A 71,309-nucleotide genomic window follows, 5' to 3' on the forward strand; every position below is an offset into this window, starting at 1 on the left:
CATAGTGGTAGATTGTTACAGGTTATTATTGGCAGGTAAAAAAGTTGTTTTATTGGTAAGTTTAAATTAGAACCAAAAATAATTTACCACCTATAATTTGTTATGAAAATATTGTGAAAAATATTGTGGATACAACACTTCTTTTTTCATAATAACTTTATTTTTAGTTGTGGTTGGTTCTAATATGATATTTTATCATTTAATTTCTACCTATAAAGAATTAACACCTCAACAATTGTGGAAATATTGTGCCAATTTGTTGTTTAATATTTAATTATAATGTGAAACGGCGTGAATTGGACAAACCAAAAATAATGTTTAATAATCAGTAATAAATATTAAATGCCAATACTTTCGGAGAAGAAAATTATACTCTCTTTGATTTTAGAGTATTACTACAAGTACAAACTATTTTACAACATTTTTTACAAATTGTTAATATTGTCAACTTTTTATTGATTTTTATTTAAGTCCACCATTAATATTATTGTTTTATTTATTAATAATCATTCAACGCAACAACTTATACTCTTTCTCTTGGGAAGAGAAGAGGTATCATCCAAAGATTCCAAACTACAACATTCAATGGTCACTGTAGGATCAGTTTTGTTCTTTTCGCATCCCTAAAGATAAAATTGTCCTATTAATTTAATTTGGACTTACTCAACAATTTAAAAATGAAGGCAAATTTTTAATGGGCAAAGTTATCCTCCAAACTGATGTAGAGAAATGCCCTTCAACTCGACTAATAAAATAACTCACATCAATATATATAATCCTGTGTGAAGCCAATCTAATGGTCATTGTTGCTTTCAAAATTCTTAACTCCTACTCCATCTTTCCTCCAACCAGCTATAAGTAGAAAAGTGAAATAAAACAATGCCACTGATAATCTTCTAATTTATTTTTGTGGTGTTTTTGCTGCTAACTATCCTAGTTATAATGTGGGCTATTAAGAATGAGTAAAAACCAAGAATTTATAGTATAAACAAAACAACCCCATTCAATTAGATGTAGAAAAACTCAAAGGAGAAGAAGAAAAGAGAAGGGTCCATGAATTTAAGTAGAAATATACCCATGCTCTGTAGCCTAGAGAAGGAGAGATCACAATTCACAACAACACATCCAAGCACAGGAACCAAAAGAAACAAGCAATAAATGAGACACAGCGTGAAAGAGAGAGCCCTTCACAGTTGTGGACGGAATAAACTCAACAAAGCACTCATTATCAAAAAAAAAAAAAAAACTCAACAAAGCACTGATTTCATAATAATGTAACTTATATTCAACACTTTTATTTATTTTTAAATAAAATTGGATTCAATTAAAACTTTCATTCAACACTTATATTGTTTGAACTCTTCCTCAAAAAAAAAAAAATTGTTTGAACTAGTTATGGCAGCACGTGGAAGACACGCATGCTGTGGAAAAAGAACAATGATTAAGATCAATTTTAGATTTTATCTATATCACAAAAAAAAGATATAAATCATTTAATTTTTAAAGTACATAAATATTTACATTAATTAAAAGAAAAATTAATTTAAGAATTTTGATCATTATGTTATAAAATGTTAATCTCATTCTTATAAGAATTTCGATTAGCTATTTAAAATATAAATATCTATTTTACTATAATAGTTTTTTAGTACCTATTTGCTAAAGTTAATATATCCATTTACTAAAAACTTCTAAGAATAATAAGGAATATCATCCAACAATAAACAACTGAGTTTTGCTAAGAAACAAGAAAAAAAAAAAAGATAACAAAAGTCATGTGTCATCAAATTTTCCATTAAATAAATTATAAGTTTTGAAAATTTCAATCTCAAAAATCAATTTTCTTAGATAAAAATAAAATATCATATATCATCATTCCAACTTTTAAAGAATTACTATTATCTAAAACTCAAAATATGTGAAGAAATTTTTTGAGATGTTAAAATTTAGTGGGAGTATTTCAGACATTACACAATAAAATATTTAAGAATCATAAGTTTTCATTAGGGTTAGTNTGAGACACAGCGTGAAAGAGAGAGCCCGAGAGTCAGTGAGAATGAGGGATTATGTGGGCGCGTATAAAAATTACACGGTACTTGATCTTGCAGATGTAAAGTATTGTTAAAAGCATTAACCCAACGGTTTTCAGTTTTTTTTTTTTTTTTTTAAATAGGTAAAAAGTGTATGAAAATATGTGTAATGTTGTTTAAAAACTGAAAATATATATTTAAGTTGATATACTATCTTTCATATCTAAAGCTTTGTTAAAAAATTACGTTGTACTTTATTTTTTAGATATAAAGTTTTGTTAAAAAACACACAGTACTTTACCTTGCAGATATAAAGTTTTGTTAAAAAAATACACTTCTTTCAGATTTAAGTTTTGTTAAAAAAACTTTCTCAAAACAACAAAAAAAAAAGTTTTGTTAAAAAAAATAACGGGACCATTTTTAGGTTTTTTGGGTAATTATTATCATATTATATGGGCCGAATCACAGTTGTGGACGGAATAAACTCAACAAAGCACTCATTATCAAAAAAAAAAAAAAAACTCAACAAAGCACTGATTTCATAATAATGTAACTTATATTCAACACTTTTATTTATTTTTAAATAAAATTGGATTCAATTAAAACTTTCATTCAACACTTATATTGTTTGAACTCTTCCTCAAAAAAAAAAAAATTGTTTGAACTAGTTATGGCAGCACGTGGAAGACACGCATGCTGTGGAAAAAGAACAATGATTAAGATCAATTTTAGATTTTATCTATATCACAAAAAAAAGATATAAATCATTTAATTTTTAAAGTACATAAATATTTACATTAATTAAAAGAAAGAATTTTGATGATATAGTTATAAAATGTTAATCTCATTCTTATAAGAAATTCGATTGAGAGAATAACAATATGACATATTTGCTATTTTCCAAAATATTAAGGGAAAAATTGCTTGAATTTAAAGTTTAAGAAGGAATTGTAAACTGCCCCAAACATAAAGGATGAAAAGTGTTTTTATGCTAAGTTTTTGTTTTTGTTTTTGTGTGTAAAACTATGTGGTTTTACTTAAAAATGGTGCGCAAAGAAAAAAAATACAAAAGTCAACACAATAAAATTGTATGTGAAATAGTGAATTTTGGCTCAACAAAATTGACTAAACCAACAAAAAATTTCTAAAAACACAACATAATGGCACAACATTTTTATAATATCTTTATAATTTTGTTATATTTTATTTTGACTTGTAAAGAATTGACAACTCAACAATTTTGAAAATATTGCGATGAAAATAAGATGTCTTAGCATTTTCACAAAAAAATGCTATGTCTACGACATTTTCACAACAAATCATAAGTACTAGTAGGTTGTTACATGTTGTTATTGGTGAGCAAAAAAGTTGTTTCATTGGTAAGTTTAATTTAGAACTAAAAACAATTTATCACTTATAATTTGTTATGAAAGTATTGTGAAAAATATTGTGGATATAACATTTCTTTTTTCACAATAACTTTATTTTTAGTTGTGGTTGGTTCCAGTATGATATTTTATCATTTAATTTAGACCTATAAGGAATTAACACCTTAAAAATTGTGCAAATATTGTGCCAATTTATTGTTTAGTATTTTATTATAATGTGAAACAGCGCAAATTGGACAAACAAAAAATAATGTAGCAATAAATGAGACAGCGTGAAAGAGAGAGACCGAGAGACTTGAGAGAGAAGAGAGACCGACAGATTATGTGGGCGTATAAAAATTACACGGTACTTCACCTTGCAGATATAAAGTTTGGAAAATGTTAACGAGTGTCGTTGGGGCACTAGTTAAGAATTTATTTTAAAAAAGTTTTGATATCACTTTTATGGGAAATAAAAAAAAGCTGTCAAAACATTAATTGCTTTTTTTTTCTTTTCTCATAAAAATTTTCTTTAATTGGATTGTTAACCAATGTCCTACAACACTCGTTAACATGACCCATAAAGTTTTGTTAAAAAATTTGTAATTATAGTTTTCAGTTATTTTTGGAAATATGTGTGGGTGAAAAAATATATAATATTGTTTAAAAACTGAAAACAAGTGTTTAAGTTAATATACCAAATAGCCCTTTATCTTTCAGATCTAAAGTTTTGTTAAAAAATTTATCCGAATATTTAAATAACAGTTTTCAATATTTTTTGAAAATATGCATGGGTGAAAAAAATGTGTAATATTGTTTAAATGGAAATGCTAACGAGTGCCCTTAGGGCACTGATTAATAATTCATTTTAAAAAAGTTTTGATACCACTTTTATGGGAAATGAAAAAAGCTGTCAAAATATTAATTACTTTTTTTTTTTCATTTCCAATAAAAACTTTCTTTAAATAGATTATTAACAAGTGCCTTAAGGGCACTCATTAGCATTTCCCTTGTTTAAAAATTGAAAATATGTATTTAAATTGATGTACCAAACAACCCTTTATCTTTCAAATCTAAAGTTTTGTTAAAAAATTACGCGGTACTTTATATCTTTTAGATACAAAGTTTTGTTAAAAAATTACATGATACTTTAGCTTTCAGATATAAAGTATTGTTAAAAAAATTACACGATACTTTATCTTACAGATATAAAGTATTGTTAAAAAAATTACACGGTACTTTAGCTTGCATATGTAAGGTTTTTTTTTTTTTTTTTTTGATGGGAAATACGTCAAAAACTTTATTAATCAGAAGAGATAACAACTACATTCTGGTTGAGAGCTTGTTCAAGGAAACAAGGAATCTCTTCAACCCAAACAGACAGGTCTGCAATGCGTAAAGCATGTCTTGCAAGTAAATGGGCTGGCCTATTGCCATGACGACCAATATGTGAAAAATCAACACATCTGAAACAATGGGACACGGCTATTGAGCTATAGACCAGCGCTACTACTGATGATGGAGGAGGAGACAAGTCTTGAAGAGCATTAATCAACGTCAACGAGTCACTCTCAAGAGTGAAATCTTGAATGGACACATCCCTTGCAAACAGAAGACCCAACTCCACAGCCTTAGCTTCAGCTTCGATGACACCCAAAGGAGCTTCAAGTTTTCTGCTACATGCGCCGATCAGCTGACCCTCAGCGTCCCTAATCAAGATCCCCACACCTGCCATGCGTTGCTCCTTGAACACAGCACCATCTACATTAACTTTGTACCGGTTCGGAGAGGGAGGAGTCCATTTTGCAGGTGCAGCTGGTTGCTTCGGGCTTCCAATCTCTTCCACACATGCTTGGTAAGCATTTAAGTACTCCAACGCCCCTTGTAGCAATGCCTGGCCAGATTTCTTCACCCCTCCGTTCCTACACTCATTTCTATTTGACCAGAGCGCCCAAGCCACCACGATAAGCTTCTCCATGTCACAGTGCTCCCATTTTGCCATCATAACCACGTACCATAACATGTCCATGAACGACCTAAAGTGCTGGACCAGAGAATCCTGAAACAAAGCAGACAAGCACCAAATTTCACGGGCTCTTTCACAACTCCAAAAAAGGTGGCCTGATGTTTCTTCAGCTAGCTTGCATTCTTCACAGCAACTTTCCGAAAGTACTTTCCGTCTAACCAGGTTCTCTTTCGTGGGCAGCACATCTCTGCAGGCTCTCCATGCAAAGTGGCAGATCTTGTGTGGTATATTATAGCTCTAAATGGCCCTCCAAAACCTCCTCAAATGACTCCCATCAGACCCGGATTCCCCATGTGCATCTGATCTCAACTCCATAGCCAGTTTATAAGCGCTATGGACACTAAAAAGTCCATTGTTTGTTAGCGCCCACACTTGCTTGTCTTCTGGCAGATTGGCACACAACGCAATACCATAGATCACATCCGCTTCATGAGGGAGAAAAACATTACGCACCAAATCAATTTTCCAAGCACCCTTTTCTTCATCAATCAGATCAGCAACTCTGGAATCCTCAGGTATGTTGTTTACCGGAGAGACAACTTCATAAGTAGAGGGAGAGGGCAGCCATTTATTCTTCCAAATCATTATGCTACGACCATTACCAACTTGCCACCGTCTACCTTTTTGAACTAAAGCTTGGGCAGCCATTATACTCCTCCAAGCGAAGGAAGGATTTCTACTAAGACTGGCATCAACAAACTCACAACTTGGAAAATATTTGGACTTAAAAACCCTATACAATAGAGAATTAGTCCCAGTTTGGAGTCGCCAACCTTGTTTTGCCAACATAGCCAGATTAAATTGTTTTAGTTGCTTAAAACCCATTCCCCCACTAGCCTTTGGAGCACAAAGTTTCTCCCAGCTGATCCAAGCCATTTTCCGTTCCTCATTGCATTGTCCCCACCAGAAATCCCTTCTTTCAAATTTAAGTTTTGTTAAAAAAAATAACTGGACCATTTTTATGTTTTTTGGGGTAATTAACATATTATATGGGCCGAATCACAGTTGTGGACGGAACACACTCAACAAAGCACTGATTTTATAATAATGTAACTTACATTCAACACTTTTTTTTTTTTTTTTTTAAAATGAATTTGGATTTGATTAAACTTTCATTCAACACTTATATTGTTTGAACTAGTTATGGCAGCACTTGGAAGACATGTGCTTGCCGTGGAAAAAGAATAATGATTAAGGTCAATTTTAGATTTTATCTATATCACAAAAAAAGAAGAAGATATAAATCATTTAATCTTTAAAGTACATAAATATTTACATTAATTTTAAGATTTTTGATCATTATGCCATAAAACGTTAATCTCATTCTTATAAGAATTTCGATTAGCTATTTAACATATAAATATCTATTTTACTATAATTGTTTTTTAGTACCTATTTGTTAAAGTTAATATATTCACTTACTAAAAACTTCTAAGAATTATAATGAATATAATCATCTTTCAACAATAAACAACTGAGTTTTGCTAAGAAAAAAAAAGAAAGATAACAAAAGTCATGTGTCATCGAATTTTCCATTAGATAAATTATAAGTTTTGAAAATTTCAATCTAGAAAATCAATGTTCTTAGATAAAAAATAAAAATACCATATATCATCATTCCAACTTTCCAAGAATTACTATTATCTCAAACTCAAAATATGTGAAGAAAATTTTTGAAATGTTAAAATTTAGTGGGAGTATTTTAGACATTACACAATAAAATATTTTAAATAATTATAAGCTTTCATTAAGGTTTAGCTGAGAGAATAGATAACAATATGACATATTTGCTATTTTTCAAAATATTAAGGAAAAAATTGCTTGAATTTAAAGTTTAGGAAGGAATTGTAAACTACCCCAAATATAAAGGACGAAAAGTGTTTTTGTGCTAAGTTTTTGTTTTCGTTTTTGTGTGTAAAACTATGTGGTTTTACTTAAGAATGGTGCGCAAAGAAAATAAAAATACAAAAAGTCAACCTAAGAGAATTGTACGTGAAACAGTGAATTTTGGCTCAACAAAATTGACTAAACCAACAAAAAATTTCTAAAAACACAACATAATGGCACAACATTTTTATAATACCTTTATAATTTTGTTATATTTTATTTTGACTTGTAAAGAATTGAAAGCTCAATAGTTTTGAAAATATTGTGATGAAAATAAGATGTCTTAACATTTTCACAAAAAAAATGCTATTTCTACAACATTTTCATAACAAATTATAAGTAGTAGGTTATTACATGTTGTTATTGGTGGGCAAAAAAGTTGTTTCATTGGTAAGTTTAAATTAGATCCAAAAACAATTTACCACCTATAATTTGTTATGAAAGTATTGTGAAAAATATTATGGATATAACACTTCTTTTTTCAGAATAACTTTATTTTTAGTTATGGTTGGTTCCAGTATGATATTTTATTATTTAATCTAGACCTATAAGGAATTAATACCTTAAGAATTGTGGAAATATTGTGCCAATTTGTTGTTTAGTATTTTATTATAATGTGAAACAGCGCAAATTGGACAAACAAAAAATAATGTAGCAAATCTACTACAGATTTATGCATTCACAAAAAAAAAAAAAAAAAAAAAAAAGGGCTAGCTAAACAATGAAAATTAAACAAGCCAAAACCACTGTATCGAAGCTATGGTAGCTTTTCTCATTCACTTTTTTTATATATAGATTACTAAATTTGACTAAACCAAAAAAAAAAAAAAAAAGTCTATGAATACAACAAAATATTACAACGTTTCCACAATACCTCTATTTTCAACCTTGGTGGATCTCAGCCTAATATTTTGTTATTTTATTTTGATGTATAAAGAATTTACACAGCAATAGTTGTAAAAATATTATAATAACAACAAAATGTCATAACATTTTCACATTACAATACCGTAATTTTTAGTTGTGCTAGATCTCGGTATGATATTTTATTATTTTATTTTATTTTGACCTATAAGGAATTGACACATGCGTCACACAACATTTTTACAATATCTTTATGTATACATTGTACTTAACAATGTATATTTATATTGTAGACACCTAAAAATTGGAAAATTTTGTACACATTTGCAAAATTTGTATAATATTTACCACTTTTTTTTGTGTGTGTGCAAATATGTATAATATTTGCCATTTTTTATATGTCTACAATGTAAGCTTACATTGCAAGTACACATTAAACATTTAAAGATCCTTAAAAAACAAAAACAAAAACAAAAACAAAGCTTAAACCAACTGCATATTTGAAGGAAAAAAAGAAAAGAAAGAAAAGAAAAGGTGCAGCTTACCAATTGAATAAACCAAAAACACTCTTCATGAGCCTATTAGCTATTTTTAACAGAGGTGGGTTACGGAGACTAAACGGGCCTAATCTCAGGTGGGCAAAGTGTCAAACTTTGAACCACAGGTAGACACATAAAAATCGGGTCAAACCACAGGTGGGTAAATTGTAATTATCCCTTGATTTTAATTATTAGTAATTTAAGTTTTTAAAAAAAAATATTTACATATTTATATTATGATTTTTCAAACTTATTTATTTTAATTTTTTATTTAACCCTACTGTTTGTCCACTATTGATCCAATAACCCAACTAATAGACTGAGCTAACATCCAATTCAGGTTTAATAACTATGCTTTTAGTGAGACAGGGTGCTCAAGACTCTCCAGTTTCATTTACTATTCTTGGGTTTTCAGAATATTTTTTTTTTGAATAAAGGTTTTCAGAATATTTCATAAAAATTAGATATGGAATACTATATATATTTATATACCCACTATTTATTTATTTATTTTTGGGGAGAAGAATATACCCATAAACTAAAAGAACCGTACAAATTAATTCTACATAGACATGAACATTGAACAAACAACTGACCTCAAAGCTTTCCTAGCTTCGCTCTGTTACTTTAAATCAATCTCTGACTCTCTCTCTCTCTCTCTTTCTCTTCGAAGACTCTGAGTTCTAAACCCTAACCCTAAAATTCCAACGGAATCGAAAAAATCGTCGATAATTTCACAGAGCTCCCACGTTTGAATGCGCACAAAGCTATGGAGATGCAGTTCACTCACACTCTATTCGAAAGGCGCCCCATTGTCAAGTCCAAAACCCCCGCTGTTAAATGGTTCAAAGAATGGTAATTTTATATGACTCTTGCTTCTATTTGTATTATAAGTTTTCTAGCCTTGCATTTACTGTTCTTTGTTTGGTTCTTGAGAAAATTTGTGTAAATTTAAAGAATGAATAGGAAATAAAGGGAACAAATTTTGGATTTTTATTTTATGTTTTTGGTTTTTGGTTTTGAGGGCTAATACATTGAGTTTTATAAATTATATTCATTGTAAGGTTGTAACTTTGAATCTTATTTGCTGTTTGGTAAGGTTTCCAAATTATGAAAAGTAATATCTTAAACCCAAATGTTTCTCTAAATTTTAAGATAGGTTAGAGGGGTATGTGAGAATCAAATGGGTAATTTGAACAAGGGACATAATTTTCTGTTCTCTATATATATGTGGGAACCAAAGGCATAATTAGGAATAGATTATTTGTAATATATGTATAACATTAATATAAGTAGTAGTGCCAATATATATATATATATATATAGTAAAAAATGATATATCAATTAAGGAAGTGACAGACGCCTTCAGATTTAGAATAGAATAGAATAGTAGAAAAGAGTACATGTGCATGCGGTCAGCCCTGACTAGTTAGTTTAGGAGCCTCAACGAACCTAAATTTTTGGGACTAAGGCTTGATTGTTGTTTGTGCTCAATGTGATTGGTTTTTCCTATTTGCTGTTTTTCGTGTGGTATGTGCTGAATATATGACAGTTATTTTTTTTTTTCTTATTAGGGTTCCCCAAGATGTTGTAGCAACTGGTGGGAAATGCTTTGTCATGAAATGGGTCACTGGTAAGTCTAATTACTTGCTTTTGATCTTGTCTTTGTCTTCTTTTAAAGTTCTTTTGTGATTATCTTCTGTTAAGATGATTTTTATGCACTTTTAGTATTGTTAGATGTTTATGTTTCTTTCCAATTTTTTTAAACTGAAAAAAGTTCACATTAAAGAGGTGTGAAGTTGCATTCCATGTAAAATTTCAACTTCTACTTCTGGTCTAGATGGATTTATGAATTCTAAATGGAATTTATCTTTAATTAAAGGAAGTGAAAAACTACGTTTCAAATTTCTGAACGCCAGTATGTGAGGTTAAATGAGTCTACACCAGAAGATCAAGTGCAAGCTTATGTGTTTAAATCTGAGATGAAGTTTATTTTAAGTGAATTGGAATTTTGGCTCATTCATAGAGAGTTGGGAGTTGGGAGTTGGGAGGCTAATGGTCTATTATTTTGGGCTCTTTTTGAGGTGTTTTAGTAATTACCCCTTGAAAAACATGGTTTGTTAGAAATTGAATAAAATCAGGTTCTTATGAATGGAAACAAACATGCAGACTTAATTTAATTGCAAGGAAAAGTAACTTGTACAGATTGTCAATTTTATATGAAGAATGGTCAGTGGGCATTTTAAAAAAAATGAAAATCTAGTTCGGATACATATTTTTCCCATTTGATTCTTAGATTTCTATGTATGTGCCTAACTAATAAGGTCTTGCATTAGCACAAAGATTGGTAAAAAGTAATACAAAAATTTCCATATATGTTCTTCATCATTGTATCGTAGGTACTTAATTGTCCTAACATGCACACCTCTTAGTGTGTATGTGTATTTGTTACTAATGATTTCACACTTCCTAATTTCTTTCTTTATACATGTTAACATCTTCTGAAGATCAATGGTTACTGGTTTCTATCCTGAAAACAATTTCATTGTGTTAGAATACATTTGGATTTTTTAATCTTTTGGATTATGGTCTTTGCATTCTCATCTTCTTGTGCAATATTCAACTGATGCCTTTAGTTATGTATTTTATTTGATAATGCATGAATTAAAGTTTGGGCTTATTATTGTTTCAATCAACAGATGAGTTTGGGTCCTTTGGGGAGCCATCTTGGATTGTATATTAGGATGACTTAGCTCTAGTTTCTTTTTGTTTGTATCTATTCCCCCCTCCTAAAACTTCCTTTATTTCTTTGTATTGTGGTTTAGTAATCTTTCTCTTTGTTATGCTTTGCTTAGAGGAAAGCTTGAAGGCCTTGAAAGAGAAGGCAAAAGAGCCAGAGCCACCAGAGCCAGAACCAGAACCAACGACTGAAGTACTTTTCCTTTGCAGTTATGAAGGCTGTGGCAAGACCTTTATTGATGCTGGTGCTTTGAGGAAGCATTCTCACATCCATGGAGAGAGACAATATGTTTGTCACTATGAGGGTTGTGGAAAGGTATTGCATTTAATGTTTTTGCTTTGATCTTTAGTTTTCATTTTATTTTATTTTTTTGTCTTCCTCAATATTTGTTTTAGAGTAAGATGGCAAAACTGTGGGTTATCTGGCTGTGATTGAGTCCAGTCAACATTGCAATTTTCAGTAATGTATCCTAATATAATCTCCTAAGAACAACTTTGTTATGTTGTCCAAGTGTTCATCCTCATGCTTCATCCCTTCATTGTTTTTTCTATTTTCCTTCTTTATCACAATTATTTAGCTTTCTTAAAAGAGTTGTGTTTATGTTGCAGAAATTTTTAGATAGTTCAAAGTTGAAAAGGCACTTTCTAATTCATACGGGAGAAAGAGATTTTATATGTCCTCATGAAGGCTGTGGCAAGGTGATTAATCTGTCCACTAAGATTCTTCTTTTTGTTTCTAGGAGGGAAATTTGGAAAAAAAAAAAAATTATCAAAGATTTTGCTGAAATAATCATTTTATTTGATCAGATTTATATGTGTGCGTGTTGTTCTGAGACGTTAATTTTAGACAATGTATTGGATATGTGAGTTAGGAAGGTTGTTTTCTTCCTTTCCTCCTTTTGTCCTTGTTTTGTTCACGTGCAAGGTGTCACAATTTCTGAATACTGTCCCAAAAAAAAAAAAAAAAAACTTGAGGTGTTAGTTTCTGTGTAAATGTATATGTCTCTGGCTCAAGTTGTGTATCAAAAGTTTAAAACTGAGATGGGATATGAATATGATCCTTTTTGTTGAACAAAATATTATTCAATGAAGAAAGGATTTACAGGCATTGGCCCATAGTCAACTAAGCGTCTCCTTTATTCTTCAGCCTGATTACCAATGGAAGATTGTTGAATTTTTGTTTTGTAATGCTATATACCTTTTTGTGCAGTGAGTTTACTATCGTAAATTCATCGTACTTTTGTTACCAATAAAGTGTTATTACCTATCAAAAAAAAGAAATGCTATATACCTTTTTGTATTGTGAGATGAGCTCAGTTTTTAATCATATTTTTGTGTCTGCTTCAAATAGCTTCATTAATGTGTATGCTAGTTTGCAGTCACACATGCAATCGAGTGTGCAAGTGCAATTCTCACACACACATTTTCACATGACGTTTGTTTATTCTAAAATATTTTAAATGTGAAAATTGCAGGCATTTTCCCTGGATTTCAACCTAAGGTCGCACATGAAAACACATTCACAGGAAAATTATCATATATGCCCATACCCAGATTGTGGAAAGAGATACGCTCATGAGTACAAGCTAAAGAACCACATTGCATCTCACCATGAAAAGGTTGGTGGTACCACTCCCTCATTATTGTTGTTTCTGACATTTTTGCACCATCTCGCTTTGCAATTTCTTTATTTGATCTTAACAAGACATAAAGCATATTTGGTCTTTTAGGGCACCCATCCACATTCGATAATCTTGAAGCGTAGGTCAACTTTTCACTACTAATAGTCTTCTATAGTTGTTATTCACATGAATGCTATCTCAACTTAACTAAGCCTCTTAAGTCTATTAAATTGGGGTTCCACTTTAAATAATTGGGATTGACCACATGTCTACAAATTATACTCTTTTGTCTCTAGCCTAAATAACAAATCCTTCAATACGGAGACTTGAATTCATATATTAGTAAGATGACATATTTTGTACAAAAATAATCTTCTATGTTATTTTCTTCGCCATTAAGTATAGACATTTGATTACTAATCTCTCTTTATGTTAATTCACAGAACGTGCCTGTGGATGTGGCAAAATACACCCCACCCTCAGAAAAGCAGAACAAAACTCCTAAGCCTTCTTCTGGGGTTTATGCATCTGCATCATCTGACCGCCCTTATGCGTGTCCTTACGAAGGGTGTGAAAAGGCCTACATCCATGAATACAAGCTTAAACTCCATTTGAGGAGAGAGCATCCTGGGCACACATCTGATGAGAATGCAGAGAATGCTGCTGCTAATGCTGATAATGAGATGGATGAAGCTAGTGATCAAGATGCTTATGGTGGAAAACGTGTAAATGGAAAAAGTCAGAAACAAAGCAGGCCCAAACCAAACTTGAAGTTGCCTCCTGCAAAAGTTACACAGCGCAAAGGCTCGACTCCATCTCCTGCACCTGTAAATGTAATGAAAAAAGCATGGCCTGCCAAAGAAGAAGCTTATGAGGAAGAAGATAGTGAAGAAACAGAGGAGGACCGTGACAATGTTGAGGATGGTTGGAGGTACGCAGAAAATAATGAGGATGATGATGAAGAAACAGAGTATGAAGACTAGATCTTCATCATTGCACCTGTTACGTAGCATACTTTTTCACCCTTTTTTCCCCTCTTTATTTGTTTATTTTTTTGAATTGGCAATGGGCAGTAATACCCATTTTCTGTTCGAAGCATATAAAGAAATGATAAAATACAAGTAAAATTATAATTTTAAATTGATGTATCATATTATCCTCCCCACCCCTTTTTTCATACTGTCAAGAATTTATGGTATGTTTATATTACATTCCTGTTCCCAGCCCTAAATTTTCTCCCCTATTTTTGATTCTCTGAAATTGGCTCATGTTTGCTCAGTGGTTATACATGAAATTCTGGATGTTGGAATTGAGTGGTCAAATTATTGTAGTCATGGTGTGTAACTACTGCCTGTTATTGAACCATGGATTTGAATGAGCTCATAGCGTTAATTCTAAGTTTCAACAGATACTAGTGTACTGTATTCAATAGGTAGGCTAATTTGGAAGATGGATGAACATTTGATTAAAGTACTTCTGTGGTGATTTTTCAGCAAGTTGAACCATGTAGATTTTTAATACCTGAATTGACTGCTACTAGTTAGCTTATAGCCTGGCTGAAAATCTAGAGATGGATTTTCACATAAAACAGTATTATTGGGGTGTTTGTGTTCCATTAAAAAACATCTAGGGTCAAGTATTACTCGATTAGACCTTTCACAATTTTTTTTTTATATTTTATTTTAAATAGGGGTATTACACAATCAATGGTTTACAAGTAAAACAATATCACAAAGTGGTTAAGAGTTACATTCAAAACTTTGAAGGTGTTTCATGTTGTCGTGGAAAACTAAATGTACTGACCATTTGGTTCGCTTTGGTTCGCTACGATGTGCATTTGATGTAATGCACATTACAATAATGTGACATTAAAGTTTTTGGTTTATTTTATTTTTATTTTTGATATTTCCGTATTCTAAAATTATAAAATATATCACATTACTTTAATCTCATCACTTTCCTAAACGATGTAATATTGTATTCTTGTATTGAGATTACATTAATATAAGTTTACAATAACGTAATATTATGGTGTAATGTAACATCACAGCGAATCAAATGCCCAATTTGTGTATTTTTTCCAATAACTTATTGTAATTTTTTGTTTTGATAAAAAGTTAAAAACATGACTGTATGTTTTTGTTAAATAACTTAAAAGTAAATTTTTTTCTTTTATTCTTATTATATATTTTATAATTTAATTTAAATTCTTGAAAAATTTATTTATATATATATATATATAAACATAAACTTTGTATTAGAGCATCTCCATAACCTTTGTATCCCTCCCCCCACTCCAAGTTTTACATACTTTCACCCAAAACCTTGCTCCAACATATTCTTTCAAGACTCTAATCTAATAGCATGCTACTTTCAAAAATAATTCTACAAAATAGTATAATAGCAGTATTTCACAAAAATATTAGACTAAAATAAATTTTGACCTTAAGTTTAAGGTTGTTTTCATTTTCGTTTCTTAAGTTGAGGATTTCTTATTTCAACTTATCAAATTTGATTTTCTTTTCAAAATAGTCATTCTATCTATCCTCATGACTTATTTAACTGATACCAACAAAACAATGTCTTTTTTTATTAGTTTTGCTCTCTAAATAGCCAAATTAATCACAAATATAATATAGGGACGATTATTTTGAAAACAAAATTAAAGTTATTAATGAATCAAAACGAAACCAATCTGAGACGGTATAATGTAGAATATATTTAGGGTATTCTCATTAATAGCTTGAAAAGTGCTTTTATGTTTAGAATCACCAAAACATTCATGCCTTATCATTATCATCATCAATTTTATTTTGGGTGATAATAATATGGCCTATTTTAATCCCTAAGATTAAAAAAAAAAAAGATTTTTGCAAGGGGTAGCTTTAGTTTAGCGAGTGAATTTTGATGGAATATTCTGTACAAGACTCTAACTACGAGGTACAAACCCACAAAACAAAACATAAAAACATGGAGGAGGTTTTTGTTTTTGTATTTTTTTGAGAGTTTTAACAACAGGGCTTTGCAAACAACAACCTAAGCTTAGCAAAAGTAGCAATCAATGGCAGCTTCTGCTTCTGCTTCGACAGCAACATCATCGTCAGTGTCCGAGGAAGAGCTGACGCTTACAGTGAAATGGAGTGGGAAGGAGTACACGGTCCGAGTTTGTGCGGACGACTCAGTGGGCGAGTTGAAACGCCGAATCTGTGAGTTAACCACCGTGTTGCCCAAACGCCAAAAGCTTCTGTACCCAAAACTCATTGCCTCAAGACTCGCCGATGACTCTGTTTTGCTCTCTCAACTCCCCCTCAAGTCCTCTCTCAAGATGACCATGATTGGGTAATTACATTTCACTACCTTGATTTCCTATCAATTTCAAATAGAATTGTTTTCTTGTTGAATACAAAAATGACAAAAAAAGCTTTTCTTTTTGGGTGGAAATTTGTTATAGAAATTAGAAAGGTTTTGGTTTTTTTTTTTTGAGAAGGAATGGAAAAAGGGAAAGTGTTTGATAATGGGTTTCTTTTACTGGGTCTAGATGGTAGTGTTTTTCTTGTAGCAATTGTGGGGGGTTGTTTGTCATTGGAATTGAGCAAGTTAGAGGCTTTTTGCTACATGGGTTTCTTATTTTGGTTGGGTATATAAATTGGTTTTATTTTATGGGCAAAGCTTAGGTACAGTTGCTTAGGTGCTATATCTTACGTTCCCCAATTGAATTCAAACACAATGTATTGTTTGTCCTTGGGAAAGATAAAGTGGGGTTTAGAAGAACTGGTGCATAATATTGTGTTTTTGACACTATATTGGTGTAAAATTTTTTAATTTTTCAAAATTTTTTTTGTTGATTTCCAGAACATTACTCCAAAATTACATTTAAGGTGCTATTAAAATTGAAATATAAATTAAACTAACGACATGTATAATTGTTATTGATGAGCCATTCAGTCAAGTGCTGACTGCTGAGATTTGCCATGTCGTTTGGATTTTTGAACAAAGTAATTACTTTGTACTGATTTTGAGTTCAACTGAATCTCCAGTACCATTGAAGATGATCTACTTGTTGAGCAAGTTGACTCTCCAGAGGTTATCGATGATTTCGAACTTGGGAATGAGGAAGCTGTTGAAGTTCAAATTAAAGATAAAGATGTGAATAAGCAAAAATTGAGGAGACGTATTGATCAATACAAGGTCAGTTATTTGATTTTTGTTCCCCTCTTCCTATAACAAATCTTGTTGCAGACACAAGTTACAGGCCTCTAATTGCCCATACATATGGGCATGGACACAAAAAGAAAATGGCCTGACTTGTGGCTTATAGATGGAGCTGCTAATAACTAGGCCTAATGCCTATTGCTTAATGATTAGGATTATTTTATGTGATTGGTTATTCTCTTTTCCTATTTGGCTTAGGAATATAATTCGTTTTCTAGGTTAGTAAAATTATTTCCTATTCCCACCAGGAGAGTTTGGAAATCTATTTAAGGAACCCAGGATTCAGATTTGTTTTGCAATTTGGTTGATTAATAAAATTTCTCTTGGAAATTTTCCAATTGTTTGGTATTTGATTCCTTTATTTTTATTTATTTATTTATTGTGGAATTGTCCTGCATCAGTAAGAGGATATTGTATTGTGTTGTAACAGACTGCAAGTTGCTTGTTGGTAGATGGTGAGGAATGATTATAACCGACCCCTGCTGACACTTTACATTGCGTGCATATTTAAGCATAGTATGGTATTGAACAGACTGCCCTGCTTGTTGCTAACCTTGGTGATGATGTTAACTTTCTCATTTGTTGAATTGTAGATTGAACTTAAGAATCCATGTCGTGAAGGAAAAAAGCTGCTTGTTCTAGATATTGATTATACTCTATTTGATCACAGATCAACAGCTGAGAACCCACTTGAACTTATGCGGCCTTGTAAGTGGTCTGTTTTTTGCATGTTATAATTTTTATTTGCATGTTCAACTCAAAGTTAACTCTGATATTTTCTTGTACAGATCTACATGAGTTTCTTACAGCTGCTTATGCAGAGTATGATATCATGATATGGTCCGCAACGAGGTCAGATTTTCACTTTATGTCCCCCTGGCCCCCAAATTCTTGTATTAATATAATGCCATGGAAAGAGCAAATCATTCTCTTTTTAGCGTTTCTCATAACTGATTCAGCAAGCTCTCACTAATTAAAGTACTTGGTATCTGCAACTGTTTCTTTTGGCTCAAATGTTACAAGGCATTCCTACCAATTATGCTCATGTGTATGAGGCTTTTTAATGATGTTTCCTAGAATCGTAATGATTATTTATGGAATTAATAGCATTAAATGATTGGCTTAGAAAATCATATATATGGAACTAAATGCTAGAATATATATCCTTTCTACAGCATCAAGTGGGTTGAACTAAAGATGGGACAGCTTGGGGTACTCAGCAATCCTAACTACAAAATCACAGCTCTTCTAGACCACTTAGCAATGATCACCGTGCAATCAGATTCTCGTGGTATCTTTGATTGCAAGCCACTAGGCTTGATTTGGGCTCAGTTCCCTGAGGTAAAACCATAATAGAATGTTTTAAATTATCTCCATTTGCTTCTTTTTCTAAATCGTTTTAAGGTTGCTTCCACTGTCATAAAATTGTATGATGAAAGAAAGATAAAGAGAATGAGAGAGCTTTCCACAAATATTGGCTGGTTCACACATACACACACTAATGCACAAGTAACCCAACTCACTTACCACTGCCCCTCAAACTGTAGCAAAGATATCCGTCATGCTCAGCTTGTTCCAGAGATTTGAAAACGATTCTTAATGCTTTTGTGAGAAAATCCCTCAACTGACTGCAGCTTGGATGTTGCAATTTCTCCTCGTTACAAGTCTCACACAAAATGATAATCACTTTCATTGTCTTTGGGTCTCTGGCAAATCTTGGGTATATTCATTACTCCTTTAGCATCACAAAAGATCTTCATGGGCTTCTTATTGGAAAAGCACATATTTTACAAGACAGATCTCACCTATTGTATGGGTCATTCCTGTTCTCCACTTCTACACTAGATCTTACCACCAAATTTTCTACTTTCTCCTCCCATTAACACAATTATCTCCTTCAAAAGTGCAGAAATCCTAAAATAGACCTCTCGTCGAGATGATCAACTGTCCCTACTCCTTTCTAGATTTAAACAGCCAACAAAATCAAGGTTATTGGAGGTTATGAAAACTAAATACTTCCTAGAAGCTTCCATTATATACCCTAGAAAAGAAAAGAGATACAAGAAAAATATTATTGCTTTTGAGCTTGCATGATCTGGCTAACTACTCCAATATAAAGAATTGATGTTAGGTTGAGTCATGATTGAATAAAGAAACTTCTCCACAAACCTTCTATACCTTTCAGGATCCTCAAATACTTTACCCTCTCTACTAAATGTAGGAGGGGGATCCTTTGGGCTTGGCATCCAACAAGACCTGCCTCAACAAGGAAGGTCAGTCACAGAGATACACTTAATTTTGTACCTTCCTACCTTAATATCAAGAAAGTACCTTTGTTATCTTAAATCCACGTGAAGATATCTACTCAGAATGGCCTTCAAGACCCTAGTAACTCTACTACCATCTGCATTACTGCTAGTTATCACAATATCACAACATTATCTTCAAAGACAGCAATAACAAGACACATTTGGAGCTCTAATTAACAAAAACTGAATGATTGGACATTATCCTCAATTCATATATGCTAACCACTGGATTGACCCTATGAAACCAGAATCTAGGTGATGGTTTAGATACAATAAGGAACTAATGAAGCGTTTTCATCTCTATAAATATCCTTAAATATTTCCTGCAAGCTTTCAGATAATCTTAATCCGATTGTAATGAGAAAACAAAGCAGCAACTCCCTCCATCCCATGTTTTTCCTCTATTCCATTTTAGGATCTCCCAAAACATGGTCATCTTTGATAGGTCAATGAACAAAATATTGGTAACTTTCCTATTTCATATTTTATTTTATTTAATAATTCATGTATCCCTTTTTCGCTAGTTCTATGTAATTTTAAATTAAGGAGGGTAGTTTTGGAAACTTATATCTTTTTATTTGAAAGTCAATTCATTAAATGATGATCCCTTAAAATGTTGGATGTTCTGAACAAGACCAACAATATGGGATGGAGGCAGTACCTTCCAATTATTTATAGAACAGAAAACTATTGCTCAAGTAGTTCCATTCCAAATTCTAAGTAGAATATGTAAGTGTTGCTTTTTCTATGCGGTTTCCAAGTATGACCTACTTGACAGGTTGGTAGTTTCTGTTTTGTTTCAGTTCTACAGTTCGAAAAACACTATCATGTTCGATGATTTGCGAAGAAATTTTGTGATGAACCCACAAAATGGTTTGATAATCAAGCCATTCAGGAAGGCTCATGCAAATCGGGACAATGATCAGGAGCTTGTGAAGCTTACCCAATACTTGCTGGCCATTGCAGAACTTGACGACTTGAGTACCCTTAATCATAATCATTGGGAGAGATTCACCGAGGATAATGTCAAAAGACCTAGGCACGCTTGATGGTCTTCAACAAGCTTTGAAGTTCCAAAATGTTGCTTATATCAACTTTCGAGGTACATATCATAGTTATATCGACTTTTGAGGTGCATACGTGCGTACTTATATAAACTTTTGAGGTACATAGGAACATTCATAAAATGTTAGCCATCCTAAAGTTTTGGAACTAAGGATTTGTTGTTAATTTCTATCATTTGGGTTGTTCCGGCCAATATCTGCCAAACATTGCCATTTTCAACTACTAAGTAGGAGTTGCCATGTTGGTAATGTGTAATAGTGATAAAATATTTTATAGCAAAAAATAGCTTCCGGTCTACAGAAATTGCAAATTAGAATTTTCTTTTTCTTTTGTTTCTTCCAACATGCAACTTATCAAACAAAAAAATGTAAGGTGTATGTCTGACAGTTGATCTAATTTATAATATTATCAAATTGTTACTCAGCATATCTGTGCAGAAGCTAATCTAATGCGTTGATGATATGTTTAGAAATGGTTATCTTATATTTAGATTCATTTTATATATGTACTATAGCAGATAGTTTTACAATAATATTACTTTATTATTATTTTTTAATCTTCAAGTCTTTTTTCCCATTTTCTGTTCGGTCGGAATATTATCCTTGAGTTCTGAAATCTTGCACTACATTTTTAACCCTACCTCTTTCTGTTTCTCTTGTGGTGTGCCTTTTGTTGTGGCTGGGGAAGCAGAAGTTTGTTAGCTTATATTCATGTTCATGTTATAATGCAGTGTGATTTGTCTACCCTTTCTAATAATATCTGTTTTCATTTCAGGGGTGCTAGTATTTGGTTCTGATACAGAATAGCTTTTTCGTGTTCCTCTGGTGGGCATGTGCTTAATGATTTCATTTCTGTTTCTAAAACAGTTAAAAGCATCTTGTATTTGTTCCTCTGATGGGAAGGAGTTAATTTTATTTTATGTGATAAAGAGTTTACTTGCGATGACTCATATGACATATGCTTTGTTGTACATAATACTATTTGTATAATTTTGTTTTTCTAAGTTTGATCATTTGCATCAGGAGGGGACAGATTTATGGAGTTTATTATATTAAAAACGGAAATGACTATTAGACACTCAAGTATGCACACAACGTACACACAAATCACTTTTTGCAAAAACTCACAAATTACTTTTTGCATAAAATGATTTGTGTGTACGGTATTTGCATTAAGTGGTGTGTACTAAACAGTAAACCCCACTATTGCCTTCTTTTGTTATAGACGTAATTCCAAGGGCTCTCACATTTTGATTCATATTTAAACTAAGTTTAATTATAAAATTGATTGTGGTTTAAAGTTATAATCATAATCAATATCATTAATATTACAATATATTTGGAAAATCTAACCATTGAATTACATGTTCTTTATGCTCTTTGTAGGGTCGCTTTTTGTGGCCTAAGCCCAAAAGAAATTGGTTATAGGCCCAACGAACCCAGAACAATAAATTTGTAGAGAGTAGATTGAAGGTTTAGGCGCCGACCGGCGTCTTAGAAGCCTGAACATCTTTTTTCTTTTATTGAACAAACCCTTGGAACGATTTACAACTAGGAGATGCTCCTCGGCCCATGGCCGAGGTGGCTTTTTTCTCCTAAAAACCCCCAAAAAGCCTCCTTCTGCATTTTGCTTTTTTTTTTTTTATATACTACTCTCTTCCTCTTCCTGTTGACCGTTCATTGGTCTCTCTTCTGGCTGCCCGTCCCATCAGAGGTCGTATCTGTGCTCAAGTGGTTCACCCTGATTGATGTAGCCCTGCCTGGGGGTTGCGTCCCCATTAATGCGGCCAGAAGGGTTAGGTGAACATATTAAGTGCTGAGGTGACAACTGGCTCTGGGTCTGTTCCCCCTCCCCTATAGTTATCCTTAGTATGCCGAGGACGAGGGGGTCCTTGGCGTGGCTCCAAAGAAGGGTTTGCTCCCCAAATTGGCCTTGGATAGTCATCCTCCCTCGGACTGGGCCATTTGGGCCTGGCTTGGGGTGGGCCGTGGCTGTACGATTTCCTGGCCCCACAATAGCCCCTCAAAATCTTGCTGCATGCATCATTGGGCGGGGAGGAGGATTTTGACATCCTCGGCCTCATCCCTCATTAGTGCTGGGGCCCATTCACCTGCCAAGGGCACGTCGCTGACGCTTCGGAGCACGTAACGTGTCCATCATTAAATCCAGGCGGCTCTGTGCTCACCACGTCCAAGGAGGAATTATCCATCCAACGGTGGAGATTTGTCTGGCATTTATGAGCGGGAAAATCCGCATGGCTCCTCGATCTGGGGTATAAATACCCGTACGAACTGCTTCTTCCTGTTCCTCATTTGTAATCGAGGATATTCGTGCGCCCTTCCCGAGTTCAGACACCCCTTTACTAGCACCTCCAGCACAAAAGCCTGTTCGAGGAGCCCTTTTTCTTTCCTGTAAGTCGCTCTCTCTTTGGCCCCTCTTTCTCGTTACCCTTTTTTCTGCTTCGCCTGTTCTTTCTTAGTTCTTTTAGGCGTCTACTGGGATGGGTAGGTTTAAGAAATACGTTGATACTGAGGAGGCGATGGAGAAATTCATCACCGACTATAAAATTCCCGGCAATGTGAATCTGAGACATTGTGAGGATGGGGAGTGGCGTATATACAGGCAGGAGGGCGAGGTGGTAATTCCCGTAGTCGCCTTCCTTGAAGGGGGGATGACGATCCCCATGGGGCCGGTGATGAGGGATTATCTCATGCACTTTCGGTTGGCCCCCACCCAGTGTGGGATAAATGTCTTTAGGATTCTCGGCTGAGTGGACGCACTGAACGAGAAGATGGGGCTGAGGCTGACCCACCATGACGTGAACTGGTGCTACAATCTTCAGCTTCTTAAAGGCCATTCGTATTATTTGAAAACGAGGGACGACAGGGTGCGGCTTATTCAGTGCCTCCCCGAGTCCAGCAAGGGGTTCTATGAGGATTTCCTCATTGTGTCGGGGGAGTGGCATAATGGCCTTCACTGCCCAACAACAGAGGGCACACCAGGTGGGGCAGTGGGGGACAGATAGGGTTTCAAGCTCTCGTCACTTTTCTTCACCCCCCTTTCTTTTTTTACTAACGTCCTGGTGCTTTCCGTTTGCAGACCCACACGCCTTCCAGCGTCACTTCCATCTGATCAACCGGGCAGACTTGCAAAAGGTGTTGAGGGCGCCGACGTACATAAACGAGGACGACAACCAGGTTAGGGCCACCCACATAATTTTGGGTTATACACCTACTCAGAAATCGTTCCCGGTCCCGAAGCACATCATCCTCGCCAACGATCCTCGGCTCCAGAGGATTACAGTGACCGAGGACGGATTTTCGTTCCCCGAGGGGCCCTCCGACCAGGAAACTGTCACATTAGCCGTCCCCTTCTCTTCCCAACTGTTTGCCGAGGCTGCCGGGGGAGCTCTAGAGGGGGAAGGGGATGCGTTTGAAGTTTTCGCTCATCTTGATCAGTCCGAGGATCCTCCCGGGGACTTGGGTGATCCCAATTTGAGCGAAGCAGACCTCCTTGTTTCAGAAACCCCTCCTCGGCCGTCAATGGGTTACAAAAGGAAACCCACCACCAAGTTGTTGGACCTGATTGAGGGCCAGCCGGGGGAGTCCTAACAGAAAACTCCTACTCCTCATTCGAAGGCTAAGTCGACTTCCGCTCAGCAGAAGCTTCCTCCTTCTCCTTCTCAGACGCGCTCGCCCTCTGGGTCCGTGCCTGCTGTCCTAAGAAGAAGAAGGACAAGGGTAAAAGGATCGTGGGGGATAGGACGGTGTCCTCACAGGAGGAGGAGACGGCTCTGTGGCCATCTAAGCAGCTTAAGATAGGCGGAAGGAGTCCGGATAGGCAGGTCGCCGACACCACCTCGTCCGGGGCTGACGCCTAGCTCCCAGCCCCGATGCTCCACGGGGAGCCATTGAGGGATAACGCCTCTCTTAGGGATTTCAACGAGGGCGAGGGTACGCGCGTGGCAGACGCACTGGAGAGGAGCTTGTTGCTCCCAACAGACATGGCTGAGCTTGACTCATTGACGAGCGAGCAGATCTTCTTTAGCCTTAAGCGATATGTGGGGATGGTAAGGGCTATAACCTCAACTATTTTCCTACTCTTTTTCTTTTATGGGGCTCATCGCACATTGGTCATTTTGACAGGCCGTCCAAGCTATCTTTGCGTTAGAGGGAGCGGCAAACGACCAGAAGGAGGTCCTTAAAAAGGAGCGCGACTGGCGATACCAGGCCACCAATACTCTGAAAAATTCTGAAGCCGACCTCGTCAAGGCTCGACAGGCTCTGAAGGAGGTGACCAGTGAGCGGGATAATGCACTGTCGGGTCTTAAGGGCACCCAGACCCAGGCCACGGAGCAGACGACGCGCCTACGCGAGGCGGAGGAGCAATTGCGGATCGTGAGGGATCTGATTACTGACCTGTGGGCTGACGTGGCAAAGGCCAAAGGGAATCCGAGGGCAGCGGAGTGGGCCAGGGACCAGGCCCTGCGGGCCAAGGATGAGGCTGATCATGGCAAGGAGATGGCCGAGCGTGCCAAGGAGGAGGCCGAGGCCGCAGCCTACGCTGAAGGGGTGGCTGCAGTAGAGGCCGACTACAAGGCTCAAGTCCCTGGAGTGTGTAGGCGATATTGTTCCCAGGTCTGGGCTGAGGCCCTCAAACAAGCTGGAGTGGAGCCTGCGTCCGACTTGTGGAAGGCGGAGAACGTGTATTATCCTCCCGCTATCCGTGAGGCCACCCCTGAGGACCCTGAGGTTGGGGAGATTACTGAAGAAGTGTAGGCAGCTGAACTGGGGGAGCATTCAAGTGGGGAGGTACCCCCAGAGATAGTGGAGATCCCTTCTGATGATCCAGCCCCCACCACTGAGGAAGTAGCTGCTATCGCCGTACCCCCGCAGACTATCCCCTCAGGCCAGGGCTCGGAGGGGTCAGGGGCTGCCTTTGTCCAACCGGGGCAAGAGGAGTAGGCTCCCCAGCGTCTCGGCTCGTCCTGCTTTCACGTTGCTATTTTATTTTGTTATACTTTCCTTCTATGTACTGTGGCTCCTGCCATGCAATTTTTACGAGCTTATCATTGTAATGCGAATTTGATTTCCCTTTACTTGAATTGCTTATTTGTGTACTCGCTGCCTGCTTTTCCTTTCTTCCTTAGATCCGTATGACTTTAGCTTGAATTGCATGTTGGTCAGTTGCACCAGTAACGATGATAAGGAGAGAGAACGTGTGCATGGGCACCTCTCTCGTGTCTCAAGGGCCCCATGGGGCTTGGTCCTCTCCTAACTTGGGATGTTTTGTAGTTGGCCTCCCTGTAGGCCTGAGTCCGAGGGCCATGCGACGCCCCTGTTCTGTTCGGCGCAACGGTCTGATCGAGCGATTGGTTTCCCCATAAGCCTGAGTCCGAGGACCATGCAATACCTTGGTTCTGTCTAACGCTTTCATTTTTCTGTAAGTATCTAGTTTCCCCATAGGCTTGAGTCCGAGGACCATGCAATACCTTGGTTTTGTCTAGTACCCAGGCATAGAGGAGCGAGTAGTTTCCCCATAGGCCTGAGTCCGAGGACCATGCAGTACCTTGGTTCTATCTAACGCTTTCATTTTTCTGTAAGTATCTAGTTTCCCCATAGGCTTGAGTCCAAGGACCATGCAATACCTTGGTTCTGTCTAGTACCCAGGCATAGAGGAACGAGTAGTTTCCCCATAGGCCTGAGTCCGAGGACCATGCAGTGCCTTGGTTCTGTCTAACGCTTTCATTTTTCTGTAAGTATCTAGTTTCCCCATAGGCTTGAGTCCGAGGACCATGCAATACCTTGGTTCTGTCTAGTACCCAGGCATAAAGGAGCGAGTAGTTTCCCCATAGGCCCTGAGTCCGAGGACCATGCAATGCCTTGGTTCTGTCTAACGCTTTCATTTTTCTGTAAGTAGGGGTTTGTCTTCAGATCACTCTACTGGAGATGATTCTTCCTTGAGCCATATTTTGATCTTACACGTGGCGCTGATCTCGCCTCCAGCTCGAGCCCCCATTTCTTCATTTACGAAGCGTCCCTTGGCCGTTTGTGTTCCGTGCTTGACATTTCGGTGCGTGAGACGCGCCCTCATTAATGTCCTCGTGAATTAGCACAGATCCAACGGTCTACGGTCCCCTTGGAATTCGGTGGACTCGTAATTAGCACTGTTGACAACTCTTTTTTCGAGTTCTGCGTGAATTATTTCTCACCAACATTTATCCCCTATATAAGGCTCTTCGGGGGGAAATGTTTCTTCACACACCATGAACCTCCCAACACAAACAGAAAGAACACACCCCTTCAGCTCCTTTGATAACCTCGCCGGAATTGTGACTAGATTTAGTAGATATGGGGCGGCTTTGGGCGGGTGTGAGGGCATCCGTGCCAAGAGCCATTATGGCCGCAGCCCCCACTGGGCTTCCGGTGCGGCAGAGTTCAGGCGTAACCCCGATGGTGCCACGCATGGTGGCCCGGAGGGATGTCGTTGGAGTACCTAATGTCTCTCCTCGGAGCGCACCCCCGACGGAGGAGATGTGTGAATTCACGTCACGGCCGGTGCTCGAGCGTTGCCGTCTCTGACTGCCAACGCTCGTGAGGAGTGGAGAGAATCAAAGGAACATCATGAGGGAGGGTGTCCCGGGGCGCCTGCATCCGCTCCTCACTTTGTTCAAGCTCCGCCGCTCCTAGAAGGGAGTTGTTGGTAGCCTTGAAAAAAGCTGGCCCTCCCCCTTCCCTGCTTTTAGTGTCAAGTTCTCCCATTCTCTTGATGCCAATAAAAGCACGGGTTGATACTTCCCTCCAGCTAGTTTTAGGGAATTGTAGGGTCCACCTGGGCCTCTGATTGTAGAACTAGCTGGTAGGAACAGTTGTAATGCATGCCTGCCTGAGCCTCTGATTGTAATTTGTAACTTTTTCTTTGTGAAATAATATCAAGCTAGTTTTATCTTTCTGCTGTGTTCCTTTTTTTTTTTTTTTTTTTTTTTTTTGCGCACCACCAAACTTTCATAGAACGACTACTTAGAACCATCGCCCGTTGCGCCGGCCGGCGCGCTACTCCTTCCCACAGACGGCGCCAATTGTAGGGTCGCTTTTTGTGGCCTAAGCCCAAAAGAAATTGGTTATAGGCCCAACGAACCCAAAATAATAAATTTGTAGAGAGTGAGTTGAAGGTTTAGGCGCCGATTGGCGTCTTAGAAGCCTGAACATCTTTTTTCTTTTATTGAACAAACCCTAGGAATGATTTACAACTAGGAGATGCTCCTCGGCCCATGGCCGAGGAGGCTTTTTTCTCCTAAAAACCCCCAAAAAGCCTCCTTCTGCATTTTGCTTGTTTCTCTTATATACTACTCTTTTCCTCTTCCTGTTGACCGTTCATTGGCCTCTCTTCTGGCCGTCCGTCCCATCAGAGGTCGTATCTGTGCTCAAGTGGTTCACCTTGATTGATGTAGCCCTGCCCGGGGGTTGCGTCCCCATTAATGCGGCCAGAAGGGTTAGGTGAACGTATTAAGTGCTGAGGTGACAACTGGCTCTGGGTCTGTCCCCCCTCCCCTATAGTTATCCTTAGTATGCCGAGGACGAGGGGGTCCTCGGCGCGGCTCCAAAGAAGGGTTTGTTCCCCAAATTGGCCTTGGGTAGTCATCCCCCCTCGGACTGGGCCATTTAGGCCTGGCTTGGGGTGGGCCGTGCCTGTACGATTTCCTGGCCCCACACTCTTAATTCACATGTCAAATTTTATGTCAATAAGATATTATTTAATATATAATCTATAAGATTATATTTTATGTATAATTTTAAACTACAAAAACTTACCATTCAAATAATTTATTAATAACATAATTATTGATTTTTAATTTTCTAAAAATTTATGAGCATGAAGGATATAGAAAAAAAAAAAAAAATGTAATTCAATGGTGAATTTGTCAAAATTTATTTCCAATAAAAATATATTGAGTAAGGTAAGAGCCTTAAGTTATAACTAATTTTGTCTTTAAATTTTGTTCCCTGAATTACCTATTTAGTGTGTGAATATATAAGTACTTTATAAGGGAACACATATAAAAAGTGAATTACATAAACAAAAATTAAATCTAATAAGAGCATCATAGTTCAAGTGGTGTGGCCAATGAGCTAGGATTCAAATGCCCTCTTCTCCATTGTATTACCAATAAATAAATAAATTAATCAATGTTGTATATACTATATAGTATACACACAAAGCTCCCATTTTTAAGGAGTTTAGAAAATGTGATTAGTAGACAACTTTATTTCTAATTATTTTTTAAGAGCCAAATTACATAAATAACAATATGAAAAATTAAAAGATACATCCCTCCAATGAGAATGTATTTTATGAGATATCTCTTTCATAACGTGTGAGATGCCATATGTGCAGAATCCACATATATTTTGAGAGGAAAATTTTATAAGACCGACTCATAAGATAATTTTTATAGTCTTAAATTTATACATAAAATGCATATTAAGAATATAAAAAATATGAAATTTAGCAATTAGATTTTTAAAATATGTAATCATATTAATATTTTTAATGAGAGCAAAGTTTGTAGCCAAATTTTGTTGGTACAAATTTAGTTATTCATGCAATATGGGCTTTGCACATTGGCTGCCATGGGCTTGAATTGAAAAAAAAAAAAAACCAAGTAAAGAAGTTCCATCTATCAAAAATATATAGTTTATATACAAATAAAATGATATAATAAATACTTATTATTGAGGAACAAAATTATCAAATTTAATATCTAAAAAATAAAACAAAGAAAAAATATAGGCTACAATTAAGGTTTTTCTATTATTTTTTGTTATATGTTGTAGTTAATTTTTAAATTTTTTAAATTTTTTTAATTAAAAATTTTTAGTTTGGTTTCCGAGAAAACGTCGGAAAATTATTATTATTATTATTATTTTTCCCTCTTCTTCTTATTAGTATTTGGTTGCTGAGAAAACTGAGGGGGAGAATAGAAATGAAGTACCTGCTCAATGGAAACTGAAAATGAAGGAAATGAAAAAATTTTAAGCGTAGTTGGTGTTTGGTTGCTGAGAAAACTGTGGGAGAGAATGGAAATGAAAAATCTAATCTTTTTTTTGGGGTCAAATTTACTGTTTGTTGCAAAGAAAAGAAGGAAATGGAAAAAAGAATGAAACTTTTTTTTTTTTTTTGAATTTCTGAATCTGTGATGAACTTTTATTTACTTCGCCCTAATTGCTGTATTAATCTCATTTTGGGGGGGGGTTTGAATCAAGTTTCTGTTTGATTGCTGTGAAAATGGAAAATAAAATTTGAAACTTCAATATTATTGTTGTTTTGGTTCTGGGAAATTGAAGCTCTACTTAACAAGTCAAAGAGAAAAAGAAAAAGAATTCAACCAAGTAGCCTTACATGTTGTGTTAGGCTTCTATATGAGTGCATTGCTTTATTATCAGGAAAGTAACTAATCAGAATAAAAATATATGAAAAAATCTTATTTTTCTTTGTTTCACTTTTCATAGATTTAGTTGGAAGTGGGACTCATCAGTTTGCGTGAGAGCATGATGAACCAGATGCTTCATCTTGAATAAATTCACAAATTGGGAGTTGTATCGCCGCTTGCTGCTATGCGTATTGGAACAATGATCCACAACATTGAGGTCAACCCGGGTCAAGGTGGCAAGCTAGTTCGAGCTGCAGGAACCTGTGCAAAGATCTTGAAAGAGCCGACGTCTAGATNTGATTGAAAAATATTTTTTAAATTTATTTATTTTTTAAAATTTTAATAAAATTCTTAATTAAATAAATTTAAAAATTAGAGTACTTCAAAATGAAATTGATGAATTTTGCATTTTAACTAACAAAAATATATTAGGTTAAAATTGAATACTTTCTTTATTTAGTTTTCTCAAGAGCCAAACATATACTCTACTTCACAGTCTCTTCCTCGGCGATCCGAGTAGGTTACATCAATGGCTCTTCGGCGAGCTTCATCGACTTTCTTCAACAAACTCGTTCACTCTACGACACGCCAATCTGTCCACAACAACGTTGCTCCCCATCGCAATTTCCTCCGGTACTTTCTTATTTCACAACTCTCTCTTTTTTACCTCTGTTTGGTTTCCGAGAAAACGTCGGAAAATTATTATTATTTTATTATTTTTCCCTCTTCTTCTTATTAGTATTTGTTGCTGAGAAAACTGAGGGGGAGAATAGAAATGAAGTACCTGGCTCAATGGAAACTGAAAATGAAGGAAATGAAAAAATTTTAAGCGTAGTTGGTGTTTGGTTGCTGAGAAAACTGTGGGAGAGAATGGAAACTGAAAAATCTAATCTTTTTTTGGGTTCAAAATTACTGTTTGGTTGCAAAGAAAAGAAGGAAATGGAAAAAAGAATGAAACTTTATTCTTTTTTCTGAATTTCTGAATCTGTGATGAACTTTTATTTACTTCGCCCTAATTGCTGTATTAATCTCATTTTGGGGGGGGGTTTTGAATCTAAGTTTCTGTTTGATTGCTGTGAAAATGGAAAATAAAATTTGAAACTTCAATATTATTGTTGTTTTGGTTCTGGGAAATTGAAGCTCTACTTAACTAAGTCAAAGAGAAAAAAGAAAAAGATTCAACCAAGTAGCCTTACATGTTGTGTTAGGCTTCTATATGAGTGCATTGCTTATTATCAGGAAAGTAACTAATCAGAATACAAAAATATTGAAAAAATCTATTTTTCTTTGTTTCACTTTCATAGATTTAGATCTTGAAAGAGCCGACGTCTAGATACTGTTTAATTAAACTGCCTTCAGGTGCTGAGAAGTTGATTGATTCTCGGTGTCGGGCCACAATTGGTATGGTGTCAAACCCAAGTCACGGGGCTCGAAAGCTCAGGAAGGCTGGGCAGAGCCGGTGGTTGGGTCGAAGACCAGTAGTTAGAGGAGTGGCTATGAATCCGGTTGATCATCCTCATGGTGGAGGTGAGGGTCGAAGCAAGAGTAGTGGGAATCATGGAAGGTGTTCTCTTACTCCTTGGGGCAAGCCATGTAAGTCTGGGTACAAGACTGGACCCTTGAAGCGCAGAAAGTAGTGTCAAAACATTTTCTTTGTTTTGATACCCTACAATGGAACTAGTTTTTCTTTTCATGCTTCACAGATGCGATTAATATTTGCACACACTGTCTGACCAAGTAGACTGTTTTAGGAAATGTTTAAATTTCCTTTCAAGTGAAGTTTTTTTTTTTGTGGATTTAGTTGCTTATTGTTCAATTTTGATGGTTTTTTAGATGAATGTCATTGCCTTGCCATAAGAATTAAAAGTCTATTCTGTTATCGAAAGAAATTGAATGAGTTTTGCATTGCTATAATTTCTATTGGCCATTTGTGTTCTTAATCTGATCATAGACCATGTATATGTTTATACTTTCTATTAACTCCTCTCTCTCTCTCTCTCCCCATTTGTGTCTGTATTCTGCATCAATACTGACATAATCAAAACGTTCAAGGTAGGGCATCAATGAAAAAAATACGTTTTTAGATGAGCAGGGTGGATTGTCTTCCCTGCTGCTATTTTTAAAATGTGAAGGCTGCAAATTCATTGTCACGTAAGCTACCTTGCCATATATTCATTGATGCATAATTTTGCAATTGAAGCATAGTTTCCTCCTCATGGACTTGTCATTCACTTGTACTTGCAAATTGCTGATGGGTGCTAGGTTTCTAGCCAAGGGTAATTCGTCTAGAAAAGTATCAAGTACACACAAAAAGTAGGTGTAGTAAAAATGATTGTGGAATTAGGTGTACTTTATGATTATGGAAAAATTGAAGGTTTCTAGCTAGGGGCTGCTCTGGGTTTACAAACCCCCTTAATGCTTTGATCTGGTCTTGCTATAGTGTTACAAGTTGCTGGGAAGGTATCAAAATATTTTTCACTTCTTCCTTTTCCATCCCCATGTTTTATTAGAAAGCTAACATCATTTTGACAGTGTCTCCTCTCATTTCCCATGATCAAATTTAACAGGTTAAATGTCATTTCATATCACCTCCTTTAAAAGTATCAACTAGTGTATTTTTGCATTAAGCATTTCAAAAACTTTTTCTTGTTTTCACAATGGGTATTTTCAACGATCAATCAACACGAAGAAGAAAGGCAACTGCAATAGGGGGTGGTCATCAGCCCTCGCCAAAACCATGCCAAACTGGTAGATTAAAAAGACAGAAGGGCACACATTATTATTTAATTTTCATTCAGGTGGAGGAAATTAAGTAATTTGGAAGTAGTAGCTTTATCTGAAAGAGACACAAAACACTTTCGATAATGTAATAGCTTAAGAATTGATGAATTGTCACAGACAAGATATTTAAAGCCAAGATTGAGGAGGTATTGGGTTTTCTCCAATGTCATATTTCTAAAAGAAGGGATGCATAATATCTAATTCTACGAAGGATCTGATAGATGAATAAACAGTCTATTCCTCATTTTTACTTGAGGTTTCTAATAATAGGACATCCAGATGGAAGTATTTTAGTAAAACCTGACTTGCAAATGTTACTATACCTGAATCAACAATTCTTTTAATGCTAAAGAGTACTCTATAATTTGCCTCTCTACTCTTACTGGCGACATAACAATTTATGGATTAAAAGCCTAACAAAACTTTGAATGCCTAGTATAAGCCAAGTAAAGTAATCCAAGAAATTAAAGCTAAAATCCAAGATCCCATTAAAAAAAAAAAAAAAAAAAAAAATCTGAAATCCAAGATAATGCTAAAACCAATGTAACAAATATCCAAACTCATAACATATACCTAGAAGGCTAGAACGTTTCTAGTCTTCATTTCAACTCATTGATGTTGTTGAACTCATCCATTGGAAGACGATTGGCGGGATTTGTAATGATACTCATGAGATCAATGAGATTGATATTCAAATATTTCTTCTTAGAATGTACTGATTCGACCCCATAAGCAGGCCCACCACCCTATAGCTTAAAGTTGCCAGAGTAATGCTTAACCTCTGGATCACTGCTTACCCTGCAATTGGAAGAAACAGTTTGCAGATTGCTGTCCATAGGCCACACTATCATTTTCCATAACCCCATCCAAGTTACCAATTACCATAATAATGGGCATGCCCATGCAGCACTGAAGGAAAAGCAGAAAATCCAGGAGGAGGAAGCAAAGTTTCTGAGGAAGACAGTCTCCTTGAAATTGATGAAGAACAGCCAATAAGGCGGATTTTTGTAGATGTCAAACATTCAGTTTCACTGATAAAAGGATGGTTCAGTAGCATCTCAGCAGTCCACCTCTTTCTAGGATCTCTTACAAAACACTTCCTCAAGAAATCTTCTCCATGTTCTGACATAGTTTCGGGTATTTTTGGTGGCTCCTTTCCAAAAACAATTTGAAACATTAAGTCTTCTAGGCCTGTACAATTCCATACATGCTTTCCAGTAATCATCTCAATGACTGTACATCCCAAAGACCATATATCCAAAGGAGCTTCAATTTCACCTAATGCAACAGATTCTGGAGACATATATATAGGAGTTCCCCGAAAGCAAAACTTTCTCTTCACAAAACCATTCTCCTCTCTCGGAATTTTTGATATTCCAAAATCAGCAATCTTAACAGCATTGCCTCTACCAGTTTTTGAACGAAAAACAAGAATATTTGCTGGCTTCAGGTCACAATGTACGTAACCTTTTTCATGAATGCAGCGAAGCCCTTTAACAATCATCCGAGTATACCTTTGCACATCATATTCCACTAATTTTCCTCCACTTTTCTTGATTAAATCTTCAAGGGTGCCTCCTGACGCATACTCTAGCTGCAAGTTATAGAACCCTACGCCACTTTCAATAGTCAAATCGTTTCCAAAATAATGAACAATCTCAGGGCAGTCAACCAAGTCTTGCAAGATTTTGGCCTCCTTTTGAAGCGATACAGAGTTTTGAAAAACCGCAGACTTGATAGCTATCAGGCCAGAAAAAGGAGAGGAGAACGCGGAACCGACTCGGTTTGCAATTGCTAAATACACAGTTCCGTAGGATCCTTTTCCAAGAACTTGAATTTTTGACCACTTCATGTCATGTGCCATATTGGATTGATAAAGAAAATTGTGAATGAAGTATGAGGTATGAAGTATTTATGATGCACGAACACAATGAAACTCTTTTTTTTTCTTTGAAGTAATTGTGAGGTTATTGAGGATTGATTTATCTTGAAAGAGGTTTTTGTTAATATATAAGTTTGTGAGGTCGGTCATTTGTGAGGTCGGTCAAGATGACCATCTGGCCTTCGGATTCTAAGATAGAAGGTAATTTTCTTTTGAAATTTTTTTTTCTCCTTTTTTTTAGAAGTTTTTATGGAAACTCACTATACAAAATACAAAATATTACGGAAATAATATTAAAAACAAAAGTAATTACAAAGATAAATTCGTGTAAAAGATACCTTGAGACTTGAGGATGAAGAATTTGTAGAAGAAAAAGAAATTGGATAGAGGGTGTATATATTTTATAGGTGGTCAGTTTGGTATATAAAGTTTTCCAAGTTGCTGAATAGTAGTTGGTTTATCGTTTAAAAAGTTTCTAGGTTGCTGAGTAATATAGTTGGTTTAAAACTCTTTAATCGTGGCAGTCGTTGAAAACTCTCCTTTGACATAATAAATAAATAAATAAGAAGTGACAAAGTTTATGTGGCAAAATATTAAAAAGTAAATTAATATTCGAACATCATCAAACGTCTTCTATTATTAATAAAGCACAAATAATCAACCACAGTGGCCCGTTTATCCGGAGCAATGCTATACAGAATGATGGAAGCATCCTTTACAACCCTATCCCCCATTCCATCAAAAGAAGGTAAACTGAACGAATACATTTTGTCATAGGAAAAGCTAGTAAAGACCATGTCGGTTATAATTGTAACCCACTATTGTAATTGTTTTGTTGCTTTAACAATAACTTACTCCTTCATTCAAAAAAGAATAAAAAGTAAAGGAAACCTACCAAACACCATGTCGATTATAATAGTTCCACATATTTTTAATTATTTTGCTTACTCTAAATCACGATTGCAAAACATCTTCCAATATTTTACTTATTCCACTCTGATCTTCTCAACGGAAGCCATCTTATTGGAAAAGACAACAATAAAAGATTTAGTTCTAACCCACAATGTTAAGCCCTGTGTAATTAAAAACTATGATACTCTCTTATTCTATCCACATGCTCTCACACTATTTTCCATTCCGTCATACATGTCCTTCACATTGAACCTATTTCAATTTTGAAAAAGGAAGTGTCAAATGGGCTAGAGTTCACGGGCCAACATATATACTAAATTATATTGATCATGAAGTGAAAAAGAAAAGAAAGTTTACAGTTACCACTGTTCAGAAGAAGAATAAACCTTAAACATTATCACACTAGCTAGCAGGGGCGGAGCCAGAGGTGGGGTGAGTGCCCCCCCTCTCACCCTCCCCACCTCCTCCTAAGAAACCATCTATATACTTTTATTAGTGTAGCTTTTTGCCCTTCCTCACGTTAAAATTAGGAGTGTTCACAAGTTGGTTTAGGTCAGGTTGGTGCCTAACATGCTACCAACCCGACCGAATCGGGTGGAGATTTTCCAAATCTGCCATAGACTGGTGAACGAGACATGTCAGACTAGTTAGGTCCGCATTAGATGGCGGTTGGTCTCAGTCGGAGTTATGGAGTAGGAGATCTGGCCAAAACTTGCTGGATCTAGCCTCAAATTTGCCGAATCCGGTCAAAATTTTCCATATCTGATGAGATCTCATTGGATCTACACAAGATCTCTATGGATCTCAATGAGATCTCACTGGATCTAGCGAGATCTAATCAGGGAATTCCTTATACTGCTGAGAAAAGAGGCCTTTTGGTGGTGGAGATCGATTAGGTCGGTTGGAATCAGGTTTTGATACAACAATCCGCAAAACCAACCTGCTGGAATTGGGTTTTAGAGGTCACAAACTACCACAGAACATCACAAGAGTCGAATAAGGCGGTTTTCGAATCAGCTTGATCGGTCTGTGCGGGTGGGCTGGGTTTATGGGTGAGTTGGACAACCCTAGTTAAAATTGTAAAACAAAGAAACATTTTCCTATTTCTAATATTCACAAATTGTACCCTGACATTAAAAAATAAATAAATAAAAACACATCTCCCACTTAAGAAAGTCTAGAGACACAATAAAATTTCGCAATATTTTCACAACACTCTTGTTTTTAGTTGGGATGAAGCCTAGAATAATTTATTTTATTTTATTTTGACCTATGATTTATTAACACCTTAATTTATTGTAATCATATTGTGATATTTTTTGGTGTTACTAAAATAACTCCTCCCACTTCTATCAATTAGCCCGACACCGAAATAAATGGCCGCCAAACTCTTACCTTTATTTTTAAGTTAAAATATGTGTCCACTTTGACCAATATTCTTGCTTTTTTTCCCCACTAATCCAAATTCCTTCCTTTCATTTTAGTTGCAGCCCGTGAAACTCAAACTTTACACAAAAAAGAGAGAGTCATGTATGGTACTAAAGTAGTAAAGCATCCATTATTTTTTTCAACTCTATTTGTTATTATTTTTTTTCCATAGTTTCAAAATTTGAGTATATAGATTAATCTCTTACTTTAATTGTTAGTAACTATGAATTGGCTGTTTTACAAATTTTTATTTATTTTACAATTGCTTAAATTTTAATAAGTTTTTTATGACAATTACCATTGTTTATAATTTTACTAGTTGTGAATCCAGCACGTTGCATGTGATAATATTTTTATGATGATCTCATTAATTTTTTTTTTTAAAATTAGACTAATTTAATAAATAAAAATGTCATTCATAATCATAGTTTTATTTATTATAGGAATAATCACAAATGTAATATAAATAATTTCTACTGTACCAAAATCAAAAAAATACAATAAAAAACACTAAGAACCATATTTAAAAAATTAATAAAACTCAACAAAACTACAATTAAAAACAAAAAAAAGAAAGGGAAACATAAAAGATTGTAACTCTTTTTCCTTAAAAAAAAAAAAACCATGAGTACAATTCCTAGGGGAAAAAACTAGAGAAATTTTTTTTTGAAAAAAAAGAAGTATTATGTTTATGTTGTCATAATTTAATGTAACATCTAATCTAACATATAAAAAAAATGAATAGATGAATAAATAATTTAAAACAAAAAATTGAATTTAAAATCATGGTACTTTCATTTAGGCCAATATCCACTATTGGTCCCTAAAATTTATTTACTTGTTTATGTTTATTATCAATTTTTTTTTTTTGGTTGAAAAACTTATTATAACTGAATTTTGTACAAATGAAATAAAATTTATGATGCACAAACATAAGGAACATAAAATATTTTACTAATATATTTTGAAAAAAAATCAATAATAAACATAACAATTATTATGTACTACAATTGTGAATCCAGAAATCTGGATTCACAATTCTAATTGTTTTGTTGCTTTAACAATAACTTACTTTTTTATTCAAAAAAAGAATAAAAAGTAAAGGAAACCTACCAAACACCATGTCGATTATAATAGTTCCACATATTTTTAATTATTTTGCTTACTCTAAATCATGATTGCAAAACATCTTCCAATTTTTTACTTATTCCACTCTGATCTTCTCAACGGAAGCCATCTTGTTGGAAAAGACTGTTGGATATATTTCAACAATTCTCTTTTGTGATAAAGCAAAAGAAACAATACACAGATCTAAGAATAAGCAATAACATAAATAGATGTGATAGACAAAAACAATAAACAAATACTGAATATATTTAAGAAGAAATCTGCAAATAATTAAAAACTCACAAAACAAATGCGTGAAGGATGAATGATTCAGATCAAGTCTTGTGTTTGACATAATCTCCTTAAAGCAGATTTCGTCCCTCACACAATCACTGTGGTGCTTTGAGACTCATGGATGTCTGCCTCCCACGATAAAATGATCTACAACACGAAAACAAAGCACACAAGGTCGTGGTGTGTGAATTACTCAATGTCTCTTTCTCTCTCTTTGACCCAACATGAAATGCACAAAATATTCTCATCGGGAGAGTTTTTTCAGAAATGTAGTTTTTATGAATGAGGGCTATGAAAAAATTATACGTTACTGAACAGGCACTCTATTTCAGTAATAACTGCTGTGCACAGACTAACTGATTCAAAAAATTAAAATAATAAAGTATTATTATTTGGACAAGTAGGCTCAGTCCACATATGCCAAAAGCCCAACCTAATATCCAACTCATGAGCATATAAACTCATATATTATCTTTTTCCTTTCCTATGTGGGACTCAGGATTTTACCACTTTTAATAACATCTTCAAGTGAACATAGAAAATATCAATTTCTTATTCACTCCATGCTATTTTTCCAACAAAGACAACAACAAAAGATTTAGTTCTAACCCACATGTTAAGCCCTGTGTAATTAATAACTATGATACTCTCTTACACTATCCACATGCTCCCGCACTATTTTCCATTCCATCATACATGTCCTTCACATTGAACCTACTTCAATTTTGAAAAAGGAAGTGTCAAATGGACTAGAGTTCGTGGGCAAACTAACTAAATTATATTGATCATGAAGTGAAAAAGATAAGAAAGTTTACAGTTACCATTGTTCAGGGGTAGAACCAAAGGTGGGGTGAGTGCCCCTCACCCCCCCCCCCCCCCTCCTCTACCCACCCCCCTTCTCCCTCCCCACCTCCTCCTGAAAAACCATCTATATACCTCTATTAGTGTAGCTTTTTTCCCTTCCTCACGTTAAAATTAGGGGTGTCCACAAGTTGGTTTAGGCCAGGTTTGTGCCTAAATTGCAACCAACCCAATCAAATCGGGTGGAGATTTTCCAAATCCGCCACAGACTAGTGAAGGAGACTCAGACTAGTTGGGTCTGCATCAGATGGCGGTTGGTCTCAATCGAAGTTAGGGAAGAGGAGATTTGGCCAAAACTTGCTGGATCTAGCCTCAAATTTGCCGAATTTGGTCAAATCTCCACATCTGATGAGATCTCGTTGGATCTACACAAGATCTCGACGAATCTTAATGAGATCTCGTTGGATCTAGCAAGATATAATTAAGGAATTCCTTATACTGTTGAGAAAAAAGGCCTTTTGGTGGTGGAGATTGGTTGGAATCAGGTTTTGATGCAATGATTCGCAAAACCAACCCGTTGGAATCAGGTTTTAGAGGTCACAAATTGCCACTAAACATCACAAGAGTCGGATAAGGTGGTTTTTGAATCGGCCCAATCAGTCTGTGTGGGTGGGCTAGGTCTATGGGTGAGTTGGTCAACCCTAGTTCAAATTGTAAAACAAAGAAACATTTTCCCATTTCTAATATACACAAACTATATCCTGACATTAAAAAATAAATAAAAAAACACATCTCCCACTTAAGAAAGTCTAGAGACACAATAAAACTTCGCAATATTTTCACAACACTCTTGTTTTTAGTTGGGATGAAGCCTAGAATAATTTATTTTATTTTATTTTGACCTATGATATATTAACACCTTAATTTATTGTAATCATATTGTGATACTTTTTGGTGTTACTAAAATAACTCCTCCCACTTGTATCAATTAGCTTGACACCGAAATAAATGGCCACCAAACTCTTACCTTTATTTTTAAGTTAAGGCATGTGTTCACTTTGACCAATATTCTTGCTTTTTTTTTTTCCTCCACTAATCCAAATTCCTTCCTTTCATTTTAGTTACAGCCCGTGAAACTCAACCTTTACACACACACACACACACACAAAAGAAAAAAAAAAAAAGAAAAAAGAAAAAGAGAGAGAGAGAGAGAGCCATGTATGGTACTAAAGTAGTAAAGCATCCATTGTTTTTTCACCTCTATTTGTTATTATTTTTTCATAGTTTCAAAAATTGAGTATATAGATTAATCTCTTACTTTAATTGTTAGTTACTATGAATTGGTTGTTTTACAAATTTTTATTTATTTTACAATTGCGTAAATTTTAATAAGTTTTTTATGACAATTACCATTGTTTATAATTTTACTAGTTGTGGATCCCGCACGATGTATGTGATAATATTTTTATGATGATCTCATTAAATTTTTTTTTTTTAAATTGGACTAATTTAATCGAGATTGAATTAGAACTGTAGCAAGAAGACTTGAAACTTGAGGGAGGTTGGCTAGCACCTCATTTTAGGGTTTGTTGCCTTGCAAGTTGTTGTCCAACTAATACTGTTTCTCAAGATGTCAAAGGTAAGTTTATTTTGAGAATCTATCTTTTATTAATTAACTAGTGTGTAAACCACACAAAGTAAAAAAAAAAAACTTATTTATTTATTTAGAATCATTGTACTTTCATTTAGGCCAATACACACTATTGGTTTCTAAAATTTATGAACTTATTTATGTTTACTATCATTTTTTTTTTTTGGTTGAAAAAATTATTCAAGTTGAATTTTGTGAGAATGAAAATAAAATTTATCATATATGAACATAAGGAACATAATATATTTGACTCTGAAATATTTTGAAAAAAAAATCAGGAATAAACATAACAATTATTATGTATATGTTCATATTATTATTTAAGACAATTTGCCAAACTCCTTTTTTCGACTGTCTGAGATTCTCCCACCCCACCCATTTTACTAAGTAGGAGGCCTAAGCCAATTAGACTAAAAAAGATTAAAACAAAGGTTGTCAATATGATTTTCTTTCCTCCAAAAAATTTAATGACCATTATCACCAAAACAGAGCTAAGAACATCCAAAATTTTAGAAAGCAATGCTGTCACAGACTTTGTTAAATCTGCAACTTGTGCAATTTGAGATGAGAGGTGAAGAACAAAAAGTAATCCCATTAAATGCTGAAGAAATTGTATCACAATCGCAGCAATGAGACTCCAAACTTGAGGGATATTGGCTGACGCCTAATTTTAGGATTTGTTGCTTTGCAAGTTGTTGTCCAACTAATATTGTTTCTCAAGATGTTGAGATATGTTTATTTTGAGAAACTATCTTTTATTAATTATCAAATGTGTAACCCACACAAAGTAAAAAATACTTTTATTTATTAATTTAGAATCATGATACTTTTATTTAGGACAATATATACTATTGGTCCCTAAAATTTATTAACTAGTTTATGTTTACTATCTTTTTTTTTTTTTTTGGTTGAAAATAATTATTCTAGCTGAATTTTGTAAAAATGAAAATAAAATTTAATTATCATGTAAACATAACAACAAAAGATTTAGTTCTAACCCACAATGTTAAAACATCTTGTTAAAACATCTTCCAATATTAAACTTATTCCACTCTGATCTTCTCAACGGAAGCCATCTTGTTGGAAAAGACAACAACAAAAGATTTAGTTCTAACCCACAATGTTAAGCCCTGTGTAATTAAAAACTCTGATGCTCTCTTACTCTATCCACATGCTCTCATTTTCCGTTCCATCATACATGTCCTTCACATTGAACCCATTTCAACTTTGAAAAAGGAAGTGACAAAGGGCTAGTGTTCACGGGCAAACTTACTAAATTATATTGATCATGAAGTGAAAAAGAAAAGGAAGTTTACAGATACCACTGTTCAGTAGAAGAATAAGCCTTCAACATTATCACACTAGCTGGCGGTGGCGGCGGCCAGAGGGGGGGGGGGCTTGACTCCTAAAAAGCCATTTATATAAACCATTTATATACTTCTATTAGTGTAGTTCTTTGCCCTTGTTGATGTTAGAATTAGCAGTGTCCATGGGTTGATTTAGGTCGGGTTTGTGCCCGACCCGCAACCAACCCAACCAAATCGAGTGAAGATTTTCCAGACACGCCACCGACTGGTGAAGGAGTCAGGTCGGATTGTTCGGGTTCGTGTAGGATGGCGGTTGGTCTTGGTCAGAGTTAGGGAGGAGGGGATCTAACTGAAACTCCAACTAAGACCAACCGCCATCCTACAGTTTCTTAGGATGCATCCTACTTTATTAGATCAATCTATTTGAAGCTAAATGATCAATATTGATTGGCTCCTAATTAAGAGTGATGTCAATGGTGGTCTCATGTAAAAGTGATGTACTAATTACAATCTACCCTCTCATTTGTTGTGAAAAAGGCTGTCAACAAATTTTGTTGTGTATGTAGCATTTACTAATTACACAGTAAATGATTTTCAATTTGGTCATATAGTTTTCTTGTAGAAGATTTAATGGTTAACCAATTTGTCACAGATGCAACATTTTTCTATAAACGATTATATTTGTTTTGTGCATATTTCTTATTCCTTTATCCTTTAACCGCTAATAGTTAATCAGGATTTACGTATGCTTTCGAACAAAAAGAAGGATTTATGAATTTCTGCCAAGAAGGGTTAACTTCCTATATCAAACTTCTTACGAAGTGAAAATTTGCTAAAATAGGTACTTTTCTTATTTCACAACTCTCTCTTTTTGACCCTCTGTTTGGTTTCCTAGAAAACCGTCGGAAAATTAGTTTTTTATTTTTATTTTTTTTATTTTTTATTTTATTCTTCTTCTTCTTATTAGTATTTGGTTACTGAGAAAACTGAGGGGGAGAATAGAAATGAAGTACCTAGCTCAATGGAAACTGAAAATGAAGGAAATGAAAAATTTTTAATCGTAGTTGGTGTTTGGTTGCTGAGAAAACTGTGGGAGAGAATGGAAATTGAAAAATCTAATCCTTTTTTTTGGGGTCAAATTTACCGTTTGATTGCAAAGAAAATGAAGGAAATGGAAAAAATAGCTAACTTTTTTTTTTTTTTGGAATTTCTGAATCTGTGATGAACTTTTATTTACTTCGCCCTAATTGCTGTATTAATCTCATTTGGGGGTTTGAATCCAAGTTTCTGTTTGAATGCTGTGAAAATGGAAAATAAAATTTGAAACTTCAATATTATTGTTGTTTTGGTTCTTGGGAAATTGAAGCTCTACTTAACGAAGTCAAAGAGGAAAAAGAAAAAGAATTCAACCCAAGTAGCCTTACATGTTGTGTTAGGCTTCTATTTGAGTGCATTGCTTTATTATCAGGAAAGTAACTAATCAGAATACAAAAATATTATAGAAAATCTTATTTTTCTTTGTTTCACTTTTCATAGATGTAGTTGGAAGTGGTACTCACAGTTTGCGTGAGAGCATGATGAACCAGATGCTTCATCTTGACATAAATTCACAAATTGGGAGTTGTACGCCGCTTGCTGCTATGCATATTGGAACAATGATCCACAACATTGAGGTCAACCCGGGTCAAGGTGGCAAGCTAGTTCGAGCTGCAGGAACCTGTGCAAAGATCTTGAAAGAGCCTACGTCTAGATACTGTTTAATTAAACTGCCTTCAGGTGCTGAGAAGATGATTGATTCTCGGTGCTGGGCCACAATTGGTATGGTGTCAAACCCAAGTCATGGGGCTCAAAAGCTCAGGAAGGCTGGGCAGATTCGGTGGTTGGGTCGAAGACCAGTAGTTAGAGGAGTGGCTATGAATCCGGTTGATCATCCTCATGGTGGAGGTGAGGGTCGAAGCAAGAGTAGTGGGAATCATGGAAGGTGTTCTCTCACTCCTTGGGGCAAGCCATGTAAGTCTGGGTACAAGACTGGACCCTTGAAGCGCAGAAAGTAGTGTCAAAACATTTTCTTTGTTTTGATACCCTACAATGGAATCTAGTTTTTCTTTTCATGCTTCACAGATGCGATTAATATTTGCACACGCTGTCTGACCAATTAGACTGTTTTAGGAAATGTTTAAATTTCCTTTCAAGTGAAGTTTTTTTGTGGATTTAGTTGCTTATTGTTCAATTTTGATGGTTTTTAAGATGAATGTCATTGCCTTGCCATAAGAACTAAAAGTCTATTCTGTTATCGAAAGAAATTGAATGAGTTTTGCATTGCTATAATTTCTATTGGTCATTTGTGTTCTTAATCTGATCATAGACCATGTATATGTTTATACTTTCTATTAACTCCTCTCTCTCTCTCTCCCCATTTGTGTCTGCATTCTGCACCAATACCGACATAATCAAAACGTTCAAGGTAGGGCATCAATGAAAAAAATACGTTTTTAGATGAGCAGGGTGGATTGTCTTCCCTGCTGCTATTTTTAAAATGTGAAGACTGCAAATTCATTGTCATGTAAGCTACCTTGCCATATATTCATTGATGCATAATTTTGCAATTGAAGCATAGTTTCCTCCTCATGGACTTGTCATTCACTTGTACTTGCAAATTGCTAATGGGTGCTAGGTTTCTAGCCAAGGGTAATTCGTCTAGAAAAGTATCAAGTACACACAAAAAGTAGGTGTAGTAAAAATGATTGTGGAATTAGGTGTACTTTATGATTATGGAAAAATTGAAGGTTTCTAGCTAGGGGCTGCTCTGGGTTTACAAACCCCCTTAATGCTTTGATCTGGTCTTGCTATAGTGTTACAAGTTGCTGGGAAGGTATCAAAATATTTTTCACTTCTTCCTTTTCCATCCCCATGTTTTATTAGAAAGCCAACATCATTTTGACAGTATCTCCTCTCATTTCCCATGATCAAATTTAACAGGTTAAATGTCATTTCATATCACCTCCTTTAAAAGTATCAACTAGTGTACTTCTGCATTAAGCATTTCAAAAACTTTTTCTTGTTTTCACAATTGGTATTTTCAATGATCAATCAACACGAAGAAGAAAGGCAACTGCAATAGGGGGTGGTCATCAGCCCTCCCAAAACCATGCCAAATTGGTAGATTAAAAATAGAGAAGGGCATACATTATTATTTAATTTTCATTCAGGTGGAGGAAATTAAGTAATTTGGAAGTAGTAGCTTTATCTGAAAGAGACACAAAACACTTGCGATAATGTAATAGCTTAAGAATTAATGAATTATCAAAGACAAGATATTTAAAGCCAAGATTGAGGAGGTATTGGGTTTTCTCCAATGTCATATTTCTAAAAGAAGGGATGCATAATATCTAATTCTACCAAGGATCTGATAGATGAATAAACAGTCTATTCCTCATTTTTACTTGAGGTTTCTAATAATAGGACATCCAGGTGGAAGTATTTTAGTAAAACCTGACTTGCAAATGTTACTATACCTGAATCAACAATTCTTTTAATGCTAAAGAATACTCTATAATTTGCCTCTCTACTCTTACTGGCGACATAACAATTTATGGATTAAAAGCCTAACAAAACTTTGAATGCCTAGTATAAGCCAAGTAAAGTAATCCAAGAAATTAAAGCTAAAATCCAAGATCCCACTAAAAAAAAAAAATCTGAAATCCAAGATAATGCTAAAACCAATGTAACAAATATCCAAACTCATAACATATACCTAGAAGCCTAGAACGTTTCTTAGTCTTCATTTCAACTCATTGATGTTGTTGAACTCATCCATTGGAAGACGATTGGCGGGATTTGTAATGATACTCATGAGATCAACGAGATTGATATTCAAATATTTCTTCTTAGAATGTACTGATTCGACCCCATAAGCGGGCCCACCACCCTATAGCTTAAAGTTGCCAGAGTAATGCTTAACCTCTGGATCACTGCTTACCCTGCAATTGAGAAGAAACAGTTTGCAGATTGCTGTCCATAGGCCACACTATCATTTTCCATAACCCCATCCAAGTTACCAATTACCATAATAATGGGCATACCCATGCAGCACTGAAGGAAAAGCAGAAAATCCAGGAGGAGGAAGCAAAGTTTCTGAGGAAGACAGTCTCCTTGAAATTGATGAAGAACAGCCAGTAAGGCGGATTTTTGTAGATGTCAAACATTCAGTTTCACTGATAAAATGATGGTTCAGTAGCATTTCAGCAGTCCACCTCTTTCTAGGATCTCTTACAAAACACTTCCTCAAGAAATCTTTCCCATGTTCTGACATAGTTTCGGGTATTTTTGGTGGCTCCTTTCCAAAAACAATTTGAAACATTAAGTCTTCTAGACCTGTACAATTCCATACATGCTTTCCAGTAATCATCTCAATGACCGTACATCCCAAAGACCATATATCCAAAGGAGCTTCAATTTCACCTAATGCAACAGATTCTGGAGACATATATATGAGGAGTTCCCCGAAAGCAAAACTTTCTCTTCACAAAACCATTCTCCTCTCTCGGAATTTTCGATATTCCAAAATCAGCAATCTTAACAGCATTGCCTCTACCAGCTTTTGAACGAAAAACAAGAATATTTGCTGGCTTCAGGTCACAATGTACGTAACCTTTTTCATGAATGCAGCGAAGCCCTTTAACAATCATCCGAGTATACCTTTGCACATCATATTCCACTAATTTTCCTCCACTTTTCTTGATTAAATCTTCAAGGGTGCCTCCTGACGCATACTCTAGCTGCAAGTTATAGAACCCTACGCCACTTTCAATAGTCAAATCGTTTCCAAAATAATGAACAATCTCAGGGCAGTCAACCAAGTCTTGCAAGATTTTGGCCTCCTTTTGAAGCGATAAAGAGTTTTGAAAAACCGCCGACTTGATAGCTATCAGGCCAGAAAAAGGAGAGGAGAACGCGGAACCGACTCGGTTTGCATTGCTAAATACACAGTTCCGTAGGATCCTTTTCCAAGAACTTGAATTTTTGACCACTTCATGTCATGTGCCATATTGAATTGATAAAGAAAATTGTGAATGAAGTATGAGGTATGAAGTATTTGTGATGCACGAACACAATGAAACTCTTTTTTTTTTCTTTGAAGTAATTGTGAGGTTATTGAGGATTGATTTATCTTGAAAGAGCTTTTTGTTAATATATAAGTTTGTGAGGTCGGTCATTTGTGAGGTCGGTCAAGATGACCGTCTGGCCTTCGGATTCTAAGATAGAAGGTAATTTTCTTTTGAAAGTTTTTTTTTTTTTTTTTCTTTTAGAAGTTTTTATGGATCCTCACTATACAAATACAAAAATATTACAGAAATAATATTTAAAAAAAAAGTAATTAGAAGATAAATTCATGTAAAGATACCTTGAGACTTGAGGATGAAGAATTATAAAACAAAAGAGATCGCATAGAGGGTATATATAATATATATATATATATTATAATATGTTAGTTTGGTTTAAAATTCTTCAAGTTCTGAATAGTAGTTGGTTATAAAAAGTTTTCTAGGTTGTTGAGTAATATAGTTGGTTAAAACTCTTCAATCAGTAGTCATTTAAAACTCTCATTTGACATAATAAATAAATAAATAAAAAGTGAAGTGGAAATTGTGAGGCTAACAAAGTTTAGTGACAAAATATTAAAAAGACAATTAATGGCAAACGTCTTCTATTATTATAGGTTATATAGATATTAGGCTTTGCGGATGGCTTTTTTAACATAAAAATTCATATAATTCAAGTTGCATTAAAAACCTTGCCCTTCTAAAAATTGTAAAGGAGTTGTAAATAAAACCCAAATAAAAAAATTAATTTTATTTTGCAATCTAAACAGAGAACGACTTTTAAACAAAAAATAAATGAAATAATATAGAAGGTGAAATAAATAATATTTAATTTTAATTTAAATGTAAAAAAAAAAAAAAACTGAATAAAATTTATGGCCTTAGGCCTTATTTGTTTGAAAGTTGAAACAGCCATGACCGTACAATTTTGATATGTCTTGATGAAGATGAAGTGGATTGGGTCTAATTTTTTTTTTTTTTAATGCATAATCTGACTTAAGTTGAAAAATTTCAGCCCAAATTTTTGATCCAACCGTATTAGTTATATATATATATATATATAAAACTAATACGGTGTTTAGTTTAAATTTTTGGGTTAATTTATTTTTATTTTTGAGAAGATTGATACTTAATAGTGATGAAATTGGAATGTTATGGAGGGGTGTTAATGTTCGACCCAACTTATGAACACGACATGAACTCAACACCGGTTTTTGTGGGTTAGGGTTGGGCCTTAGCGGGTTTGGGTCATAAATGGGTCAACTCGAAAGCGACATGATAAAAAATGTGTCATAAGCGAGTCAACTCGTGTAACCCGCAATAAACATGTTTGACACTCCAATTTATTTATTTCAACCTGAAATGACCTATTTAACATAACCTGTTTAACTCGTATAACAAATAAATATTCATTTTATTTTAGATTTGTTAAATACCTTTTATATCTAACCTATATTTTAAATTTAAAAGGAAAAGTGAGTAATTACAAAAACTTACAAGGGATATAATTGGAAATTGAAACTTTATAAACCCTAGATTTCTAAACCCTACAAATCCTAAATCTCTAAACCTTCTTATAAATATCTAATACCCTAGTTCTATAAATATTTTTTTGGCATAGAACTTGCACAAATGAAATTGGATGAGCTTGTTATGAATTTGGACATCAACAAAGAATCTATGGATGATAATTGTAGTTATAGTCAAGATTACTCTACCATTTCCTCCAACTCTTTCAATATTGATACTTAGCATTTGGCAAGTTCTAAGGATATTATATTTTTTCTAACCCATGCGATGCACAAGAATGATATTGAAAATAAAATTTTAAAAAGAATAATTTAAGAAATTTTGTCTATATTGCATATTTATTTATGGTAGTTCAAAAGATTATTTCAAATCTTATAACATTAGATCTTTCACAAACTATAAACAAAAATGTAATCAAAAGAAATTAAGATACCATCACTTAACTGGGAAGAAACATTTAAAAATATGTTTTCTTTTGGTTGAATGATGAGAAATGTATCTTATGGTTAACCAAAAATTATACTATCTCCAATTCGTCCATAGTATTGTCCAAGACCAGAAAGGTCATCCAAGTGCAAGAAGGTTGTCCACCATGGAGTCACCTAGACGACCTCCAAACACTTAGAAGTTTTCAGAGTAAATATATATCCAAATGCTTATGATTCGGACCATGTTCTACTATTTTGAAGTAGGAGCAAAATCCTTATTCATTGCTCTAACTTCCCACTAAGTTCTTAACTTCTGATGGCAGTTGTAGAAATTAAGTCTAAATTTTTTAACTTCCATCCACGTTGAGGAAATTACTAAATAAGTAACCACTCCAAAGCTCACTATAAAAGGACTCAACCATATCAAATTAAAGTAAGTTTTTCATCACTTATAGAGTTGGAATTCCTGAGTTCAAGAGAGAAAATTAACTTAAGCATCAGAGGGTTCTTGGCTAGTTCACCTTGGTCACTTTTGATTTTGTGCTTCTTTCTTTTCAGGCCTTCCAAGCAATCTTAAGCCCATTGAAGCCCAGAGAATTCAGCCAACAAATTTTTTGTGCATCATCAGTTGGCGTTGTGGGAAAGTTAAATTTGTGCTTTGCAATCTATCTTTCTTTGACAAAAGGCTGCATGGTCCGGACAAGGTCAATGACCACTAGTCTAGGCCAAACGCTTCCAGCCACCCCAACAGTCCGCACCTGCTGTGCAACCGCCTTCTGTCCAACATATACAATCCATTGTAGTTGCCATGACTGAGTTAACTCGTCAAAATCAGGAGTTAACTCGGGAGATCAATCAAAGAAGGCAACGTCATGGACGATGTGTGGAAGGGCAAGCTTAGAGTTAGGAAGCTAGAGAAGGAGAAAAATGTTGAGCGTGAGGATCACTCAAGGGGTTTAGTAAGATACCTCCAAATACCATTAGTTTATTCGAGGAGCTGAGTAAGTTGTTTGTCAATAACTTCATTGGAGGTCAAAGGCATAAGCGCTCCTCATCCAATTTGTTGACTATAGAGCAAGGAGATAATGAAAGTTTGCGGTTCTTCATCACCCGCTTCAATAGGGAAGCCTTGACGGTGAACGAGATGGATGACAAGCTGCTGTTAGCAACCTTCCACAATGGAGTTAATTTGGATTTATTCATCCACAAGTTTTATGATCAAGAACCACAGACCATGGCTAAACTTATCCACTTAGCCCAAAGCTTCATGAATACAGAAGATGCGATCATTGCCAAGAAGAGGAAGAGAGTAGAACAGATGGAAGCGAAGCTCCTACGTCATTCTGAACAAGGCCCTCGTCCAAAGAAGGTTCGGACGAGAGAAAAGAAGGATAGAGATAGCAGGAAACCAGGTTCGTCTTCAGGGTGAAGTTTGCATTACACGCCCTTGAACGTCCTGCTTGATCAAGTGCTTATGCAGATCAAAGACGACCCTTCCTTGAAATGGATAGAAAAGATGAAGGGAGATCCTAATAAGTACAATAAGAACAAGTATTGACGCTTCCACAGGGATCACAGACATGACACAGACGAATGCTATGACTTGAAGTAGCAAATTGAGAATCTCATCAGGCAGGGAAAGTTGAGGAATTTTCTTGGACAAGATCATAAGAACGAGAAGTTAAAGGGGAAGGTAGAAAAGCCAGCATGGCCCCCACTTGGAGAAATAAGAGTTATTGTATGAGAAACTTTGGCATAACGATCCTCCAAATCAAGGACGACCTACTTGAAGGTGGCATAGAATGTTCAACTCTTTGGACAACCACCAAGGACTGAAGGGCAGTCGAGTAGGCTATCACATTCACGAACGAGGATGCTAGAAGGGTCCATCATCCACATGACGATGCAATCGTTATAACCTTGCTTATTGCAAACTACACGACTAGAAAGGTGCTGATAGATAATGGGAGTTCAGCAGATATCCTATATTATCCCGCCTTCCAACAGATGAGGTTGGGAAGAGATCAACTTTGTCCAGTGAACGCACCCTTAGTTGGATTCGGAGGAATGAAGGTACAACCAGTGGGCATTATTACTCTACTTGTCGTGGTAGGGGCGTATCCACAGCAGATGTTAAAGAGGTGAATTTCCTTGTCGTAAATTACTCGTCTTCCTATAATGCCATCATTGGATGACCAACTCTTAATAGTTGGAAGGCAGTGACATCCACTTATCACTTATCTGTCAAGTTTCCAACAAATTATGGAATAGGACAAGTACAAGGAGATTAGTTAGCAACTAGAGAATGTTACTTAGCCATGTTGGCTATGAACGAGTATGTGCAGACGATGAATATAAAAAAGAGAAAGGTTGCCGCAGAACCCACTGAAGTATTGGAAGACATTCTTCTGGACAAAAGTAACCTTGAGAGGTTTACCAGGATTGGAATAAGTATAGAAGAAAAGACAAAGTAAGACCTTGTCCAGTTCTTAGGGAAGAGCATTGATGTCTGTTGAGGTCCAAAAATTAAATTGGCCACAGACTAAGGCCTAAAGAAGTAAAACGTTGGGCTCATTTCACACAAAAATAAATAAATAATAAAACTAAGAGAGAAAAGGGAAGGCTGGGCTCACACAATAAAGAAAAGAGAAAAGAAAGAAGAAAAAGGGCAAGAGGCCCAGAGGATTGGAATCCAGAGACCCACGAAAAGAACAATAAAAGCCCAAACCAGGCAGAACCAGCAAACCAAAGAAAGCCCAGTAAGAAGAACTGGGTCGGGATCCCAGAAGTCACCAGAGTTAAGGGATCCCTGGACGCGCGAAGTGAGATTGAAGCAAATTCAAAGAGAGATAAAAAGACAAAGGGCATGCGGATCTCATGCTCCAGACATGCAGTGGAGCCAGGAGGTACAAAGCAAAGCGCAGGAGCCTGGTTCCGACCATTTGGAGAAAGTGACAAGGAAGAGTACACTGAAAAAGCTAGAGCACTGAGAAGAAAAAGCCAAATAGCATCAGACCAGCCAACGGATAAGTCTGGAAATAGAAAACTAGCTGAGGGACTTTCATTTGGTCGGACCAAAAGCAAGAAACTATGAGAGAAAAAGGAAACGACATGACCCTGAGCAACCTGGCACGGCACAAACTCTAAGGGGCAAAAGGGAGAAATAGTTAGTACACCGGAGCCCGAAGCTGTGCTATAAAAGGAGGAAGGGGTCCATGCTGAAAGGGGGTCAGATTGAGAGAGAAAGATTCATCTTTGATTAGAACACTCAGCTATTCACGACCATTTTATTGGAGTTTTATAGAACTAGAAAAGAGCTCTGTAAAATTGAAAGAAAACAGAGGAACCGTTCCCGGTATCCTAGAGACAGCTACTATAGCACATGTTCGGATTCAACAAATTCAAACTTTACAAGTCTTGAAGCTTAAATAGCTATCAAAGGCTGTAGTTTTTGAACTTAGTTGAACTTTGCATCACGTTTTAGTGAGCATTGCAGTCATAACTAAAGAAAATTAATAAAATGCACCTCACTACTTCGAGGATCCCTAACCTGTTCTTACAATATATTTCATTTTACTGTGCATTTCTTTACTGTTGAAAAGTCATTCAATACAGATATCTTTGCTTGTTAGTTATTTGTATTGTAGGAAGTTTGTTTTGTGCACCACTCAGTTCTTAAACAGCCCCCTTAGCTGCGGTGAGCCGAGCCTAGTCCACTAAAAATATTTCTTTGGCCCAGGATCCTTGGGCCACTAAGGTGAGAAGAAAAAGTCACTCTCACATTTTGGCGACTCCACTGGGGACTGGGTAAAGAAAAGGGAAGAAGCAATCCCTTCATAAAGCATGCCTCCAAGACCAAGGAACAGTAAAGGTGCTAATGTGCCACCCACGACCTTTAAGCCCGTGGGAGAAAATGAAGTGGCCTCCAGGCAAAGAGGCGAGGTGCCCCTAACAGAACAGGAGGCCGTGTCAGAACAAAGAAACGCAAGGCAGGAGCCAGACCCCATGGCTCAAATGACTGCAATGTTGAAAGACTTGCAACAAGAAGTCTGCCTTCTCAAAGAAGGCAAGACATAGGAAGTCAGAGACAATGCCCCCCATGTGGGCAACCAAGATAGAACCCAGCCAGAGGGAGGGTCAACAGTGGAAGGAGGAACTAACCCCCAGTACTTAACACTAGCAGATGTCAGTACCCTCCTGGACTAAGAAAGGGAAAAACTTTCTAGGATCCCCAAGCAATTTTCTTGGGATCTCCCATTCCCACCAGAGCTCCTTGGCAAGCCATATCCCAAGGGATATGAGCCACCAAAGTTCCATCCTTTTGATGGAAGGAATGGAAGCACAGTAGAGCACGTGAGTAGGTTTGTCCACACTATGGGCCCCTAAGCAGGAAACCGAGAGCTGTGCCTAAGAGAGTTTGCTAAGTCCTTAGTGGACAAGGCCTACACTTGGTACACCACACTGAGACCTAGGTCCATTAAGACCTAGGACGAGATGATGGAGAGATTTTGTTCAAAATATTACCCTGGTGAGGACAAGGTCACTTTCCAAAGCCTTCAGATGGTATGGCAGAGGCCCGGAGAGGACCCCGTCCAGTTCATCAAAAGATTTGAAGATGTGTCCCTAGATTGCTATGGGGACCATGAAGAAAAAGAGCTCGTAGAGACTTGCATATTTAACATGCTTTTCGATTACAGACTCAACCTCAAAAATTTATGTATCACGCAATTCGTTGACCTGCTACAGAGAACAAGAAGGATAGCACAAACTATGAGGGCGAAGAGGACGCCAACGTCCTAAGCCATGACAGCATCGGTGGGAGAAAAAAGGAAGAGGCCTGATGGAAATATGTTCGAGGAACCACCGGTGATCCCATGTACCGTAGAAGAATTAAACCATGTCCTGGACAAATGGATCGGGGATGGAGTGGTTAGGCCATTCACTGTGTCCAGGCCACCAACCGAGGAAGAAAGGAAAAATCCTCTGTTTTGCAGGATTCATAATTATGTTAAGCATTCCACCAAGGATTGCTGGACCCTTTGCAGGCTCTTTCACAGGAAGCTAAGAGAAGGAACCCTAGAGCTCATCTAGAAGGAGCTAGAAGTACAAAGGAACCCCTTGCCCAACCACAAAGGGAAGGGGGTGGTGGCTGTAGTAATCCCTGGGAAGCCAGCCGAAGCAGAAGAGCCAGAAGGATCCTTCCACCATAACATAGTCAGGACCTTCCAGAAGAATCCCAAGTTCAGATCACTATTCAACCAGCTAGGATTTGGACCAGAAGCAAGAAGGGTGGCCACGGAGTCTCTCATGACTACAACAGAGATTCAGGAATAGAGTGTTTCACAGCAGAATCACATACTAGTCGAGCTTTCCTAGAGACAACTAATGCCATAACTTTCACTGATGAAGACATGGAGGTTGAGCATCCAGACCACTGCAGACCCCTTTATCTGATGGCCACCATAAACGGTGTCTAAATCAGAAGAGCACTGGTGGACACAGGGGCATCACTCAACGTCATAGCTTAGAGTACCTTGGAAGCCGTAGGCCTAGCAGGAAGGAGGATCCTGGTGGCTCCCATGGAAATAACCGAATTTGGAGGATTAGCAGAATCAACTGAGGGTTATATACAGCTGGCCCTAAGAGTGGGACCAATTGTAGCCTTGACCAGATTTCATGTAATTAACTCAGAGGTGTCCTACCATGTACTACTGGGACGACCATAGCTCCATAAGCACCGCCTTATACCATCCACATACCATCAGTGTGTTAAGGGGAGATTGAACGGGAGGCTTGTAAGGATCCCTGCCAACCATAACCCCTTCAGCCAAGGAGAAGTAAACTTTGTAGAAACAATGTTCTATGGTAAGTTAGAACCTGACGATGAGAGTCCCATGCCAGGGGCCCCAGGAACACCTATCTTGGAGAAAGAAGAGGGAGGAGGTACCCATGACTTAAGAGACCTCCTGAAGAGAAAAAGGCAAAAGAAGGAGCCCAGCACCTCAGGATCCCAGGAATGCGTAGTAGTGCGGGAACCCAGGGGAAGATTAATTTACCGCTTGTGAAGGTACGCGGGGCTTGAGTGCATCGTGTAGGAGGGTCCCGGACCATCGGAATGTATGGTAGCTCAAGAGGAAGTCCCAGAGGAACCAGTTAAAGAAACACAAAACCAACCTGAGGAAGAATTGGAAGAAATAAACTTGACAGCTGAGTTAGGAGCCCAGAAGCCTGTTTCCTTCAGTAGCCAGTTGACAGCACAAGAAAGGGAGCCACTGGTAGCCTTACTCAAAGAATACATGGATGTGTTTGCATGGACCTACGATGAGATGCCTGGCCTGGATCCTGGGCTCGTGGCCCATGCTCTCAACGTAGACCCAGGAGTCAAACCAGTAGTCTAACCAGCTAGAGTCTTTCACACTGATGTAGAAGCCCAGATAACCCAGGAGGTCAAGAAGTTGTTGGCAGCTGGTTTTATCAAGCCCATTCAACATCCTAAATGGCTTTCCAACATAGTACCTATGAAGAAAAAGAACGGCCAAATTCGTTGCTGTGTGGACTTCCGCAATCTAAACAAGGCATGTCCAAAAGATGAGTTCCCCCTGCCTAATATTGACCTCCTTGTGGACTCAGCTGCAGGAAGTTCTATGTTCTCATTCATGGATGGGTATAGTGGGTACAACCAAATCCGCATGGCTGCCAAGTACGCCAAGAAAACAGCATTCAGGACCCCAATTGGGAATTTTTATTACACTATGATGCCCTTTCGCCTCAAAAATGCAGGAGCCACGTACCAGCGAACCATGACAGCCATCTTCCACGACATGATGCATAAGGAGATGGAGGATTATGTGGACGATATTGTGGTCAAGTCAAAAACTAGGACAGTGTCCAGGTACTTGAGCAAGTTTACAAAAGATGCAGAGAATACAAACTATGCATGAACCCCATGAAATGTGCCTTTGGAGTATTTGCGGGAAAATTTCTCGGTTTCCTGGTACATCATAGTGGCATAAGTGTGGACCCAACCAAGGCTGCAGCCATTGCCACTATGAAAAGACCAACAACAGTGAGGGAGCTCAAAAGCTTCCTAGGAAGGGTCTCCTACATTAGGAGATTTGTGCCAGGACTGGCTTCGACCATAGGGGGCTTATCCAAGCTATTAAAGAAAGGAATTGAGTTCACCTAGGGAGCAGAACAAAAGGAAGCCTTCCAAAGGATCCAACAGATTATGAATCATCTGCCCACTTTACAGGCACCAGTACGTGGGCGACCCCTGTTATTGTATTTGGCATCAAACACCCAAGCAATAGGAGCCCTGTTGGCACAAGAAGATGATGACGGGAATGAGTAACCTGTCTATTACGTAAGCAGGACACTCAAGGATGCCGAGACCAGGTATCCCAGGATAGAAAAGGCTTGTCTAGTGGTCATTTATGCATCCCAGAGGCTGAAGAGGTATTTCTCAGCTCACTAAATCCTTCTAGTGACTAAGTCACACCTCATAAAAGTACACCTGCATCAGCCCCTCATAACAGGAAGAATAGCACAGTGGCTGGTCCTGCTTTCTTAGTATGACATAGGCCTCAGGACCCCCAAGGCTGTCAAAAGTCAAGCCATAGCTGACCTCCTGGCACAGTTCCCCGGAAAGGAGGAAACCTCATTAAGTGAAGAGATCCCAGATGAGGTAGCGGTAGCAGAAACACCAGGAAAGAAATGGACAATGAGATTCGATGGGTCAATTACAGCAACCTCAAATGGAGTGGGAGTTGTACTAAGTTGTGAGGATGGGGACACCATACCTCTGTCTTTCAAGGTTGGGTTCTCCTGTTCCAATAATACAGCTGAGTATGAGGCATATTTGACCGAACTAACTATAGCACTCAGTATAGGGGTAAAACACAAGAGAGTGCTAGGAGATTCCAATCTTGTGGTTTCTCAGGTGAAAGGTGACTTTGCGCTAAGGGAACAAACTTTAGCAGCCTACAAAACTTGGGCGCAGAGGCTGGAGCAGGAATTCCTGACCTTTAGCATAGAGTACATCCAGAGAAGCGAAAATAGGTTCGCAGATGCACTTGCCACCCTGGGATCACAAGTACCATTCAAGGGAAAAGACACTCTGGTCAGAATAGGAAGACAGGAGCATTCCATCTTAAAAATCCTCCAAGGGATATCCCCTGGAGAGTCCAGGTAGTGGGACTGAAGGAGCAAAGTGAAAGAAAAAAATGAAAGAAACAGGACCCGGAGGGAGTGTCAAGGAGCTGAAGGACTACGCTCTAATAGAAGGAGAACTATACAGGAGATTGCCCTGAGGGATCCTATCTAGATGCATCAACGAGAAAGAAGGGAAAGTAAAGTTGGAAGAGTTACATACCCAAGTCTGTGAGATCTCAGTAAAGATCAGCCTTTATAGGAGAATGCAACGCATAGGATTCTACTGGCCAAATATGAACAAAGAGGCAGCAACTATACAGGAGAAATGTCAAGAATGCCAATCCTCGGTGGATAAAGAAGAAAGCTACGTTGTATTTATTACAGAAGACTGGAGGACTCCCTTCATGGAATACTTGGCTCAAGGGATCCTATCGACTGACAGGGCACTGGCCCACCAGCTCAAGAGACTAACAGTCAGATACTTCTTGCAAAACGAGATCCTATTCAAAAGGGGATACAGCGGGGATCCCCTAAGATGCCTTGGGCCAAGGGAAGCCAGGGAAGTAGTCAGGAAAGTCCATTCCGGTGATTGTGGAAGTCACCCAGGAAAAAGGAGACTCTATAAACAGCTACTACTGTTAGGATACTACTGGCCAACAATGAAAAATGACTCTGAGGAGTTAGTCAAAGCCTGCCACGCATGTCAAGTCCTCGGAGATGCAATCTATACTCACCCAAATATGTTACAAGATATGACAACTCCATGACCTTTCCACACTTGGGGGCTTGATCTCATAGGGCCTATAAATCCCCCATCCAGTGGTTACATATGGATCTTGGCAGCTACTGATTACTTTACAAAGTGGGTGGAGGCCATCCCCTTGAAAAAGGCCACTGGAGCAGTTGTAGCAAACTTCATTCGAGGCCATATCATTACCAGGTTTGGGATTCCCAGGAGGTTGATCAGTGACAATGGAACCCCATTCATAAATAAAGACATGAAGGGGTTGACTGAAGCTTACTACATCAAGCATGGAAGGTCTACACCATACTACCCACAAGGAAATGGCCAGGCAAAGGCCACTAATAGGGTGATATTGAAGATCCTTAAAAAAATGAAGCAAGAGTATGGAGGAAAATGGAGTGACCACCTGGTAGAAGTACTTTGGGCATGCAGGAGCTCTGTGAAGATAGCCACGGGATTCTCACCATTCTCCCTGGTCTATGGGACAGAAGCCATCAGCCCAGTAGAATTAATTGTTCCCACACCAAGAGTAGTACTTGAAGAAAGTCAAGAGGACACCGAGGACACAAACAATGAAAGGAGAATAACAGATCTGGAAGGGGTAGAGGAAGAAAGGGAGTTAGCCAAAAGAAGAAGCCAGAGATACCAGCAAAGAATGACTAGAGCATATGCACAAGCAGTATGCCCAAGAACTTTCGCTAAAGGGCAGCTAGTACTAAGGACAGCAGAGCATGTGAGAAGAAAACTACCGGGACCCTCCAAATTTGCCCCAAAGTGGGAAGGACCCTACATCATCAGGGAGGTCCATGATAGTGGGTATTACTACCTTACAAAAGAAGATGGGACAATCCTGACAGAATCCATAAATGGGAAATGGCTAAAACAATACTACGCATGAGAAGGGAGAGGTCTCAGTACACTGGAATCCTTTCTACCAGACTCTCCAACCTGCTAAGTGTTTCTTTCTTTTATATTATCATTTAAGTAATTTTGTTCAGGGACTCGTGGTAGAAGGACACTCTATAATCCTTACTATCTTTGTTAGATTTGTTGTGTTCCTTGAATGACATTTATGTTTTAAATTCAATGAAGTTTTTTCTTATTTCTCAACTATTAAATCTTAAGTATTACAAAAGTCCTAACACAGATGGAATCAGGGAAGGATACCTGGGGAAATCTTTTTGATGCGTGACCCAGGATCACCCCACAGATAACTACAAAATAGTTAAGTTTCAAATACATGGTTTAGGATTTCAGGCATGTACTAAGGATACCTAGCCCAATACTTGATAATAAAAAAATAAAAAAAAAACCTGCCAAGTTCATGAGCTGGGACAAAAAGATATATCGCCCAAATGTACCCAATTTAGTACTTGCGCAAACAAGAAGAAAAGGGAGGATACTTGGAGAAATCTTTCTGATGCAGGGCCCAAGATCATCCCACAGATAAACTACAAAACAGTTAAGTTTCAAATACATGGCCTAGGATCTCAGGCATATACTGAGGATACCTAGCCCAGTAAGAAAAAAACCTGCCAAGTTCATGAGCTGGGACAAAAAAAATATCGCCCAATGTACCCAGTTCAGTACTTGCGCAATCAAGAAGAAAAGGGGTGGGTACCTAGCTATAACCTGCAGCAAAAACTTGTGGGAATCATGGACCAAGACTCAGTACAAAAAAAAAAAAGAGAATGACAAAAGGAAAAGAAGATCCATATACCATCAAAAAAAAAAAATTTAGAAGCAATTTTGAAACATAAATACTTAGAAGCAATCCTGAAGCACAACTACATGAAAGCAGTCTCAAAGCACAAGTACAAGTCTAAAAAGCCAGAAGCAATGTTCAAACAAAGAAAACTTATACAACCCCAAATTGTTCATCCAAACCAGCTAAAAAAGAAGAAGAAAAAAGCTAAGAGATAAGGCCAGCCAACAAGGAGCCGTCGGAGGAGAGAGCAGGGACAGCCGAAGAAGAAAGAACCCTTTGCCTTTTAATCTTCAAATCTTGCAAAGTCTTGTGGGCATGAGCTAAAGCTTCCTCAGCAGCAGCAATCTCAACATCAATGCTCTTAGAAGCTTGCCTTTGGAATAGTACTTCGGCCAATGATCGCAGATACTCTAGCAAAAAGGACAGGTTGAACTTGGCTTCCAAGAGATCCTGAACCACTCCCCTCCATTCCAAAAGGTTTTTCCTCAGAAAGAGAATCCAGCGAAGAATCTCTCAAGGAAATCAACACAGCGCACAACAGCTCCATCAGAATGTTCCCCAAAAATACTCCTCCTCTGAAACTAGTGGTAAAATCCCTATGACTTTAAACAGCCCTTCTAGCAGTGGCAGGCCTTCCACAGGCACCGAGAATTGCAAGAATTTGCCATAGGAGGGCCCAAAGTGGCAAAAGTGACTGGCAAGGAGGCTGTTGAACTCCAGAAGATCAAAGCGAGCTAGAAAGGTAGAGAGCCTTGAAGCAGGATCTAAAACAACCATCTCTGGAGCCTCCCCCATTGTTGCATTACCACCAGAAGAAGCTGAGGAACCTTCAACTCTCTGGGCAGTACGAAGGCCAGTAACCTGAGCAGATCCTACACCCCCCTTAGGAATCACAAGTTCAAGATCTTTGACACCAGTATCAACTCCTGCAAAAAAGAAAAAAGAGAGAAAAGGGGAGGGACAGACTTAGCTCCTTCTTCTAAAAAAAAAAAAAAAAAAAAGAGAGAGAGAAATAAAGAGCAAAAGAGGGTAAAAGAGAAACCAGTATCGGTCTCTTGGGGCGAAGTTTCCTCCTCTTGATCCTCTGACTTTTTGAAGGACTCTGAGAAAGAACACATGGCAAGTTGAAGAAAATGTGAGAAAGCCTCAGTAAAATGACTAAAAGAAGTCAGGGATACAGGGGGCTTCGCTATAGCAAAAATACAGGAAAAGGGAAGAAAGAGAGGGGAAACGTAGCAAAGACAATCAATACCCACCTTCAGAATCCCCCGATTCTGAAGAAGAAGTAGCACTAGAGACAGATCTCGCAGTGATGTGGCTTGGGAAGAGAAAGAAATGAAAGAAAGAACTCAGAGGAGAGGAAGAAAAAAAAAAGAGAGGAAGGGGATGCAAAAGAAATGTAATTAACGATATTATAAAAGAATAAGGCTCACCTGTTTGCCCAGATGGAGACGCGCCTCCCAAAGGCATTGTACTTAACCCCGTTTAAGGAAGCACAGTCCTTGTAGGACTAGGAGTTTGCTCAGTTTGGGGATCCTGGGACGTGGGAAGCTCAGGAACCTCAAGATCCTGGATGGCCTGGACACCCTGCATTGGCTGCCCGGCCTCCCCAGCAATGCCACTACCGGGGATCTCCTCTTTTGTGTCCTGAGATGCAGTTGCAACCATTTCCCCTTCCAAAGTCTCACCAACCTCGGGGGGAGAGACCTCCAACTAAAAAAAAAAAAAGAGAAGAAGGGGCAACATGAACAACAAAAGCACAAAAACATCACAAGTACACAACATAAATGGATGAAAACCAACAGCAGAAGGCACGAAAAAAAAAACATACCCCATCTTCACCAGAGAAAGAGCTTCTACCTTTCATAGGATCCAACTTACGCTTGGACTGCAGGAAAGACAACCGCTCATCAGTTCAAAAAAGAAAAAAAAGAAAGGGGAGAACAATAAGCTAAAAAAGAAAGAGAGTAAAGAAGCCTTGCCCTTCTCTCTCTCTCAGGATCTCCAGGTCTCTGTTGTTTACTACGAGTACGTCCAGAGGGTCCCAGAGAACCATGGACCGAAGGACTCACAAGAGCCAGGGAAAAGAAGACTCTACCTTAGTCTTCACTCGGCCCTTTATGACCAAGGGTTGCTCAACTTTTTTTTCCTCAGCAAGCACCAACTGTTTCTGAGATTTTCCAGTTTTCTTCTTTTTTGACTTAGGGCCAGTCCCCCCTACACTCTCTTCAACTGCAGACTCCTTCAATTTCTCCTGCTTAATTATTTTTCCCTTACTCATGCCAATGGGAGTACTAACACTTATGGCCTCTACCGCCCCCTTCTTAATGGGTACCCCAGCAGAAGAACCAATTACGAGATCACATCCTAGCCAAGTTTCTGGAAAATCCTAGGCATAAGTAACCCAACCTCTCCTGGAAGCATGCCACTCTATGAAGCTTGTTTTACTCTCACAGCGGAAGAAACAACATTAGCAGTAGGTAGGGATAAACGTTTGTTGGATGTTGGGGCAGAAGAAATGTCAAGGTTGGAAACTCTCTCTATTATCCCAGTACCAGCATAATCAACAAAAGATTTTTGCACCCTCCTCCAGTAATCGGCATAGCCACTAGAAGCAAAAACCCCTCTTTGAAAGTTGGGCACTACAAACTGAGGACTCCTTCGTGACCAATAGGAGAAAGCTTGGAGTCTCATGAAAGGATCCAAGGAAGGAAGAGATGGTACTACATCATTGAACACTGGGGGAATATCCTGATCAAAGCCAAAATGCCGAAGTACTCTGTGCGCCGAATAATGAGTATACCGGGGACCATTTGAGGAAAGCACAGGAAGTCAGGAAGGACTAATGCAAGCAAGGTAGGCTAAGCTACCGTCGTCACCACGACGCAAATCAAAAGTATTCTCTGTAGAAGTTAGAAAAGGAGATAACACAGAATCACAAACAAAACCGGGGCCAAACTTTCGGGGAGAGCGCCAATGCACATGGCCTTCCTGATCAAATAATTTAACTAAATTAAGACTGCCACCTTTCAGACTTAGCCAACGGAAAATAATAGGGTGGCTGTCAGTTAAGCTGCCACAAAGCCCTTTAACCACATCAGGGGATCCTTGAAACTTATCTTTTACATACTTTAAATTCCTACATTTTGCTAAAGTAACCGAGGAACGTTCCCACATGAATACCTAGAGAATGGCGCAATGAAGAGAAGAAGTAATGACATAACAAGAATCACCTTTGGCTTCATCTCCATGAAGCTGATCCAATTGAGAATAGACATGACCCAAAAACATGGGGGCTAGAGGATATTGAGCGCCCTGAGCCAACTTAATCGCCAAGGGAAAAAGAGAGGACTTGATTCCATACCCAGGGAACTCGCTGAACAGAAACTTGCTAAGCCAGAATGCGAGGAACCCGGCTCGCCTAACTTCCTTATCCTTCTCGTGTGAGAGATTCATAACCCACCTGCCCATCTGGGCCAGTTTCCCACCAGAAGAAGCAGTACGTCCACCAAAGTGAGCAAATAACTTTTCTTCCACCCTAAGATCCTCATTAGAAAGATCAATATCAAAGGGGTTTTCATCCCCAAGCACTGGAAGAAGAAAATTGTTGACCACGTCCTCCAAGGTGACAGTTAGTTCACCAATAGAAAAAGAGAAAGTGTGTAGAGTCGGACACCAACGACGCACCAAGTGCCTAAGGCCTTTGGCATCTCTGAAACCCTTAAGATTTTGGGAAATAGCCATTGCTTTCAGGACACCGGCACGATCCAAGCGGCCCACAAATTCTTCGTCAGAAAGTTCCTTGTCCACCCAGATGGGCCAACCCTGGATCTTCCCGGCGATGAAATCGAAAAAGATGGGGACTGCTTCTCGAAGTCCCTGCCTGATCTGAAGATCGAAAATCTCCCGCGGGTCTGGGACTTGAGCAGAACCAACAAAACCCGCCTGACTAGAGAACACCCAGGCATGAGTGGATGAAGGGGCCTCACCATGGGACACCTGTGGGAAGAACAATCTAGGGGAGTACCAGGGGTCTCGTAAGGGAAAGGCAGGACGCCTGATAACTTCCTGAGACTCATTTGCAGAACTAGAGGAACCCTCACCTTCAAAAGGACTAGGAGTACGCTCCTTTCTTTTTCGAGAAGAGGAAGAAGCCATTGAAGCAATGGGTATCTTGAAATAAGAAAGCAGGTAGCAGTGAGAATGATTGAAAGAAAAGAAAAAAAAGGCTAGGAACAGAAGATTCAGGCAGACAAGAAGAAAAAGGGTAATATGAAAAGATTAGAATGAAGAAATAAGAGTAGTTAGAGAAGACAATGTGTGGAAAGACGCGCTAGTTGCCAGGAATTAAATTTAAAGAAGGGAAAATTATCAGCAGTTATTAATGAAGTTATGGGAAACATAAAAGTAGGTGGTGGAAGTTCTTTTTCGAGACTTAAAATGCCGCGTCCCATTTAAAAAGGAGGAGTTACACAAAAAAAGAAGAAGTGAAGGGACCAGGAAGAGATCCCCGAATAAAGATCAAAACGGAAGAGATCCTGCAGAAACTTACGCATGGGCTGCAGGCAACCCATGAGCTCGGGGGGCTAAATGTTGAGGTCCAAAAATTAAATTGGCCACAGACTAAGGCACAAAGAAGTAAAACATTGGGCTCATTTCACACAAACATAAATAAATAATAAAACTAAGAGAGAAAAGGGAAGGTTGGCCTTACACAATAAAGAAAAGAGAAAAGAAAGAAGAAAAGGGCAAGAGGCCCAGAGGATTGGAATCCAGAGACCCACGAAAAGAACAATAAAAGCCCAAACCAGGCAGAACCAGCAAACCAAAGAAAGCCCAGTAAAAAGAACTGGGTCGGGATCCCAGAAGTCACCAGAGTCAGGGGATCCCTGGACGCGCGAAGTGAGATTGAAGCAAATTCAAAGAGAGATAAAAAGACAAAGGGCATGCAGATCTCATGCTCCAGACATGTAGTGGAGCCAGGAGGTACGAAGCAAAGCGCAGGAGCCTGGTTTTGACCATTTAGAGAAAGTGACAAGGAAGAGTACACTGAAAAAGCTGGAGCACTGAGAAGAAAAAGCCAAATAGCTTCAGACCAGCCAAGGGAGAAGTCTGAAAATAGAAAACTAGCTGAGGGACTTTCATTTGGTTAGACCAAAAGCAAGGAATTATGAGAGAAAAAGGAAACGACATGACCCTGAGCAACCTGGCACGGCACGAACTCTAAGGGGCAAAATGGAGAAATCGTTAGTACACCGGAGCCCGAAGTTGTGCTATAAAAGGAGGAAGGGGTCTATGCTGAAAGGGGGTCAGATTGAGAGAGAAAGATTCATCTTTGATTAGAACATTCAGCTATTCACGGCCATTTTATTGGAGTTTTATAGAACTAGAAAAGAGCTCTGTAAAATTGAAAGAAAACAGAGGAACCGTTCTCGGTATCCTAGAGACAGCCACTATAGCACATATTTGGATTCAACAAATTCAAACTTTGCAAGTCTTGAAGCTTAAATAGCTATCAAAGGCTGTAGTTTTTGAACTTAGTTGAACCCTGCATCACGTCTTAGTGAGCATTGCAATCATAACTAAAGAAAATTAATAAAATGCACTTCACTACTTCGAGGATCCCTAACCTGTTCTTACATTATATTTCATTTTACTGTGCGTTTCTTTACTGTTGAAAAGTCATTCAATACAGATATCTTTACTTGTTAGTTATTTGTATTGTAGGAAGTTTGTTTTGTGCACCACTCGGTTCTTAAACAACCCCCTTAGCTGCGGTGAACCGAGCCTAGTCCACCAAAAATATTTCTTTGGTCCAGGATCCTTGGGCCACTAAGGTGAGAAGAAAAAGTCACTCTCACAATGTCTTTGCATGGAGTCACAAAGACATGCCAAGGATTAACCCAAGTGTCATTACCCACTCTCTGAATGTGTATCCTTCTTCCAAGCCCATTCGTCAAAAGAAGAGGTTCTTCGCTCTTGAATGAGATAATACTATCAAGGAAGAGGTCCAGAAGTTAACCATAGTGAAGTTTATTCGGGAAGTTTATTACCCGGATTGGTTGGTTAATATGGTGATGGTCAAGAAGGCTAATGGCAAATGGAGGATGTGTGTGGACTTCATCGATTTAAACAAGGCTTGCCTCAAGGGTAGCTATCCATTGCCACTTATTGACCAGCTAGTAGATTCAACTGCAGGTCATAAGTTGCTAAGCTTCATGGACGCCTTCTCAGGTTATAACCAGATAAGGATGGACGAGGTAGATCAAGAGAAGACATCCTTTATTAATAGTTAAGGCTTGTTTTGCTACAAAGTGATGCCTTTCGGTTTGAAGAACACAGGGGCTACCTATCAGAGGTTGGTTAATCATATGTTTCATCCATAGATAGGACGAAATGTAGAAGTATAAGTACATGACATGTTGGTGAAAAGCTTGGACGAGAAGAAGCATCTGGATGACCTTAGGAGATCTTTGACACGATTAGATGATATAATATGAAGTTGAATCCAAGCAAGTGTGCCTTTGGAGTTTCATCAGGGAAATTCCTAGGGTTTATGGTTTCACATAGGGGAATTGAAACAAATCCTGATAAGATCCAAGCAATACTGAACATGGAACCACTAAGGAATATCAAGGAAGTTTAGTCTCTCATTGGACGAGTTGCTGCCTTTAACAGGTTTGTCTCAAAAACTACTAACAAATGTTTACCATTTTTCAAAGTTCTCAGGAAGGCGTTTGAATGGACGGACGAGTGTCAGAAGGCCTTCCAAGACCTTAAGGCTTACGTCACAACAGCTCCTCTGCTAAGCCCATCTACACCAGGGGAGAAATTGTATTTATACTTAGTAGTGTCCCCACATGCAATGAGTTCTGCATTAATCAGAGAAGAAGGGAAGATACAGAAGCCTGTTTATTATACAAGCAAAGCGTTAAGGGGAGCAGAGGGATGGTATCCTATGATGGAAAAGCTGGCCTTTGCATTAGTAATGGCTTCCAAGAAGCTAAGACATTACTTTTAGGCTCATGTCATCAATATTTTAATGGATTATCCACTTAAGAAGGCAATGAACAAGTTGGAAGCCGTAGGATGACTAATCTAATGGGCCATAGAGCTTAGTGAGTTTGACATCAGGTATCAACCAAGAAGTACGATAAAGGCTCAAGTATTGGCATATTTCATTGCAGAATTCACCCTAAAATATGGTGACCTAGATGAGGTGGATGAAGCTAAGAAGTGCGTCGTTTATGTAGATGGTTCGTCCACATAATATGTAGGAGGTATAGGGGTTATACTAAAATCTCCGGAAGGGGATAAGCTAAAATATTCAGCTCGTCTACAGTACCAGATGACCAACAACGAAGTTGAATATGAAGTCGTCCTTAAAGGGATAGAATTGGCTAAGTCCTTTGGGGCAGAGTCAATAGTTATCTAAAGAGATTCTCAGTTGATCATGGGTCAAGTGAATGGAACATGTGAAGCTAAGGAAGAACAGATGAAGAAGTATCTCAATAAGTGAAGCGGCTTGTTAAGAAATTTAAGGAAGCCAGTTTTTTTCAAGTTCTAAGGGAGGAAAACATGGAAGTAGATGCCTTAGCAAAGGCAGCGTCGGCAAATGGGTCAGTGGACGAGTATGACAAAGTCCAGTACGTGCCAAGCATAAATCTTCCAGAGGTGCAGCAGTTGAAGGAGAAGAAAATTGGATGACCCTAATAGTGGCTTACCTCAGGGATGGAAGGCTTCCAGAAGATAGGGACGAAGCCAGAAAGTGAAGGATCAGAGCGGCTAAGTATGTCCTTATAGACGAGGTACTATATAAAAGAAGTTTCTCTTAGCCTTACCTAAGGTGCTTATCTCTAGACGAGTCAAACTATGTATTGAGCGAAGTTCATGAAGGAGTATGTGGAAAACACTCAAGAGCAAGAGCTTTCGTCCATAAGATCATCTGTGTAGGTTACTACTGACTGACCATTCAGGCAGATGCTAAGGCTTATGTTAAGGTGTGTGATCAGTGTCAACGCTTCAGCAATATCCCTAAACAACTTTCAGAGTACGTTACTCCAATGATGGGCCCATGGCCCTTTGCATAATGGGAATTGGATATTTTGGGTCTCTTTACAATAGGAACCAGGCAAATGAAGTTTTTAGTAGTAGGGATCGATTACTTCACTAAATGGGTGGAAGCTAAATCCTTAGCAAAGATTATGCAAAAGAATGTCAAGAACTTCGTCTGGAAGAACATCGTTTACATATTTAGGGTTCCTAGGGTACTAGTGTCAGATAATGGAAGACAGTTTGATAACACACCCTTTAGAGATTTATGTGAGTAACTTGGAATAAAGAATCATTATTCCTCACCCTCCCACCCACAAGCAAATGGACAAACTGAAATTGTAAACAGATCCTTGTTGAAGATCATCAAGACTTGGCTTGAGGGGGTGAAGGGAGTATGGCCAGACGAGCTACCAGGTGTTCTATGGGCCTACAAGACGACTGTGAGGGCCCCCATAAGGGAAACTCATTTTAAACTAGCTTATGGAAGTGAAGTGGTCATACTTGCAGAAGTACACATAACTAACTACAGGGTGATGAAATATGAGGATGAGAAAAATGAAGAACAACTTTGCCTTAATCTTGATTTGATAGACGAGGTAAGGATGGATGTAGAACAGAGAACAGCGAGGTATAAAAACCTCATGGCTAGACAATATGATGCAATGGTGAAACCCAGATGCTTTAACGTTGGGGACCTTTTCCTAAAAATGGTCTCTTTAGCAACCAGAAACTTGGCCCACGGAAAACTGGGGCCTAATTAGGAAGGATCCTATAGGGTTATTAATTGCAAAAGGCAAGGATCGTACTACTTGGAAACCCTGTATTTACGGAAGTTAGAGCACCCCTGGAATGTTGAGCAATTAAGAAGATATTACTAGTGAAGTATCAGCTTGGACGAGCATCAGCCTGGACGAGCTTAAGTTATGTGTCACTTTCCATTACTTATGTTTAGTTGTGTTTGTTACTAGTACTTCATTTTTTTTAGTATTTCAATTCCCTAAAGTGTACTAGCTTCTAGCTTGTGCACCATCTATGGACGAAGTCATGACCTTCATCCGTTTGTACATAAAGTATTTTCAATTCCCTAAAAGATCCAGCTTCTAAGCATGTGCCATGCTCGTGGACGATGTTTATGATATGTAAATACAGTTTGGATTTTCAATGTATATAATGTTTTGTGAATTTTCAATCTTAATATTGTTGAAGTTTTCATCAAAGCCAACCCACAAGAAGGCTAAAGGCCTAAGATGAGCAAAGTCTCTGGACGTAGGGATGTAACGTCTATAAGCTTTCCTTAAATAAGGTAAAAGAAAAATAAAATAAACCTAAGGTATCTTCATCAAACTAATGGACGAGGCAAAGCATGCATTCAAGAATATTCAAAATCCATGGATAAATCATAAATGTAACCAGCTAAACAATCAAATCTCTAAATGAGTAAATGCTGGAAGCGTCTTGTCCAAAGATGAACAATAAGCCGTCTAGCCTATGGACGAAGATTAATGCAAGCTATAAGTCTAACCAATGGACAATGAAAGCTAGCAATAAAAATTTCATTCATAAATGAGTTACACTTGTAAAATCTAATGAGTGGTAAAATGTTGAGCATGAAAAAGTTTTCTTAATATGGACGAACTAAATGCCTTCACTGATGGACGGACCACACTTAATGGTGGACGAAACACACTTAAGAAACCATTGGATATAACATGGACGATATAAACAAAAGAAAATTCGTTCATAGTATATTTAACAATAGACAAAGAATGAAGATGGAGATAAATGTTCATTCATGAAAGTCCAAAAAAGGGTAGAGAACCATCATCCAAAAACCCTTATATTGTTAAAGCCAATGAAGGTAATTGAAAAGGGTAGGCAACCATCATCCAAAAACCCTTATACTGTTAAAGCCAATGAAGGTAATTGTATCTGTTAGACGTCCACAAACTTGGATGAGAGAATTGTACTTAAATAAGTTTTAAAATAAAAGCCCAAAATAATGGACATTCCCAATAAAATAAGAAAATAAATTTAAAGAAAATATGAAAATTACTGAAATAAACCACTAGGGGCATTCTCCCCAGACTTTGGATCATCCTTGGTGAGCTCAGCATCGTCTTTAATAGGCTCAGTTGAAGTGTCGTCCACGATGTTGACATCCTCAGAGCTCATCTGAAGTAAGGAACTTTTGGCTGCAGTAGTAACTTTAAAGGAATCAAAGTCCATCCCAGAATAGGCCTCCTTGGCATTAGAATGAAAGTCTTCATAGCCAGTAACATAATGTTAGTCTAGACGATTGGTGAAGTCATCTAACTTCATGAAAGTTGCAATGGCTTCCTTCTTGGCATTCTCCAGGGACGAGGTGAACTCTTGACATTTCACTTCAAGGTGATTGATATGAGTCTCCTTCTCAATAGAGTCCACCTTGAGCTCCTCCACCTGGTTCCTTAGTTCCTTCTCTATTCCCTAAAGACGAGTGAGCTCCTCGGTCAGCCTAATCCCTTCCCCCTTCTTCAAAGAAGCTCGTCCTTCAATTCCTTATTCTTCGTCCTAAGGGCCTTAGCCTCGTCACTAAGCTCCTTGGCTTGGATGGACGCAATATAAAACTTTGTCATGGCCTGAAAAACAAATGGACGAAGGAGAGTTAGAAATTTTCCTTAAATTTCATAGAAAAATGAAATGAGAGTAATGAGAAAACTATATACCTTGAAAAGATCATGGATGGTAGAGCGTTCAAAGTCTCTTACTAACATGTCATAACATTCACTCACCTCTCTGTCAGAGATAATCCATTTGAATTGCATGATCTTCGTCCAGTACCAAGTTAGGAGGACGTTTGGTTAGAATTGAAGGATGAACTCTATGAGGAACTTTGGCTACAGGGGGAGTAGGATTTTCAGGCTAGATGACTGAAGAAGAAGCTTGTAAGGCACCAAGTTCATTGCTGGGTCATCCAGGATTACCGTGGTGTCCTGAGGCTTTGAAACTTTGGAAGGAGGGGTCTTGTTAGATTTTTGTTTCTTAAGACCTTGGTGTCTTGGAAGATTTCCAAGTTCTATGCTACTTGAAATGCTCTTCCTCTTCCCAGCAGTAGCCTGGATAGTAGACTTTTGGACGGCCAATGGAGCTGGCTCTTCTGGAATCTGGAATTCTTCCTCTTCTTCAGTGCCACTAGCCACATTCTTGCCCTTATTCTCCTTCATAGTGGCTAACCCTGCAGTAAAGAAAAGTGAAAAGTTAGACAATAATAATAATAATAATAATAAAAAGAGTGAAAGATGACATATACTTCGACGAGTTGTCTCCTTGTGTGCAAGGTTCTCCTCAGTGGGCTCAG

The 71,309-nt window shown here is 37.4% G+C and overlaps 6 protein-coding genes across 7 annotated transcripts; 4 read left to right on the plus strand and 2 right to left on the minus strand.

The window, feature by feature from the left end:
• The first annotated feature begins 9,273 nt into the window (after positions 1-9,273).
• On the plus strand, positions 9,274-14,251 carry LOC111997563 (zinc finger transcription factor YY1). Of its 2 annotated transcripts, XM_024029664.2 has the most exons (6): positions 9,276-9,568; positions 10,288-10,346; positions 11,569-11,768; positions 12,062-12,151; positions 12,928-13,071; positions 13,518-14,251. In XM_024029664.2, exons 1-6 carry the CDS (start codon positions 9,483-9,485, stop codon positions 14,055-14,057), a joined length of 1,119 nt encoding a protein of 372 aa, XP_023885432.1. In that variant the 5' UTR covers positions 9,276-9,482; the 3' UTR covers positions 14,058-14,251. The 2 variants fall into 2 exon arrangements, with proteins under 2 accessions (XP_023885433.1, XP_023885432.1); XM_024029665.2 differs by lacking the exon at positions 12,062-12,151 and having other exon boundaries at positions 9,274-9,568.
• Positions 14,252-16,026: 1,775 nt separating this feature from the next.
• Positions 16,027-21,681, plus strand: LOC111997557 (ubiquitin-like domain-containing CTD phosphatase). Its single transcript, XM_024029657.2, has 7 exons — positions 16,027-16,413; positions 17,112-17,262; positions 17,880-17,994; positions 18,075-18,138; positions 18,462-18,627; positions 20,399-20,697; positions 21,435-21,681. Exons 1-6 carry the CDS (start codon positions 16,136-16,138, stop codon positions 20,642-20,644), a joined length of 1,020 nt encoding a protein of 339 aa, XP_023885425.2. The 5' UTR covers positions 16,027-16,135; the 3' UTR covers positions 20,645-20,697; positions 21,435-21,681.
• Positions 21,682-30,224: 8,543 nt separating this feature from the next.
• LOC111995122 (large ribosomal subunit protein uL2my, C-terminal part) lies at positions 30,225-32,032 on the plus strand. Its single transcript, XM_065782058.1, has 2 exons — positions 30,225-30,378; positions 31,424-32,032. Exons 1-2 carry the CDS (start codon positions 30,275-30,277, stop codon positions 31,725-31,727), a joined length of 408 nt encoding a protein of 135 aa, XP_065638130.1. The 5' UTR covers positions 30,225-30,274; the 3' UTR covers positions 31,728-32,032.
• Positions 32,033-33,683: 1,651 nt separating this feature from the next.
• Positions 33,684-34,862, minus strand: LOC136071141 (mitogen-activated protein kinase kinase kinase 20-like). The gene has a single exon (XM_065782078.1). It carries the CDS (start codon positions 34,733-34,735, stop codon positions 33,743-33,745), a length of 993 nt encoding a protein of 330 aa, XP_065638150.1. The 5' UTR covers positions 34,736-34,862; the 3' UTR covers positions 33,684-33,742.
• Positions 34,863-42,954: 8,092 nt separating this feature from the next.
• Positions 42,955-44,467, plus strand: LOC136071142 (large ribosomal subunit protein uL2my, C-terminal part-like). Its single transcript, XM_065782079.1, has 2 exons — positions 42,955-43,094; positions 43,790-44,467. The coding sequence occupies exon 2, from the start codon at positions 43,828-43,830 to the stop codon at positions 44,305-44,307; it is 480 nt and encodes a 159-aa protein (XP_065638151.1). The 5' UTR covers positions 42,955-43,094; positions 43,790-43,827; the 3' UTR covers positions 44,308-44,467.
• A 1,714-nt stretch (positions 44,468-46,181) lies between these two features.
• Positions 46,182-46,739, minus strand: LOC111995146 (mitogen-activated protein kinase kinase kinase 20). Its single transcript, XM_065782047.1, has 2 exons — positions 46,336-46,739; positions 46,182-46,233 (listed from the first exon to the last, which is right to left on the minus strand). The coding sequence occupies exons 1-2, from the start codon at positions 46,737-46,739 to the stop codon at positions 46,182-46,184; spliced, it is 456 nt and encodes a 151-aa protein (XP_065638119.1).
• Positions 46,740-71,309: the final 24,570 nt, after the last annotated feature.

The sequence above is a fragment of the Quercus suber genome, unplaced genomic scaffold (genome assembly GCF_002906115.3).
Source record: "Quercus suber isolate HL8 unplaced genomic scaffold, Cork oak 2.0 scaffold_288, whole genome shotgun sequence".
Lineage (NCBI taxonomy): Eukaryota > Viridiplantae > Streptophyta > Magnoliopsida > Fagales > Fagaceae > Quercus > Quercus suber.

What these genes read in the sequence shown, in the direction of transcription:
- LOC111995146 (XM_065782047.1), bottom strand. Translation starts at nt 46,739, where the DNA reads ATGTCTCCAGAATCTGTTGCATTAGGTGAAATTGAAGCTCCTTTGGAT. An exon ending in TTTCCTTCAGTGCTGCATGG is followed by an intron (nt 46,234 to 46,335) that starts GTATGCCCATTA and finishes TCTCAATTGCAG; the next exon opens with GGTAAGCAGTGATCCAGAGG.
- LOC111995122 (XM_065782058.1), top strand. Translation starts at nt 30,275, where the DNA reads ATGCGTATTGGAACAATGATCCACAACATTGAGGTCAACCCGGGTCAA.
- LOC111997563 (XM_024029664.2), top strand. Translation starts at nt 9,483, where the DNA reads ATGGAGATGCAGTTCACTCACACTCTATTCGAAAGGCGCCCCATTGTC. An exon ending in GTTAAATGGTTCAAAGAATG is followed by an intron (nt 9,569 to 10,287) that starts GTAATTTTATAT and finishes TTTTCTTATTAG; the next exon opens with GGTTCCCCAAGATGTTGTAG. An exon ending in CTCATGAAGGCTGTGGCAAG is followed by an intron (nt 12,152 to 12,927) that starts GTGATTAATCTG and finishes TGAAAATTGCAG; the next exon opens with GCATTTTCCCTGGATTTCAA.
- LOC111997557 (XM_024029657.2), top strand. Translation starts at nt 16,136, where the DNA reads ATGGCAGCTTCTGCTTCTGCTTCGACAGCAACATCATCGTCAGTGTCC. An exon ending in ACTTGAACTTATGCGGCCTT is followed by an intron (nt 17,995 to 18,074) that starts GTAAGTGGTCTG and finishes TTTCTTGTACAG; the next exon opens with ATCTACATGAGTTTCTTACA. An exon ending in TTTGGGCTCAGTTCCCTGAG is followed by an intron (nt 18,628 to 20,398) that starts GTAAAACCATAA and finishes GTTTTGTTTCAG; the next exon opens with TTCTACAGTTCGAAAAACAC.
- LOC136071141 (XM_065782078.1), bottom strand. Translation starts at nt 34,735, where the DNA reads ATGGCACATGACATGAAGTGGTCAAAAATTCAAGTTCTTGGAAAAGGA.
- LOC136071142 (XM_065782079.1), top strand. Translation starts at nt 43,828, where the DNA reads ATGATGAACCAGATGCTTCATCTTGACATAAATTCACAAATTGGGAGT.